Below are 65,877 nucleotides of genomic sequence, written 5' to 3' on the forward strand. Positions count from 1 at the left end.
AGTGTCTGTTCTAGTGGCTGTCTGCTGGTATTCATTTGCATCTTTTTAGATTGTGAGCCCTTTTGGGACAGGGAGCCATTTAGTTATTTGATTTTTCTCTGTAAACCGCTTTGTGAACTTATAGTTGAGAAGCGGTATATAAATACTGTTAATAATAATAATAATAATAATAATAATAATAATAATAATAGTGTGGGTCAAGTGGAATTATAGTTGGCGAACAGCATCTCATCATTGCTGCTTTGAAGCAGGCTGAATGTCAGTCACATAGGTTCTCTTAAAGTGGTCTAAAACGGCTAAAGCCAGGGTAGATCAAGTTCTTCTTCTCTTAACAATATGGCTGCATTCCCCATTCTCCTGCATCCATACTAACCGAACGCGTTGGTATCTGGATCTCAAGTTTCCTTTCCATGCCGTTAAGCTCTTCAAAGCTTTAGAAAAAAGTCAAGAAACCAAATGAACATGCCAGAAGTTGTGAGGCCAGGCTCTTCAAAGCTGGGTTGGTTGATGGCAGCAGAACACAAGGTCTCAAGTAAGCCCATCTATACGTCTCCTAGCCCCCACTCCCCAATGCCTGTGCCACCAGCTGCTGCAGAAGCTACTGTCTGGAAGGCAGTAGTTGACATACTGTACTAGTAGGCTTGGGGATCACTCTTCTCTGCAAGAATCTGAGTGAGAAGGTGCATCATCCCCCCTTAGGCTTGTTCTGATTATGCCATATACGACATGTGTGTGTGCTTGTGCAGTTGTGTCTTACTGCTTAATAATAACTCCCTTTGAGTTATCCACTCTGCACATTTAAGTTCTTTAACATGGATTCACTCATTGTTCTTTGAATTGGTTTCAGCATCATTGATTACCATCTGTAAAGTGAATCAGTTTTCTATAATTTCTTCTGAACACTTAATGTTACAGATACAGTTGGGTGCAAAACTGAGCTCATCTACTTGAGTTATCTGCTTCGCCTACAGTTTTTAATCCTTATTTTGTATGTATATGACTTTTGTAACCTGGAATGTGTTGATCTGCAATGATCTGGTTTTATGAATAGACAGTATTGTTTGTCAGATGGATAGTCATAAATAATAATAATAATGTTGGCAACCTTCAGTCTCGAAAGACTATGGTATTGCACTCTGGATGGTGGTTCTGGCACAGCATCTAGTGTGGCTGAAAAGGCCAATTCCAGAGTGACAATCCCTTCCACACTGAGAGCAAGTGTAGTGTGTCCCTGGCTGTGGGCCTTCCTTCTTTGCCTCAGTCTGTTGGCCAAGTGTCTCTTCAAACTGGGAAAGGCCATGCTGCACAGCCTGCCTCCAAGCGGGCCGCCCAGAGGCCAGGGTTTCCCACCTGTTGAGCTCCACTCCTAAGGCCTTCAGATCCCTCTTGCAGATGTCCTTGTATCACAGCTGCGGTCTACCTGTAGGGTGCTTTCCTTGCACGAGTTCTCCATAGAGGAGATCCTTTGGGATCCGGCCATCATCCATTCTCACGACATGACCGAGCCAACGCAGGCATCTCTGTTTCAGCAGTGCATACATGCTAGGGATTCCAGCTCGTTCCAGGACTGTGTTGTTTGGAACTTTGTCCTGCCAGGTGATGCCAAGAATGCGTCGGAGGCAGCGCATGTGGAAAGTGTTCAGTTTCCTCTCCTGTTGTGAGCGAAGAATCCATGACTTGCTGCAGTACAGAAGTGTACGCAGGACACAAGCTCTGTAGACCTGGATCTTGGTATGTTCCGTCAGCTTCTTGTTGGACCAGACTCTCTTTGTGAGTCTGGAAAACATGGTAGCTGCTTTACCGATGTGTTTGTTTAGCTCGGTATCGAGAGAAAGAGTGTTGGAGATTGTTGAGCCAAGGTACACAAAGTCCTGGACAACCTCCAGTTCATGCGCAGAGATTGTAATGCAGGGAGGTGAGTCCACATCCTGAACCATGACCTGTGTTTTATAGTCATAAATACATGCAATATAAGTGAACAGGTGTTTTTGATGGCTATGCCAACATACCAGAATTTTTCTTAAGAATCCTATATTTACCATGTGAAAAGTGGTAACTTGCAAGCCAAGCATGCTGAGGGATGGTAGAAAGAAAATGACAGTGAAGTCTAGATGTGACTTCCCAGGGCAATGGGTACCATACTTGGCCTAGACGGTGACAGCAGCCAGTACAAGTACAGAGGGAGAGGAGCTGAAATGGGAGGGAGAGGATTCTGGGAAAAATTTGCAGGAATCAGCTAGAATCCGCCCAAGATATAGATTCTCCCTGAATAGGTCTTTAGCCAGTTATAATAGTGACAGCATACATCTTGCAAAGGGTATTGCCACTAAAACAGGACAATGAGGAACTATAGCATTCTGTTTAGTGCATTGTAATATAAGAGACTCTCCCTTAAAGCACTGGGAACAGAATACTGTTGAAAACAGAAACCCACTGATATGAGATACACCCCATGGTCCCATACAGTCAAGCCTTGCAGTATACTACTTAAAACATGCTTTCTAGTGAAGGCACGGGAAGCAGCTTTAAAAGATATCAAGTATGCTCTGAAGGCAGGCAATGAACAGACTGAAGAATCAGGCCCATTCCATCATCAAGACCAGACTTTTTGAAGCCGAAACCCAGCTATGAAGTTCTAACATCAACCCCACCTGCTCCCCCTATTATTTTGGCCTATTTCCATCTCCCAACCATGTTGCCAATTATTTTAGGGAACTGATCAATCCAAGTAAGAGGCGGGCTTTTATGCTCACCAGATTCAATATTTTTCCCTCCACAGTCCTCAAGGGAAGATTCCACAATGTTCCATTCAATAGCAGGACTTGTAAATTCTGTTCCCTGGAACCCGACATGGTGGTTCATATTCTGTGCCATTGTCCTGCTCTTCGAACACTTCGTGTTACCTTTTTAGATCCAATTCTGTCTGCCCTCTCTGGTTCACCTGATGATTTTCTGCGTTCCCTTTTGGAAGACAATTCTGTGGCTACCACTGATTTGGTTGCTGACTATTTATTAGCCGTTATAAGGAAAATACCTTCATGTGTTCCACCAATTTGAATTCTACATTGTGAACAGAACCGTGTTGTATAGACTGTATTTATTTATTTTATTCTTTCTGTGTCCTGTTTAATATTTGTTTCAATGCCAATAAAGGTTCTCGAAATCGACTGAAGGATTGCGTGGATATCCATGCAGGTCTCCTAAAACTGTCAGCAAAGTGTTTTTCAAATCGCCCTATTTTGCTAGGCCAGCCAAAGATTTTGGAAGGAGTCAGAGGGAACCAGAAGAAAGATTCCTCTAAAGGTGCAGAAATTAAATGAAACTTTTGCTCTTAACTACATCAGGACCATGCTACTGTCATGGCCCAGCCAAAACTTTAGACTGTGCCTTTTGTTTCATACATTTTGAGCAAGGACCTTCTCCAAGACATACAAGGAAGTTGTGAAACAAAATCCAAGCCCTCCGAACAAAGCCAGTTCAAAGCCACCTTGTATCCCTATCATGCTGGCAAGACTGCCACCTTGTGGCTGCACACAGGACCTGCTCTTTCATGCCCCACAGCTATGGTAGGAGCCTTTTGCAGCATCCATCCCTCTAGGGACCAATTGGCTGTACTATTCCCATTTGCAGGCTAAGAAAAAAATCTCAATTCATTCAGGAAACCAGGCACCTCTAGAAACAACTGGAGAACTAGAAGGCTCTCTATTGTATGCATAAGAACCCATCTATTAACTAGGAAGATGCGTTATGTCAGAAAGAAGCAAGTTACCTCTAGAGTGGAGGGATAGGAACACGCCAGCCAGTGTGCACATTCTAGGGGACTTTCTTACAAACTAGCCCTCAAGAGGAACTGCTGCTTATTTTATGGTGAATTTAGATCCAGTGCATAAAACTCCCCCAAACTTGCAGTTCCAAACCTTAGTGGCCTGTTTTGCTACCCAATGGAGCAAATCCTTTTTCACTTCCTCTCATGTGCCAGGATCATTCCACATTGAACCTGCCAGAACTTAACACATTTATATAATACTTGTCAACCAAAATGGTTCACAAAAAAAATAGTTTATGTAGCAAATCATGGTTCCATAACATGAAGCCAGAGGCCAGTCTAAAGGACTCAGCAAATAGATGCAGGGAAAAAGAGGCTACATTGGAGTGAACAGGGGAAGCAATTGTCTTCCTGCTAAATCTAAGAGGAATACTACTTGAAAGGTGATTGCATTTTTAACTTTTCCTGAACAAGAAGCATTGCAATAGTCTACAAGCTGGCCATAGTCCCCGAAGACTTAAATCATTATGGTCTCATGACTCATATGGCACTGACTGGGTGAACTACAGTAGCACTAATCATGGGCACTGTTTAGAATGTCCCTGCTGCATTCAGGAAGTTCCAGTGTATAGCAGGGACATTCATAATGGCGCAAGTGACAAGCACGGATCATTTTCAATGCCAGCAGCAGGTAAGTCACCCCACCAAGCCCCCAATACGGAAACCCATTGATTCCATAGGATCAATGGTTCTGTACTTACAAATTCACAACCCATGGTGGTTTGCAGGAACATAACCCTTGCGGGTAGTGGGGATTGACTGTACAAGCATACCACAAAACCAAACAAGCAGTCCAGGCCTTATTACCCAAGGCAGCAAAGACACAGTTACCTGACTACGTAACCCCTTTCACCCATCAAGATGGAAGAGAGGTTACATGTGCAAACTCTTTTGGCGGAAAAGAGCATGCAACATGCAAGTTACCCTTCACACCTACTGCATATGTGGTGGGGAAGGAAAGAGGGGGCAAAACCCTTTGTGTAGAGTAGCAGCTAAGAGACTGAGCTATGAACAGGACATCCCTGGTTTGTATATTACCTCTGCCATTAACTTGGTAGGCAGAGGCACTAACTAATTAGGCAGCTCCATCTCAGCTGGGAATAATATTTACATATCTTAAGGGTTGTGAAAAGGAGACCAAGGTGATACATGTGAAGTGCTTTAAGCACCTGAAAGTGTTATACAAAGATTATTACAAGGAAAGTAACATTACTCCAACATTCCTGATTCAATTTGCAAAGAAAACAAGTTAGAGCAGCCCACAAAATACAAATATGTTTATTCTAAAATGCAAAAGACCTTGTAAAAGAGAGGTAGTACAAGAGTGAAACAACAGAGGAGACAAGCCTGAGACACAACATGACAGTTCAAACTGGGACAGACGAAAAATCGGGCAATAGAAACACATGATTTCTGCTGAAACTGTTGAAGCGGTAATCGTTAGCTGTTCTGAAAAAAACATAGCCCCTACATAATAATTTACAATTAGAACATAAAAATCTATGCCTTTTTTCATAAAGTGAAACCTGCTAACATCTAGATGGTGACTGAAGGAGGCATATAAATCTGTCTATGGACAGGTCAAATCAACTCAGTGCCAGAAACGGAAATGCTCCACAGACACTCAAGTTGCAAGGAAGGAGGCCCAACATTGTTACCCATTTCTTCAAGGAAACAACTTTAGAAGTGTAAAAATATTTTACATGTAGAAGTGTAAAATCCAGAGGAAATACTCCCTGTCACAGTCTCACATGGAAAAGGAAAACTTAATACAGAGGTCAGCTTATGTTTGGGAACCCTATAGAGGAAAAAAAATCTGAACAGAAGGCCTCAGCTACCAGTTCTCAGCTACCGGTGAAATAGCAACACACTCCTGAAACGTGTGTGTTTAAGTCTTCTGCGATTCCTCAAACTTCAGCTTTGCCCACGGTGTCAGCAGCACCAGCTATTTGTGTAAGTTGAGAGTTCCAAACAGAAAACAGGAACGACTTTTCCACGAACAGAAGAGTGGTAACAGTGCATTTCAGGGAAGAATTAAATCTGCAGGACCTGGGAGGAAGAGAAAAAGTCTAACTAAACATAGCAATGTAGAGGCTCTATACACATCAGGAGAATGGGCAGAGCCATCTCACTCCCACCCCCAGAGGTAGTCACACATGGCTGCCTCCACTTCATGCCAAAGCTTGGAACCAACTGGGTAGGACTGCCAGACCAGCTGCACTAAAAGGTCCATCTGGAGAGATGGTTGCCACCTCCCACATGCAACGTCAGTTCACAGGGTTTTAAGAGCATCCAGGCAAGGCAAACATTTTCCGGTGCAAACTCTCTTGCCTTAGCACTGCACTGCAGGGGTCCAGGTGGCCATAATTTCATTCCACCTGCTCCACCAAGTGCTACTCAAGTGCTGCTCTGCAGCAGGGTGAGAAAATGAGAGATTGCTAGGACTACTGAACTTCAACTGAAGGGGAAGAACCATAGTTGCAGAATGCTTCCCTGCCGTGGAGTTTTTACACTTGGAAGCTTCAATGTTTTTGCTGTGGGGATGTGAACTGAAGGTTCATTATGGTTCATGAGGCTGTGAAGAGCTTCCTTCTAGCAACCTAAGGACCAGATGGTGCATCACTGGGGCAGATTATTCTCTGCTTCCTACCTGTCCCGTCTTCCCCACCAACATCTTCACAGCTAAGATTTCTGTTTCTTCTTGGCTGGCATGATAGGGGAGAGCTCCTCTTCATCATCCAACTCATCATCCTCGCTAAAATCCACTTCCGACTCATTCACACTCAATTCATCATCTGAGAGATCCTTTCTGTGAACTGGAACATGAATTGGCCAGTTATTCGTGGCACAATCCTTCAAGTCTCTAGATTTAATAATACTCCCCCCCCATATAATGCTGAAAAATACCTTTCTTCTAGTCTCTTCAAAAAAGGAGCAGACCAACAACCTGCATCCCTTTGCTAAAGAGACAGGAGAAAGGTTGATAAGGAAGTAAAAGGTGTCTTTTCAGTCCAGCCTCCTCTGCTAAGTTTGTCTACTTCCTAGTGAATAGATAGGAATGCTCATCACATGCACACATCTAGATTACTGGCAGGCATCAAGCAGAGGTCTCTCTACTTCTCTCTCTGCAGGATGCATTGATGGGGTGATGTAAACCCACTTCAGGCATTTGTTCTCCCGTGGAGAGAAAACATTTAAGGTGCTTTACAGGAACATGTAGTGCAGCTTCAATCCTGCCAAAGATGGGCACACATTAGACCCAGTACCACCCAGAATTTGCCTACAAACACAAATGTTGCACACAGTGAGTTTCTCCCTGTGACTGGAATCTCTGAAATCCTGGTGATGGCGCTGATGCATCACTGGTGAGAGGCTCTGGAAAAGCCCCTCATGCTTTTGCTCTCCATGAACACCTGAACAGTGCTACAGGGCAATATACTGTGGCTGTGTTCATGGTTGTAGAGCAGGGATGTCCAAAGTTTTTGGCAGGAGGGCCACATCATCTCTCTGACACTGGGGGGGGGGGGATTAACCTTGCACAAAGCAAGGCTGGCCTTTTCTTTGCTGCCACTACTGCATCACAGACGTGAAACAGAAAGTAGTGGAGGGAGCCTCATCCCACAGCTAACGCCAGAAGTCAAACAGTCGCCCTCAGGCTGAGAGCAGTTACATCGGGCCAGTGCGAGCTCCAGCAAACGTCCGGAGGGCCAGAGGCTCACTGGAGGCTGGGGTCTCCCTGGGGGCTGCATTGGGAGTCCTCGAGGGCTACAAGTGGCCCCAGGGCCAGGGTTTGGGCACCCCTGTTGTAGAGTAACATAAGATACTGATGATTCTATAGGTATCATTCCTTAATTTGCCTACCCAATAGCATCACCCACTTTATCCCATCCCTTAATCTCTGGGGCACCACCTCTGCTCTCAATAGCTCCCCAAAGCCCCAGTCAAGGTTATTTACGGATCTGATGTTGTCCGGCCAGGTGGACAGGGCCGGATCCTGAGCGCAGGCGGAAGGTCACTGGTGGTTGAAACCAAAAACCATCTAAACTCAACTGTGGTGAAATGAGGAGAAATAAAAGTTAGAAACACAACAAGCATGATGGAGGAAGGATTGTCCCCATATCCCATTTGAGTAAGTGGAACTTTTGATGTTATCTTCCTTTCCTGAAGCTCAGATGGGTTTGCAGATGACCTGACCTTTTACCCTCATTTGTTCAAGAAATGCACCTCCCACACCTCTAAATGGACAATCCTTATTTCATATCTGCTAAACCAACTCTACTAAAGCCAAGTTTGACACAATCAGATCGGTAATCCCAGGCATGGCAGACTGCTCAACTGAAGCATTTTCCCACCTGTCTTCCTGTCACCTCTCCCAAGTGAATGCCTTGTTGCCATCCCACCCTTGTCTCCTCCCAGGTGCCCTAGCCTAGAAGATCACTTTACCCAGGGCTGGCAAGACAGCTTCAGATTGGCTACTGGCACAGCAATCTCCTGGTTCTGATAGTCGCGTCCCACAACTTCCACAATGTTGCTTTCATCCTTGGCACCCGCTAAGAGGCAAACCTTGATGAACAGCATAAAGGAGACAGAAGCATAAAAAAAGAGCTATTCAGTAACAAGCGGTAATATTTTCCCCAGTGATCAATGCTGAACCCATAGAAGCAGTGCTGGGAACAGAAGAAACAGTACACAGGAACAGGCTGCCCCCCACTCAAGGACTTCTGGGAATGTGTGTCTCCTAAACTAGCAAAGCAAATACCCATCAGCCCATAAGGAGGGTTTTGTCATTTCTAATAAACTCACTTTCATACAGCACCTTGTTTTTTAGGCGCTTAATGAGTTCGGGAACTCACAAGACTTTCTCTGAAGCTAAGACTTCTCTGAAGTCTTTATTCCTGGGGGAAATAGCTCACTGATTGGTCCTTATGACCTCTACATGTGGGTCAGTGGCTGCTAGCTCAACTAATTCTGGCTTATGTGTGGAAAAAGCAGAGCTGAGATCATAACCTCCTTCCCCAAATACTTAGTTAAATTTCATGCTAAAACTGCAATTTCTGCCTCATGGTTGTCCAGCCATGCAATAACAGAGAAAGCTGTATTGTGGGCAAAACACCTGACACCTTCATGCACCTATATAGCACAAGAGCACGAAGAAAATAACTGTGCATCCTATACTGGGGAACAAGTCTTTGGAGGAAGCTCTTGAAAGCTAATGGGTACACATGATAGCCTCCCCCCACCCTGCACATTAGCCCTGACTTACTGTCTTCAGAGCCAGGATATGATCAGAGTCATCTTCTTCAGACACTTTAAAAGTGTAAGATCGGGCACTGCTGTTCAGCTCACATCCTGAGGAAAGCACAACAAAAATTGCAAAGCCATAGAAACACCATAGGAACACCAGGAGAAAATTTTCTTGTGCTGATGTTGTAACATTTTCCTTGCTCCTGCAGGAACAATTACTTCCTGTTCACTTAAAACCAACACAACCAATTTACAAGAGCCACAGTCTAAAAAACCAGGCAAAGCCAGTGAGTGCTCAACAGCAAAAGGGTGACCTTTGTTCACAGAGAAAATTTTGGGTGGAAGCTCAGCCCCCGCCTCCGTTATCCTGACTGTAAGGCTCTCTTAAGAAACATCCTGGATTCATACCTACTATTTATAGTATTTAAGTCTATTCAGTATTTAAGTCTGTTAATTGGCAACCTTCAGCCTCAGAAGACTATGGTATCGTGCTCTGAATGGTGGTTCTGGAACAGCATCTAGTGTGGCTGAAAAGGTCGATTCGGAAGTGACAATCTCTTCCACACTAGGAGCAAGTGCAGTCTGTCCCTGGTCTGTCTGTTGGGCAAGTGTCTCTTCAAACCGGGAGAGGCCATGCTGCACAGCCTGCCTCCAAACGGAACGCTTAGAAGCCAAGGTTTCCCATCTATTGAGGTCCAATCCAAAGGCCTTCAGATCCCTCTTACGGATATCCTTGTATTGCAGCTGTGGTCTACCTGTAGGGCGCTTTCCCTGCACTTTCTATTGAAGTCTTAAATACTGTTTACAGTATTTAACTCTATTTAAGTCTTCTATTGCAAAAATTGTCGTCTTTTCTTGTCTGTGTTTTTTTTAAATAATCTTGTTCATATTCTTTTTAACCAATCTTCAACTTTAGAATTGGTTTCAAATTCCAGCAAAAAGCTTTTTCAACTTTTCAATACCTTTTCTTCAATACTGAACTATTTTATTTGCTACTAGTGGCTGTTGCTTCTTCTGCATCTTTTTAATTGTGAGCTCTTTTGGGTCAGAGAACCATTTATAAGTTACAGCACCTGATTTTCTCTGCAGACCACTTTGGGATCTTTTTTTGGTTGAAAAAAAGGTATAAAAACAACAACAAACTTTTCATGTTTCATTTATATTCCCTTAACCCATTTTTGCCCAGCCCACAGGTATACACATTTGGTCCCTGTTGCATATAAGCAACATTGGGCAGAAATGGCTTTTAAGCATCCCTGACTAAAGAACCAGAAGGTCACATGTAGTAACTGCAAAAAGCAATTTACAGTTTCATTCAAAAGTTTTATTTTGTTGATTACCAGATATATATATATATATATATATAAATTTTATGCTTCCAACATGAATCAAGGACAGAGAACTATTATTTATCACCTGATCTTATGCCTGTTTAATTTTGCCACAGTGGCTTGCTCCTTACTGCTCTGAAAACTGGTGTTTTTAAATAAAGGGGGCATATTCTTAATAGCTGGAACCAGTAGTCGTTAGCACATCTCCTGGCAGTCTGTTGGACTTTGCTGCGAGCAGTTCAGAGGACCTGCAGGTTGCGCTCACTGGGACAGGCCTTGTATGCTGCTTGAGCTCTCCTCTTTTCCTCAATGACTGGTGTCAACTCCTCAGAGTGGGCTTCATACATACATCATACATCATACATACATCATACATCATACATACATACATACATCATACATACATATGCTCCCGGTGTGGAAGGGATTGGCCTTTTCAGCCACACTAGACGCTGTGCCAGAACCACCCTTCAGAGCGCGATACCAGAGTCTTTCGAGACTGAAGGTTGCCAATACTATTCTTAATAGACATTCTTACACACACACACACATATTAAGAATATATAATTTTCTTTATACACACACACACACATATATATATAAAAGATAATATAAATAATGAAGTGTGGGCATGCATTAGCAGCCCTGAGATCTTGGAGCAGGGTGCTTCCAACTTGCTCAGAGGGCAGCCCGGATCAGACCAGAGTCACCGGCAGAGCGCGCTTCCTTCTCCTCCCCTGCAACAAGCCAAGCCACGTGGAAGCATTTCTGGCCTGAGCGCTGCGGGCAGCACGTGGGGCGGCTCGGCAGTGGACGCGCCGCCACCGGCTTCCTGTGTTCTCAACGTGCCAACTGCGTCCCAGTCGAGCCCTCCTGGCCACCCACCGATCCCGGGAGCAGATACTTCTGCTGCGCGCGTCCTCCCCAACTGCATGCGCCCTCCAGGGCGGGCAGAGACTGCCCCACTGGCCGCACGTGGCAGCCCACCCCTCCTTTCTCTGAGGAAGCAGGACCATCCCCGCAGCCTGGGACCCACCGAACACGAAGTTGCCGGTGCAAAGAGGAGCTTCCGATCCATCCAAGGAGCTCGCCAGTTCCAAGTAGTCAGCCATGCCTGCAACGAGGGAGAGAGGAGGAGGAGGAGGAGACAGGAAGCGGCGCAGGCTTTGGGGCTGGGACCGCCCCAGCCGATCCTTTCCCAATAGGAGAACCAGTCTCTGCGCACGGTAGGCGGAGACGAGCCCTGCCAATTGCAACATACGGGGGGGGGGGGGGAAGGTGGTGGTTGCTTTGCAGGAGTTGCCTGGTGCCTCTTCTCAAAAGAATCGCACTTGGCCTTAAAGTGGGCTTCTTCCCCCCCCCCCGCCGCCTTTAAGCCATTTCTGCCCAACGTTACATATGCGCAACAGGGACCAAATGTGTACACAGGTGGGCTGGGCAGAAATGGGTTGTAAACTAGGCAGAGACACAGGAAAACCTGGTCTTTCTATCAGTTGTAGCCTGCACATATTCTAGCACCATGTTACCATCTTTGAGTTGCATTCAGCAAGGCATTTGGATTTAACCCATTTTTGTACCGCCCACAGGTGTACATATTTACGTATATGCAATGTTGGGTAGAAACTGGCTTTAAAAAAATCCCTGCTTCAGCTATTCAGAGCTGGGACTAAGATGATCTTTTGATCTGGAGTGGACTTTTAGTCCCATGAGTTGCCATAGAATGGTTCTCTCTCCCCCCCCCCTCCATTCTCTCTTTCTAGTTAAATGTCCGACTACATGACCTAAGCAAACCCTTTGAGGCTAACGCAGCCTATCCAGCAGTTTCATCATCATCATGGACTCATCATTGGCATCCTTCAGTCTCGGAAGACTGTGGTATCATGCTCTGAAAAGTGGTTCTGGAACAGCGTCTAGTGTGGCTGAAAAGGCCAATTTGGGAGTGACAATCCCTTCCACACTGGGAGCAAATGTAGTCTGTCCCTGGTGTGTCTCCCTGGCTATGGGTCTTCCTTCTTTGCCTCAGACTGTTGGCCAAGTGTCTCTTCAAACTGGGAGAGGCCATGCTGCACAGCCTGCCTCCAAGCGGCAGGGGCTCAGGGGCCAGGGTTTCCCACCTGTTGAGGTCCATTTCAAAGGCCTTCAGCTCCCTCTTGCAGATATCCTTGTATTGCAGCTGTGGTCTACCTGTAGGATGCTTTCCCTGCACAAGTTCTCCCTAGTGGAGATCCTTTGGGATCCGGCCATCGCCCATTCTCACATGACCAAGCCAACACAGGCATTTGTTTCAACAGTGCATACATGCTAGGGATTCCAGCTCATTCCAGGACTGTTTGTTTGGAACTTGTCTAGCATACATTTATGTCCTGGGCTACCCAGCAATCCTACTTCACTTGCAACCATCTGCTTAGGTCATCAAGATTCTGCTCCACAGAATTAATAATCTGAGGTGATGATTCTTCACTCAGCTGTCATAGTTCTACAGGAACTTACAGGCGCCTCTCTATGTTCTGCCATTTATGTGATTTTGAGAAGTACCAACCTTGTCTTCTTGTAGAGGCCAAAGCTTGCTGTCAGGACTCTGCCAGAGATTTAAAGAAATCCCAAATCAAGTTCAGTAACTGTACCTCTTCCACTGCTCATTGGATTATCAACCGGCCTCACACAAAAAGGATTTTTTGGAGAGGCCTGGTCGATTTCCCAGCTGTGGGTGAAGGCAGGGGGTGGTTTGCTGAATGTCATATTTATGGTATTTTATTTCTTTGCAGTAAAAACAAAAGGGTTATTACCCCAGTGGGATACTGATGAGTTTTCCTGGTAACTGGTTTATACTGTCAAATGTTAAAAGATGGAAGAGGAACTCACAAGTGCCAAAGATGGAGCAATCCCAAAGCTACTAGACAGGAGCAGACATCATATCCTCTTTTCCGTGTGGCCTTTCCTTCCTGTTGTCAGAGAAAGAGGCCTGCTAGTTCTGAAGAGTGAGCATTTGGTTTTTGTACCTCTAGCTGGTCTGTGGAACACAGCTGTAGAGAAAAAAGGAGTGTTTTTCTCCCTTTTACACAATATTAGAACTCTTGGACACTCAATGGATTGGCAGGAGATTCTGGACAGTTGAAAAAAGGTTTATACAACTTTCACACAACCAATAATTAATTTATGACACTTGCAGCCACCATCATGCTGTGATGGCCACAAGCAATTCTAGAATGCCATCAATGTGCACGGCATTTTATAACCTAAGGCAGGTCCCTGCCCCAAAAGGCTCACAATCTAGAGGGATTCAACAAGTTCATCGAAGACAGAACTGACAATGACTGACAATGGTCAGGATGGCTATGTGCAACATCTAGGATCAGAAGTGAGATGGCATCAAATTCAAGTTCCTGCAGGGCAGCAGCAGAATAAAAGTGTGAATTATAATTATATTATATTACTTTATAGTTGAAAGGCCTTAAATCATAACAAATAAGCATGAATGGCAAAATCTATTTAAAGGTAGAATAAAAGGTCCTTCTAAAGGGTTCCCATATCCCTCTCTCTTCAGCCTGATCTTTTCAGTTCAAGAATCTTATCCTGCTCAGCTCCTTAACATCTGGAATAGTTGTGCTATGTCCAATGAATCCATCTTTCCCTCTCCTTCCAGGATTCATCATTCTGCTTTGAAAGTGATGGGGGGGGGGGTTTAGTGGTGGAAGATACCACACAGAACATAGTTGTATTACATTTCCATATCATTTCACTCAAGCATATGACTTGCTTCCCACTACTGCTCTCTCTGCAGGCCTCTGGCAGGAGGCTAACCTTTCCTCATACACTTTTTTTTGCCCAGAAACAAAACCAGGTTTTCACAGAGGAGCCCATTTTGTTTTGATTTTTGACTACATGCCATCATAAACTACAATTCCTTTGCTGCTCCATAAGAGACTTTAAACTTAATGAATTATTCCCCAAGGCAAGCAACAAATGAGTAACTTTTTCAGCAGATCACTCTTCTTCCAGAACCAGATGCCCAAGATTATTTTTGGCTTTGGAAAGTCCAAAGTTAGAAGGATTACTTTGGCTACTGCTGTGAGAGCATGAACATACATAGCATGGCACAGTCAAGGCCTGTAAACATGCAACACTTAAAGACAGCAAACAAAACAGTGCTGTGCAAACAATTAGGCAAGTTATGCATACATTAGGAAAAGGGGAAGCTACACTTCTGCTTGGTTAATACCTTTCCTGGTGGATTTGGTTACTTCTGGTCTACACTGAAAGTATGTGCTCAGTAACTCTGGCACACAGGATAGCAAGTTAGTTCTTTTATGAAAAAGGATAATTTACTGTAGAGCTGTTACACTGGTGCTCATTACAGTGCAAGATGCTGAAAAGATCAGAAAAGATGCTGGCCTAAAAGGCCATTAGGAGCTCAGTGGTCAACCATATTCTTGATCACTTGGACCTGCATACCACATATCTCAGTCAGTGCATAAGAACAGCCCCACTGGATCAAGCCATAGGCCCATCTAGTCCAGCTTCCTGTATCTCACAGCAGCCCACCAAATGCCCCAGGGAGCACACCAGATAACAAGAGACCTCATCCTGGTGCCCTCCCTTGCATCTGGCATTCTGACATAGCCCATTTCTAAAATCAGGAGGTTGCGCATACATATCATGGCTTGTACCCCGTAATGGATTTTTCCTCCAGAAACTTGTCCAATCCCCTTTTAAAGGCGTCCAGGCCAGATGTCATCACAACATCCTGTGGCAAGGAGTTCCACAGACCGACCACACGCTGAGTAAAGAAATAGTTTCTTTTGTCTGTTCTAACTCTCCCATCACTCAATTTTAGTGGATGTCCCCTAGTTCTGGTGTTATGTGAGTGTAAAGAGCATCTCCCTATCCACTCTGTCCATCCCCTGCATAATTTTGTATGTCTCAATCATGTCCCCCCTCAGGCGCCTCTTTTCTAGGCTGAAGAGGCCCAAATACCATAGCCTTTCCTCATAAGGAAGGTGCCCCAGCCCTGTAATCATCTTAGTCGCTCTCTTTTGCACCTTTTCCATTTCCACTATGTCTTTTTTGAGATGCGGTGACCAGAACTGGACACAATACTCCAGGTGTGGCCTTACCATAGATTTGTACAATGGCATTATAATATCAGCCATTTTGTTCTCAATACCTTTCCTAATGATCCCAAGCATAGAATTGAATGCTTCTTCACTGCCGCCGCACATTGGGTCGACACGCTCATCGACCTGTCCACCACCACTCCAAGCTCTCCTGATCTGTCACAGACAGCTCAGAACCCATCAGCCTATATCTAAAGTTTTGATTTTTTGCCCCAATGTGCATGACTTTACACTTACTGACATTGAAGCGCATCTGCCATTTTGTTGCCCAAAGTGCATGGAAGCTTGACCACTATATGTAGAATCTAATGTGGGATTAGTGATGGTATTCAGGTTTTCATGTACAACTTGAGAACATTCAATGTGTAGTTGAGACAGCAGAGGGTAGTCAATCATTCAACTCTTCCTGATACTTTAAATTCTATAGCAAATTTAAAACCCAGTGGTCTGGGATTTTTTAAAAAACACATTTTTTAGTAGTTGTGGGTCAAAACTTCAGAAATACCCAACATCAACTGACAAAAAAAAAAAATCAAAAGGGATGCAAGTAGGCTTTGGGACTTTTGTCTCTCTCTTACTATCATTCTCTCCTACTGTCATTCAAAACTGTTGATCTCACAGTCAGCCACAGTTACAAACCTGTAGTAAGGGCCCATCTTTTACCACCTTCATGGGATTTTACTTGTTTTGAATCTGCTCTTTCAAATTAATGATCCAAAACTCCAAAGCTGTTCCACACTTTTTCTGTGCCGACACACATATTTACAAAACAGCATGTTTATGATTCAACAGCAATGAATACACCTCAGAGGCAGTCTTGCTATATCTGAGACCAAGCATATAATGGCACTTTGGGAGCCATAGCTAACTACTCACTGCTGCAACATAATTAGTAGAGTGCTGCAATATTCAAGCATCAAGAAAAAATATTTTTTCCACCCACTATCATTTTTCAACAGCATTACACGGAGACATATCTTTACATTCACTTTGCAGTTTATTCTATTTCTCACATGGTCTTCAAATACAATTTTACATAGTCCGTTCTGCTACAGATACAGTAGGTCTAAAGACAGTCATGAAAGTGGCATTCCAACTGTACATGGTGAAAACCGATAGCCATGAAATGTGAGCCGTGCATTGCTTTACAACTACAGAGCAAGGAACTGACTCAGTTTTCAAGACTATCAAAAAATTAACTTAAAACAGTGATAAATCCTTAAATGTATTAACTGTATAAAAACCAGGTACCCCTCATCCAAAATGTATAATGCCATAAATCCAGATGTTTTCTCTAGTATCTAATTAAAACTAAACCAAGTGGCTAGTTGCTTTGCATATTCTCAGAGCCACAGAAACCTCGGGAAAGCCAGCTTGGAATAAATGAAGATCTACTGTAGTTCACTGCCTCACTCCCCAAGTGAAATGTGCTTGCTGCAGCTTAAATACTTCTCAATTAAAAGTGTTCACATAGTGAAAATCAAAAATCTGCAAGTGTAACTATAACAAAGGCCAAACATCAGCTTCTCAGTAGAGGCTGCAAACTACATTTCAGCACTCCAGTGCTTTTTGAAAAAGTGTACAAAACTTCTTCAAACTCTACACATATGGAAGAGTTTTTAAAAAGATTAACTCAATTTCTATCTTCCAAAACATGACTATTTTCAAAGGAAGCAAAAATAGTTGAATGAGTAGATTATTATTAGATAGTAGCAGATGAGAAAAATGAGGTGCGTGTTGGATGATTGCCTCCCAGGACCAAGGCATTAAAACAAAGAGAAATACCTCCCCCCAAGTGGAGCAGCTACCTTCTTACTACAATTCCTAGTCATGCAGATTCCATCTGTTGAATTTTGGTAAAAACTGGAAATGCTTGGAACAGGCAGTATTATTAAAATTAGGTAACCACTTAAATAATTTGTAAAATGTGCTTTATTTACCCACCAATGTGCATGACTTGAAGACCCTGATTTAGACTGACTGACCCTGGGGTGCTGTAAACTGCAGTCTTTCCCTTCCCATTCCACCCATCCAGCCTGAGTGGGCAATTGGCTGGCTGTCAGTAGCATTAATGATCTCACTGGGTTGTCCTCGGACCAGTTTTCTCCAGTAGGATGCCATATCTACTGCCTTTTAAGAACTTGTCCTCTAAAGGAATGACCCTTCTAGAGCAGCACTCTTTTCCCAAGTGACATTTCTAGCAAAGGACATGAGGCACAGCAGAAAAGGCTAGTAGTGAAGTTGGCATCAGCTTCTCTTGTGGTTTGACATTATTGAAAAGTGCTGTCTCAGAATACTGCTTTGCTTTGAAAAGCAAAAGAATTACAAAACGATTAAACACAAAGTGTCAGCATACAGAGTTTATATATATTTACACACTGAAATTTACACTTCTGTCACTGAGTGACTTTGCCACAGACAAATGCACAGTTTATTCCTACAAAGCACAAAGCTTAACCGATACTCTTTAGAGGTGGTGGCCATTCATTCTCTATCAGCAAGCATGACAACTGACAAAACCTAGATGTGTCAGTATTGATCTTTCATTAGTTGACAGCCACAGGCATCCTCCAGTGTAAAAGGAGAGATCCTATTTTTCACTTCTCTCGTCTCGCTTCATGACACAGGAAGGATGCATTCTAGGTTTAGGATTTTCTGCAGAAGACAGCCATTTTTCCAAGTACAGAAGTGGACACAAGGAAGTGTCAACCGCACCTCTGAGAATTCATGTAAGTTTGTTCCCAAGGCTACAAATGCAGTATTCCTTGGCACTTTGCTTAAGACCAGGAAATGAGGATGACCAGAATCCATTTTCCAAACAGTGGTTCTGAGCAGCACCTCAAAGAGGGTAATGGATGAATTTCCACAAAGCTCCTTCTGTCAGGCCAGCTGACTGCTGCCTTTATATGGAGACACAATAAGATAAACCTCAGGCTCACTCTTCCCCAGCAGTTAGAGGTTAACAGTATCAAAGATTCACTGAAAATCTCCTTACAAACTTCTTCCAAGGATAACAACATCCTTTGGAAATCCCTCCATCTTAGCTATTTCAAAGCATCCCAGCTTGCTGTAAAATTCCAGGATTCTTTTATCATCTGGTCTCACTTCACAGAAAGCCCCACGAGAACCTGAAGAACAAAAAAAAAAAAAAGAAAAAAAGAGAGATACTTGGAAAGGGGATGAAACAAAGGAGTTACTGGAATACATTGCTAGATATCTCTCATTGATTCAACCCCATTTGTCAATTTCTGACTTGATCCATGACCCAACAGTATGGGTGACCTCCCCCTGGAAGGATACTTGCCATCTGTATACATTGCTGTAATTCTATCCCCAAGTCCATTATATGCTGCAAAAGGTCCAGCATTTTAAGTATTTTAAGGAAAACTAATGATCCCACTAGCAGAATGAATCAATTCTTATTCATTTATCTAAAAAGCAGGTTGCCATGCCATATTGCAAGCTGCTTTATAATTTTTCCAAATTTCAAAAGAAGTTTTTCATGAAATCAGGGGAGATGTCCAAAAAGCTCAAGCCTGAAATAGGCCTGCTGCATGGTTTTTAAAAATCCTCCTCTATTGCGCTGCACCCACCAGGCCATTCAGGAAGCTCCATACAAGCACTACAATTCAACCTATGATTACCACTAAGATGTTGTCTGGGACTTGCAGGAATGGGTTATCGTGTAGATTGCTAAGCTAGAAGCAGCGCCCAAAACGATTGCTATATTAATGTGACCTCCTGCAATGGAACACAATAACCAATAGGGTCTCTTCAAATATTGGTTATTTTCTGTTCTTAATGTAAAATCCTTGCATGTGTTGTTGAAGACATGTCCCGAATAGCTACCAGCTTTTTAAAATTCACAACACACAAGACGATGTGCAAATAAATCACCTATGCTTGCAAGAGCAACACTGATTCACCTCTATATTATTATTGCTTAAAGAGACATCTGTACTAGTGAGTTAGGTTTATTTACACATCATGTTCCATAAGGCAAACTTCTAAAATTTAATTACTTGCCATCTAAACTGAAAGTGTTCTCATAGCACCTTACAACAGGAACAATTGATCGTAGGATAGATATTTTTAATATTTCTATCAAGAATAGGACCAGACACATAGACACAAGCAGAAGATTCAAATACCAAGCAAACTGCAGAACCTCAAAGCCCTCCTGAACAAGTCACACTTGACTGATTTTCCAGAGGCGGGCAGAAGGACCTTGCAAGTTCCACAGTACCAAATACCACTAATAATCCTTTTCTGGTAATGAAGGCAAACAAAGCCCCACCACCCCAAACAGATCCTAAGCCTGGAAGGACAAACATATGGAAGGAAGCCCTCCTGGAATAAGAGCATATAAGCCCCTATTTATGACTTTAAAAGGCATAGTACTTTGTCTTGCACCACTAGCTCTGGACTCAAGTTTCTAAATGATTTTCAAGTACATCTTCAAGTACAGTGTATTACAGTGGTGCCTCGCATAACGAAATTAATCCGTTCCGCGAGTCCTTTTGTTATGCGAGTTTTTCATTTTGCGAAGCGCGTTTTCCCATAGGAATGCATTGAAATTTAATTAATGCGTTCCTATGGGCAAGAAAAGTCAGAACAAAGTCAAATTTGGTTTACAAAGTGTTTATTAAGTGCTCTTTAAAGGCATACATACTGTACAGAGGATTTCAAAAACGGGAGGGGGTGCTGAGTGGGGAGCTTGAAGGCTGTAATCCTGTGCACACTTTCCTGGGAGTAAGCACAATGGGACTTACTTCTGAGGACACACGCACAGGATTGTGCTCTAAGCTGGGGAGGACACAGCAGCTGCACTCAATTGCTTGCTTTTGCCGTGATCATGGGGGGAAACGTGAAGGAAATGGGGCAGTGAGAGGGTGAATGAGCGATGGGGGGATGCTGAGTGGGGAGTTTGAAGGCTGTAATCCTGTGCACACTTTCCTGGAGCAAGCTGACATGAAGATCCTCCCCTTACTAGGGTGGACCAGATCATAAAGGGACATGAAGATCCGCCCCTTACTAGGGTGAACGGGATCATAAAGGGACATGAAGATCCCCCCCCCTTAAGACAAACCAGGACAATAAAAAAAAATTCATTATGCGAAGCATAAGTCATAAAAATTCGTTATGCAAGTTACCAAACTTCGCACACCGCTTTCGTACTGCGGGTTTTTCGCTGTGCGGGGCATTCGTTATGTGAGGTACCACTGTATAATAATCTAAACCCATATAAATATGCTTGCAGTACACAAACAATATCCATGTTATAAAGATGTGGAAAAATCTGCAGAAACAGAGGCACATGTTTTACACATCCCCACCAACCAGTCTGTGACAACCCCACTTATGGATTACCAAAATCTTCCTCCAACATTAGAAGAGAAATTGGGATTTGCAGAACCTAGGACCTTCCTAACCGCTTTAGTTATAGATGACCAGCAGAAGCTCACCATTTGCCTTGAGGGAGGAGAGGAGGCAGGCCATCATGCTTTTAGCCACACTTGGATCAGTCACCTTTTTATGGATGTCCATCTTTATCAGTGATGGGAAGTTGGCAAGGAATGTTTCTGGCAGCACTTCTTGCTCTTCATGGAAACTAAGCATGATTTTCTAGAACACACACAACAGCCTATCAGCATCATAATGGGTTCAATGATCAATGATGGGTACATTGTGTGCAACTCTTACAGAAGATGGGTGTTGACACAGATTTGGGGTATCCTAATCACTTTAATCCTCAAACACATGAAATTAAAAGTAGTTAAAAGCAGTGGATTTTGATGGCTTCACTCCACCACGGAGCAATCCTTCTCTTCCTTTGACTCTGAAATGTATAAAGATTTTTAAACTGGATAGCTGATGCTGGAAAAACAGATAGGTTGCCCCCTCCCTAAAAGCTGTTCTCTGAGTCTCACAGGTAATGCAAATTAAGAGTGCTCAGCTTTATTTGATTTGATTCAAGCAATCAGCTTTGATTTTCATGGAAAATCAAAAGTCAAAAATTCTATAATACAGAAGTCCAAATTCTCCAAATTGAGCAAAGTGTGCAAAACCGAAGTTATGCAACTATTTGATTTCAAACAGTGCTTCTCAAACTTTAGTACCAGGGCCCACTTTTTAAAGTGACACTATTGGGACACACCTAGCTTTACAAGATTTTTAAAAAAGCTCAGGTGATTTCAATACAGAGGAAGGGGACTTCCAAGCACTACACTCTGGAGGTTACCCATTGTCATCAACTTTTTGAAGCCTCTGGTTTATGTGCACATGCATTATAACCCAGAGGGGTCTCTGAAACTAATAAATGAACCATATTCTATATAGAAAAAGATAGCAATGGATAGGTGTAATGTACTCTTATCAGCAGTGCTTTTGGGACGTTATGCAAGGCGTCCCTATTCAGAGAGACTGTGCCCCTGCCCTCATAATGTGGTGGAGACAACTGCCCACATTGTTTTGCAATGTCCATATTATGATGATTTGAGATCTAAATTTATCTCCCCGGTCTTCGGCGCTGAAACGGGGATGCAGGTGGAGGAGCAGCTTGCTTTTCTGTTATCTGATGTATACTCTGATATATCATTCAGGGTTGCTTCTGTCATGCTGCACAGTTGGTTAGAAAGAAAATTGAGAGTGTAAATCTCTGATTTTATGGTTTTATATATGTGTAAAGGGATGTTGGCCTTAATTTTGTGTATTTTGTTTTGACCTCTGTGATTAGCTAATCGGATGATTGTAAATAAAGTATATAATTCTTAGCTAATTGTGCATAGGAATTCCCAGAAGCATATCACAATGTTAATTCTAGAAACTCCTTGGCTGGCATACTGTAGTATATGTCTGAGGCACTGATATTAGATGGGTTTGGGGCAAAGTCCATCCCTCCCAGAAATTTAAAGAGGTTACTGAACAGAAAGCCTGGACATATACAACTTTTGACAACCAGAGCATACTCCTGGCCGACTAACCTCTGCCTCCGACAGCTCCTTATCACTGCTTGGCTTACTATATTTCTCCTGCATGAAAGGAATCCAGGCAATTTTGCATTTCTTAATGAAAGGAGTTACATCAACGGTGCCCAGTGCATAGCCACAAATGCCATCTTCATCTTCTAACACAAAGCAGTAATCCGGGCTGAGGGAGAGCAAGCCACCTACCAGCCTGCAGGGAAAGGAATGGTCAACTGAACTGATGGCCCACAAAAAGCAGAAATCATGCAAATAACATTAGATAAATGATATGACACCTACAGGGGGACTTGACAACTTTGCTTTGGACCTCAAAGCCAACCCAAAAATTTGGAAGCTAGACAAATTCTTCAACTCTGTTTTAACACTGGCCAAAAAGACATCAGTGAGTGGTACAAACTGTATTTTACATACACACAAGCATTTTTTAAAAAGCACATTTTAAACTATTGGGGTGGTAAGAAAACTTCGCAAATTTCTATGAGACAGCATAAAGATTGAAACATTTTGATCCAAAAAGTTATATTAAGATTTTTTAAAAGTTAAAATTCATGGCACTAAAGCTGCAATCTTACACACACTTACATGACAGCAAGTTCCAATGAACTCAATGGGCTTCTGTGTATCCATGTGCTATAAAATAGGTACTCACTTCTTCCCCTCCTTACCTTCCCAATTAAGGGGGAGGGGGAAGATGACATGCTGGAGGAAGGAAAGGGGAGGGAGTGTGCTCCACATGACCTTCCTGTGTTTAAAAAAAGCTCTTTCCACAGCTGATTGACCTCCCTCCTCTGGCAAGGGATCTTCCTACACCTCACCCCAGTTTGGTGGCCTTCAAGGCTGCTGCTGTTTTTTCCCCAGGACAGCCACCAACAGCTGAGCCATCAGTAGAAGTGTTTGGAAGAAGTTTTATTTATTTTACTCAGAAGTAAGCCCACTGTGTTCAGTAAGATGTTAGGCTATAATCCTATTTTATTCTCCAGAAACAAATACCTCTAGCCATCAGCCATGAACTGCCCCTTAGTTGCAGCCTTGCATCCATTCTCTAGGCACTAGAAACAAATACTGAGTTGTCATGGAGCTGAATTTGTCGAGCCCTGATCTAAACACATCTATAAAACAGTTAAACCAGGAAGGTCTCATAATAAGAGCAAGTGGCCATTGGAGATGAATTAATGAACCACCTAGTTGCAAATGAGAGTATCTAAAGCTATACATCCTGCAATCTAAGAAACAGACCAATAATAATAATAATAATAATAATAATAATGGTATTTATATACCACCTTTCTTGGTCATTAGAGGACTCTTGACTTTATTAACGGCGGTTTACATGGGCAGGCTTTCTGTAAACCAAGATGTTCCGTCTTTCAAGAACGCACTACACTTCGGATGATCTTTGTCTGGCCACATTGCCTTCTATGCTAACAAAGAGCTACAGCCAGCTTCTTCTTGTTTCCCACTCAAGAGAGCTCAATCTAAGCTCATCGGTTTCATGGTCTCACTTCGCACAGAAACGTCCAGTGGTCCTGAACCTGTGACCTTCAGATGTTGTCTTCGGGTTCAACTGCGGCTCTACCCTCTCCAGACCAGACCTTTCACTAGACCTTCTAGACCAGACCTTCTGATGACTACCATCATCTAAAAACTTTTAAATGCCCCTGGGTCAGGCACCATGCAGAGCACACAAGTAGCAAAGTACTCAGTAGAATTTCCATAAAAATCAAGTGGGTAATAAAAAGTAAAAGGAATTACAATATTTGATGGTGAAGTAGTAAGGTTTATATAGGGAAGGTGAAGAAAAAGATGAGACTATTGTGATTTAGGAAAGCTTGCACAGAAGTAAGTTTTAAGGAAGTTTGAAGAACTAACTTGGTAAACAATTAGGAAGGACGTTTCAGGCAACAGTGAAAAAAGAACAGTGGAAACCAGTTTAGTATTTGAGGAATGTATTAAATATTAAGGCGTAGACTATGAAATGATGAAGTTGGAATGAATTTCTATAGCCCACTGTGATTAGTTTTTTTTTTAACGGAGTCAAGCCTAAATTTGTATTATAAAGCTTATTAAACTGTCAAAGATGACAGTTTTGGTACCTTAGATTCCACTTCCTAAGAGGTGTGATTTTTTTTTAAAAGTTAAAGATAATCACAATGCACTCCTGTGATGAACTTGTATGCTTTTGTAACTTCATATATAATAAAGACATTAAAATTATCATGGTATGGGCTATGAAGATTCTCCCCAATATTTCTATTAAAAATTTCTATTTTGAGGTTTGTGAGAAATAAGCAGCCACCAAGTGTCCAAAGTTTTGGTTATCCCAAAATATCCTGAGGGGTTATGAATGATCCCCATGTATGTATGTCCATGGGTTTTCATAGCCAGCAACAATCCAAAAATTCAACATATCCAGGTGGGAAGACCATGGCTGTGTTAAAAGATTATAATCCATGTGATTAAAAAAGTCCAATGTTTTATTCAGTAACTTTTTCAGAACTTCATCAGTTCTGGATAGGACACATTGGAGAGAAAGCCAGAAACAGCAGTTAAAAAGAAGCACCCTCCAGGTGCTTGACAAGGAGTTAATTGCTTAGCTGTAGAGTTCCATTTTGCTGACTGCATTCTTAAAGCAAACTCAGCCTAATCACAGTACTCCATCTCTGCTGGGAACCTCTTCCTTATAAAGCTCTTGAATATCTGCTCTTTTTAAGATGGAAAGCCAAGTATTGCTAATATGTAGAGCCTCTTCTGTTGATGTTTTGAAGATGCTAAAATATTTCTATAGCTTCTCTGCAAAGCCTTGGGAAATAAAATCTATTATTAGAAAGAGCAACATAAATGAATGAGTACTAATATTTATAAACAGGATGATTTCATTAGAAAAAAACACAGATAATTAATGGAAAATGGGATATAGATTGAACTATGCACTTTCAGAGTCAGAAAGGAAATTACCATGTCAAGAAGTACCATGGAAGTTATCAGTCACTCTGAAAATATTTTTTTTTGTCAACCACTTGGTTAGGGTATCTGGTTCCTCACAGATTAGTAAGAATTTGTCCAACATAAGAGCTGCAATGCACATCTACCACAGCAGATTGTTTTTTCATATATTCCCAAAGTGCCCAGAAATAGGTGCTCTGGCAAGTAATTTTGTAGATAATTAAAAATATCTTGGGGTTTGAACTGGAATTAGACCAACAGACAATCCTATTATATGTGAAGAATACTGTGTAAGAAGTGGATCTAGAAATGACATTCTGCACTGCTCCTCCAGTTTTGCTGGCTATTTGAAGTGCTTGAACTGCAGGCAATCTGAAAATTCTAAGATCTGTCTACGAAACATTTTTGGAGAGCATCTCATCTATTAGGATTCAAAAAGGAGCATGATTTAATTCCAGTTCTAACCCTACAAAACCAGATTGTTAACTTGGTCAATATCCAGTGGTAAAAGCCACAACTGTTCTGCGGAGGTTTAACCATTTCACCAGTTGCTTAGAATGCTTGTTTCTATTACAAGAAGCATACTTCTGTTAATGATTCAATATATATAAGCCTATGTTGAGCATGCACATACTTGTCTCCAATTAAGTCTGGCTGACTATGGAAAGGCTGATCTGTTCCATCATCATACATTTCTCGGCAGATCTTGTAGACTGATGCCTAAGGACATAAAAAAGTATTTTACAACTGCTTCCCCCAATATATATAATTGCAGTGTTACTTTAGAGCCATGCTGCACTAATAATACTAATTCATTTAAGATATTCCATGGCCTATAACTGCTACAATTGCATCAGACAATTGGATGCATGTGGAAATGAGCATCCCTGCCCTCTCCTCTGCCCGATAGCCCTCTGCACCCTCCACTGAAAACCACTCTGGAAGGGCAGGGAGCCACTCCAAACTGGAATTCTGTGGGGTGTGGAGGGCTCCAGGTTTTCTCAGAAGATGGACAATGATTGCTTTCTCCCGCTGTATGAACAGGAACTCCTTATGTTCATGGAAATGAGGGTTAGGATACAGCCCAATACAAAACACAGATAATGTTATGTGATGAACAGTGTGCTAGATCTGGACTAAGCAGACATGGGTTCAAAATCTCTGCTCAGCGATGAAGCTCACTGAGTGACAATGGAAGTGAGTTAAGATATCACAAAAACCATCCCAAGCAACTAATACAAAAACCAAACTAGTAAGTACGCAGTACATAATATAGGGCTGGATCCAAAGTTTTCATTCCATGAAGAGGTGCTGCTATTTACCAAAAGAATCTTTTGGAAAGCACTGTTATCCTTTCTTTCACAGAGCAAAAATTCTAGATACAACCCACTGTATTTTTCACAGAACTGGTTATGAATATTGTCTATTGAATTGCATTTTTTTGCCTGAAGCAACAGGAAAATCACATCCCTTGCTTTGGAAACTGAAAGTCTATGATTTGAAAAGCAGTCACGTAACATCCTACATGATATCCCTCCCTACCTGCCATGTCCCTCCTGTGATATTAACCCAGGTCTTCTCCATTATAGCGGTCAAGCAAACAGAATATTAGAGCTTGAATGCAAGACAGTCAATGGTAGTCTTAAAAAAGCTGAATAGACTGAAAACACAGTCTTCCACTTAGTTAACCAACTATAAAGTAGGGATACTGACCTCTCACATAAGATTGGGAGGGATGAAGGAGGTAAGGGGCACGCTATAAATAAAAAAGACCTATACAGGTGGAGCCAGTTTATCCATGGGGGTTCAATTCCCAGAGCCCCCGCAAATACTGAAAAATGTGGATACTGAAATGTGAAGTTTTTGAAGCCCTCCAAATATGACCAGACACTTCCTCCAGCACCATACTGAGCCTCTCTGAGGCTCAGAATGCTGCCCAGGACCGTTTTCTGGCAACTTTTTGTTTTCGCAAAAAAAAAAAACACCCAGAAAAAGGCTCCAGGAGGCTTTCTGAGCTCCAGAGAGGTCACGTGCAGTGGTGCATGGCCTTTCCAAAGCTCAGAAAAACCTCCCAGACGCTACTGGAACAAGGTTCGGGTCATGTCTGGGAGGTCTTGAGGGGTTATCCAGGGGTAGGTTCAGTACCTACAGTGAAGCAAATCTACAGACAAAGAGGTCTCACCTGTACAAGTTCTTATAAATGCATTTTTTAGTTACACCTGTTTAACTTGAGGCCCTAATCAAGGCAGCAAACCGCGGTGGGAGAACAATTTATTTCCTATTTACATTCTCTTCTAGAAATGGAGTCAACTAGGAAAATCTGGTATAATATTAAAAGTATTGGATCAATTCTCTCAGTGTCACTGCAGCAGTTTTCCCAATGAACCACACCAAATGTTGAGAAAGTAAACCAGAGATAAAGAGTTTGGAAGTAGTAAAGGCTCAGCTGGCTCTATCAAAGTGATTCTCCAAACCGCAGAAATTAATTTCATTACCTCATCTTTAGCAAAGTAAGGTCTAATGGTGTAGATTTTGGAAGTAGGAGTCAGAGGAGGTGGCTGAAAAAATAGGTCATTTGCTCCTTCAATAGGCAGCAAACGCTGTGAAAACAAAAAATTCTTGTAAGTTTTAGAGAAGCAAGATGCATTACATTCTTGGGCGTGCATTCCAGACTCCCAAGTTAACTTTTGTTACTGCAGGTACCCCAGAGGAAGATAGGGTTTTGCAAGCTTTACAAATGTAAGGTCCATTTTATCTGAATAGAAGTTTTTTTTTCAAATGCACAACTGTTACAGCACTTAATGGAGTTTACATTAAGCTCCTTTCTGCTTTAATATAATTTCACCAAAACTCATCTATGCTCTCAGTGTAACATAGCCGTATCAGGAGGAAAGGTTTGGTCTGAAGAGGGTTAACTGGCCAGAGGAGACACTAACCCAAAAGCAACGTGCTGACTCAATTGGCTGTGCGCAGAGAGCACCTGTGAGGGGGAAGAAAGTATAGCCCCTGAAAAATCCATGAGCAAATTTAAGTACAGAACAAACAGACCTTAGGATTAATGTGCCAATTGAATTTACCAGAAATGCAACAAGTTTTGCTTTGACAAAATCCTGGAGTACACAGCAACATAACAGTCCTTGCTCATGGAGTTCTCGTTGGCAGACAAGCAGGCGCGCATTGTGCAATTGCGGGCGCAGATAAAAACGCTGTGCGACCTGCAAAGAAACAATGTGAAAATGTACAACTAAAGCCGCTGCGCTTCGCAGGCGCGTGGGAATGGCAGCATCTCCTTGGGATATTACTGTAGAAATGGGAGGAAAATTATTTAAAACAAAGCTGTCAGGCTATTTGGGTTTTGGACCAGAAAGCCTTCGGCAGACCAAGCCTTCCAGCCCTCCGACGCGCAATAAAAGATTTCTCAAACAAAGACAATGTCATTCAGTTGTGAATTCATATTGATACCTGGAACTCTCCTGCTAGACCACCTCTAAAGGCCCAGGGTTCTTGGTCTCCACTTAAGAACTGTGCTGAAGATTGACTACGACACCCTGTGGAGATCAGATCCAAGCGGAGAATGTTACGAGAAGGGGGATTGTCCTGAGATACTAAAATGTCCAACAATCTCACACACACTGTGGGAAAAGCTTTCTAACTGAACTATAATCCAAGAACTTGTGGGGCTGTGATAATATTGCACAGCCGGTAAAAATTCCTAATGCCTTTGTTGTTAAAAAACCAAAATGACATTAGATGATAACCTTGGACAGCATACAATTCAATATCATTAAAAGCCACTAATATGCTTCATTCCATACAGGTGCATAAGATGCACAAAGGGGTGAACTTGCCAGTCCTGTTCATTCTTCATAAATAACATGTAGAAGTTATACAGAACAAGGGAACTAGCTGTCTTACTGTTTCACCCAGCAAAGGACGTATATTAGCTATTATCACAGCCCCTTGAAAATACTTGGATGTGCCTGAAGTCACATTTTCGTATTGTTTTAATCTTGCCAGAAAACTAGGTTTGGCATGGAATAAAATAGCCCAAACAGCTACACTGAACAGATACCTCTTTTACACAAAATTAGAGATCACCTGTCCATTTCTGAGGTCCCGTTTATACAGCTGCAACCAAACATAATGAAGGCTTTGTTACTAATAAAAGCAACCATTGCCTTAGTTATGGTTACAGCACTTTTCCTCACCCTCAACCATGTCAGCAATGCCACAATTTCTGACAACCAGCATTGCCATAGGCTTTAAAGCCCTGTGCACAAGAATTGGGCTGTCGTTTTTAGTAAAATTGGTTTATAGTTTGGCTAGGAGAGCCAAGACAATTTGCATAACTAACATCTTTGAGAGGGGATAAACAGGTGAATTATTGATGTGGGGATTAAGTGAGTTGCCTAGTCTTCTGATAAGATAAGCTGCGCAAGTCTGTTTCTTCTTGTGGAGAGCGATCTACTTCCTGTTCAAGTAACAATCTCAGATCAGTACAATCAAATGTGTCATGCTAGCCAGGTAGTCTCAAAGCGAACCAAGCCTGATACTGATGCTTAGCACCAAATTTGTAAAAAGTGAACCTTTAGCAAAGAAGACCCATCACATGCCAATTTGAGCTGCAACTATTCCCATACCAGAGTCTCTCGTATAGGGAGGACTTCATACAATATCCTTTTCACAGGTGACTTGGAGTACTTCTCCTTTGAGACTACACTGTAACTAGCACTCCAACTATTATGCACTTTAGAGAGCTGCATGAATGAAGAGCTGTATGAATGAAAATCAGAGTTAATGCCTGAGTCGCTGCGCAAATGTGACTTCAGCCCATGCCTACTGCCCTAATCTGAACTGCCTCACAGACAGAACCTTCCCATCTTAAATTTATTAATCACGACACGCTGAAAGCATCTGGCGCGGTCCATCCAATAGCAGTAGACACTTGTGCTGAAGATTCTCCCATCTGCACACATTGGGGAAGAAGACAGTAGAAGCCATTAGTAATCCATAGTATTATTATCCACACTAGTTATATAGACTGAATGCTAGCTGGACTGAAGGGGAGGACGAGAAGATCAGCCTTCAGTGGATCAAACATCAGCATTCGGTGGCTAAACCATTCTTATTTTTTATATGTATTGGTATCAAATGATACACAGGTTTTGTGGCAATATAAACAATGTTAGCCACTAAAGATAATTAGTCTCAGCTGTATTAGTGAGACCAGAGTATCACCCAGCAGAGTTAACTGATCTATGGAGAGACTTTGTTTTTTTTTTTTTTTGGGGGGGGGGGAGATAAATTCTGTGGAATATTTACTGTTAATGTTGGGAGGGGGAGCAATAAGTCCCAAGTACTCCTACTAGTAGAAGCCAACCCTATGGCATAGTATCAGGTCTAAAACTGGCCACCAGCACCATCAGACATAAACTGTTAAACAGTTACTGTTTAATAAACTCAGCATCAATGCTAAGCATCTGTGTCTAACCATAATACATCAAGTATATTAGTGAGGATTCCTTTGTTTTATTTGGGTAGGTTTCTGTTTTTCTGGCTTAGGCCTTCACACTTAGGTTAAAAATGTTTTGAGTTCAGTGAATTGTTCGGGAACATTTTGCAGCATTATTGAAGCTAAAAAGATTTGGACTTGTGCAAGTCCTGGCCCACTGTTAGTAGAATACAAGTATAAAATAAATGTTTCATTGGACACAGTAATCACTCTAGAATTTTTCCATATGAAACCATCATGGGCTATTTTGAAAGCCTCCTGACTGGCACCACTTTCTAAATGGAGGGTTTGGGGTCCACATGGGTAAAAACAGAGTTCACCTTGCAATTTTTAAGAAGTATAAATTTGATTCATTTACTCAATGTTAACACTTTGGGCTAATACTGAATTGAAAATAGGGAAGAAATCATCTCTGTGGAAGAATTGTATGGATAGAACAATTTCTATTTTGGACCAATTACTCAGGCAAATCAGGAGTTTCTCTCATTTACTAGGTTAATTGTAAACATGATCTACTTATATCGGCTGAATGGCAATATCTTCCACTAAATCATTTGCTAGTGGTTAAATCTGGACTTGCTGTTGTATTAGCTTCTTAAGTACAGGCGTCTCCCCATACCTGAGGGTCCTATATCTGCAGTCATGAGTCATCATGCTCATGACTCACTTCTTTGTTTACAAATACTTTGTAAAAGGAAGCTTTTTTTCCACCTTTTGCTTTGAATACTAACAGCAGGAACCTAGACTGGTAGCTGCTAGTTGACTGGTAGCTGCTAGAACGCTAGAGGAGGCAATAGTGAGAACATCAACAGGAAGTAGAGTCTAAAATTCCTGTTATCTGCTCCTTCTGCTGTTTGTTTCCTGTCAGCATTCTCATTGTCACCTCCTTTAGCAGCTAACAGTTTAGGTTCTTGCTGTTTGCTTCCTTTTTCAAAGGAAAAAAGCTTCCATTTTCAAAGCATTACAAAGTGAGTCAAGTCATGAGTGTGATGGGGGGATCTGAGCTACCATCCACTATTTTGGGCATTCGCAACAGCAACAGGAATGTTTATCTAACAGTTACTGGGTGATGCCTGTACCTCCAATTTTAGAAATACTTACAGAATCTACTGAGAAAAAGCCTACAAATAAGATACTTAAAGCCTGGTGGAATAGAGCTAAAATGTTCTACTTTACATCTTGAACAGACAATAGTGTTAATCACTATGATTAGAACATCTTAAACTTAAAACATCTTGATCTTAAAACTCTGGCCAATTCAGCAAAAAGTCTTTTTTAGTCTACTGGATGCCACAACACCTTTATAGTAAGGGGCTTGCTAAGGAATCTAATAGATGGTATTTTGGTGAATATGAAGCATCATTTAGGCATGTGTTATGGTCTTACACAGCGATACAACCCTTTTGGGTGGAGACTATTAGTCATATTAATCATGTATTATAGCAGTCCTTGTTATTTGAGGATATTATGTTGTTTTGATTTACCTAGTCTGTGGAATTTATCTGTAGGACAATAAAAGTGGATTTTTTTTGTTCCCTTACAGTAGCTAAGTACTGCCTTGTGGCTACATCCAGTTATGGAAAAGGCTTCAGGAGTCAACCTCGAGGCAAATCCAGAGCCGGAGTTCCTGAGGCAGTTCATGGCTGAACACAGGCACGTTCTGGCAACTCCTGCGATGTCGCTGGAACCAACCGTATTGGCTTCTGCCTTTCCATTGGACCATTTCAGCGACATGGAGAGGGGGGATTTGCTGCATGGGTAACAGTCTATCCTCCATACCTACTTTACCCAGGCTTCATGCACTGGAGAGGACACTCTGTTCCAGAACCACCATTCAGAGCGCGATACCATAGTCTTCCGAGACTGAAGGATGCCAACAAGAAGTAGCTAAGAGACATATTGAAATGTTGGAAAGGCAAGTGCCCTCCTACTATTCTTCAATGAATTTAGGACCTTTTAGTATTTGAATTTATTGCTTATGGAATAAAACTGCATATGGATATGTTTTGGGATATTTGGAAGCCCTTTTTAGAAGCTTATGCTTTAAGTTTATGCATAGACTTTATTAATTATTCTATGGATAGCCATGTTTATTTGTATATTAACTGATTGTGCATATATACTTTTTCTTTTTTACATTCTTTTTCCCTTTTCACATTTGTTGCTTTTGCATGGTTATTGTATCATTGTTTTATCATTCACCAATAAGGGAGGGAACCTCCTTCTCGAGAGTTTCTGGAATGTTACAATTGTTTATTCCTAGATCAAATCAAAACAGTCAATCAAGTTCCGAATCTCTCTTTAAAACTAATTACTTGATATCCTAATCTCTTGCTAAGAGAAATGAGCAGTCTGGAGTTGCTCATTTGGCAAATCTTGTCATAAGTGCTAGTTTCTACAGAAAATTTTACATCTTATATGCTTTTGGAAATTCAAAGAAAGGAAGTCTGGGTTGGCTAGAAATTCCTCCAGTTTCTTATCTGGGACTTTTCATAGTCACACAACAAATCTGGTTCGTATCTTTTATATGACGAATCTGGTCTTTGACTCTATCATTGATGAAATTCATCCATACGGTTGCCTTGGAAGTTGGGCAGAGTGCTTACACTTTTGTTAAGCTCTGCATCCTGTCTGTAGTGACCACAAGAACTACAGCACTACAGTAAGTCTCAAATTACTTAATTGCATTTTCATTCTGTTGCTTTCTATGCTCAGTTCTGTGAATATATTTCTGTTAATACTAAAAAAAATCCTGCCATTTGCTGGGTGGTTCAAAATATGCCATGTGGCTTCCAGGGCTTAGACTACTCCTGGTCTTGCTCTAGTAAACTGCTATATAATACGTGAGAGGTTTGAGAGAAACTGAATAGTTTGGCAGTTCTAGGAATAAACGGAATATAGATTCTGTAACAGTAAATCACCATGCTTATAACTTCAACTTGCGTCTCCTTTTCCAACTTAAAGATAAGGGGCTGACAGTATAAGACTATCCCTTTCTTGCAGGTAACTCATGATCCCGGACAGATTCTATGAGAAGAGACAACTCTCCAAGACCAGTCCAGGTCAACACAATGCTAACACATCACACAATATTCTAAGTCCTAAAATTCAAGTGACTGTCTTACTCTTGATGTTCTCACTACAAATTAAAAACTTCTTCCTCTATTCAAGCCCTCAAATTTATGCTAGAAACTCAAAGTGTTTTGGGGAGTAATGCAATCTTGAATAGCTTTTCAACTAACCCAAGACACTTCATTCTAACATATGAATGTACAAGCTATCAGGACTTAAAGTAATCCAATACTGTAGGCTGATCCAGTGCTGTGTAATGCGTTTTATCCATTAGGAAGTTTGTGACATCTACAGAAATTGTGACAGGGAACCCTCAGCCTTGCTGCCTGCTGTGTACATCAAGCAAGTCCACAGCATATTCCTTACAGTTGGATTGAAACCTGAAAGTGAAATGAGGTCACTAGAGGAACCCAGGCCATGCTGGTGCTATTCCCAAAAAAAAGCATCTTTAAAAAAGCTGCAGACAAAAAGTGTTCTCAATTTCTCTGTAGAGATCATCAGTCTGGTATGAAAGTGCAGACTCCAGAGCTCTGGTATTTCTACCCTTGCCATAAATCAGGCAATTTGCAAATGTCAAAGCAAAACACTTTTGCACCAGAATAGCCTTATGCTAAAGCTCGCATGCGCAGTGAAAGGGCTGGGAGGCTCGGCTCCCTCTTGGCCAGGCCCACTGAAAGGTCACATCTGCAATTGTTCTGTTGAAAACAGCAATAATGTTATTGAGACAGAGCAAGCAGCAGATACATGAGGTATGGTCACATTTCATAGTGTCATTTCCAATTTTGTAACAGGTCAGAAGATGCTGCATGATATAGTCCAGTGTGCATTCAGTCTAAGTCAACACTGATGCTTTAGAAATAAATTAAAATTTAATAGCCCAAGGAAAAAAAATAAACATCAATATATATTCACTATATAGCCACTTTAATAGCAAGGTTTATAGCAAATTATGATCAGTGGCTCATAATAGAGATAAGAAAAAGATTAAGGGTCAAACAGACCAATAATGTTAAATTTAAGATACTTTTTTCCCCGTGGGCTAATTAAAGACAATCATGTATGCTAGCTGCCACTATAATTGGTTCCTAGAGAACATACCTAGCCACTGCACAAAGGATTTCACCATTGACATGATGCTCTTGATGTCCCAGACATACGAGTACATATCATAGAGGATTGTCCGGTTGGCACAGTTAGAAAGACGAGTGAACATGCCCATCACCAAGCTACACATCTCTTCAAACTTGGCAGCTCGAGCACGCCATTCTTCAATCTAATTTAAAAAAAAAAAGACCAAAATCAACACCATATTCTAAGATGCAAATTTTTCCCTAAAGTAGCTACCATGCGGAAATATGCTTGGCTATCATAATATCAATCACTTCTGCAACAGTAAAGATGACCAAGGAATGGCTCACTTGCCAAAACATTAAGGTATATTTAATAGCACAAGGTATCATTCCACTAGTCTAGTGGTTCTCACATTTAGCACCGGGACCCACTTTTTAGAATGAGAATTTGACAGGACCCACTGGAAGAGATTTTATGACTGAAAGTGACATCATCAAGTAGGAAAATTTTTAACAATCCTAGGCTGCAATCCTACTCACACTTACCCAGGAGTAAGTCCCATTTGCTATCATTGTTAAAATAAACGTAGTAGCTTGTTAAAAGTACAGGTCTGTAACATTTCCCCAAATGCAGTCACATACCATGGTAGCATCAAGTCTAATATATTCAAAATAAAATATTGAAATGGGGACCCATCTAAAATTGGCTCACGGCCCACAGTTTAAGGAACACTACACTAATTTATTGCCATGTCTCATCTGTTTAAGCCATTTCTGCCCAACACTGCATATATGCAAAAGGGACCAAATGTGCAAAAACTGGATACTTATCAGCTTCCTAGGAAACTGCCAAACACATTTCCTTGACATGTTTTCTGGAAATATGAAAACCTAGCAGAGGAAAATAAAGCTGCTTCTCACCTTTTCAGAGTCTTTCCCTTTACAATTTACACTAACAACACTACTATTTGCTCGAAGCCACTGGAATTCTCGTAACATCTGCGCGCCTTTGGGCCCATGCTCATATGGCAAGTAGAACAGGTCTGCAAGTAACTGTAGGTCTTCTAGAGTTACTGGCTCTACTGCATACAAAGGCTTCTCATGGGGACCAGGCACAAACTGCTCCTTGTTAGTTTGCTCATCAGTCTGCATAGGTGCAATGTCACTACCACAATCATCTTGCATGGACATCTCTGGAGATTTCGATTCAATTATGCTCTCTTTGTCAGTATCCATTGGTTTCAACTCCTCTGACATTTTTGCTTCAGCAATATCAGTCAAGATTTGATTGATGTTTTTATCACCATCCTCCTGCTTTTCCACCACCATGTCCATTGGTTCCTCATCCAACTGCTTCTTCTCCTCCTCCTCTTTGCCCAGAGCTGGTGGTGCATTGCTCAGTTCAGGGCCTTGGCTCATTATAGGCTCTTGGTATACTGTAGTTACCACAGTGGTAGAATTTAAAGAGGAGGGTGCAACCAAAGGTACATCCACCACACTTGCCTTAGCTCCACTGTGAGCCACTTGCCTACCTGTGAACACAGAGTAGATACACAGCTTCAACACTTTCTACAGCAATTTCACAGAAATTTTTCCAGAAAGCATACTAGTATGTGTGAAAATCATACAATTGTCTATACTGCAACAGGTAACATATATACTAACAAACAATAGTGCAATGTAACATGAGACTTTTGTTCTAGGACACTGGATGCTGCTTTATAACTAGTCAGACCATTAGTCCATTTAGGTCAGTACTGATCTCCATTACAGTAGTGGAAAACCACCACAGGATAGCAGCAACTCTCCAGGATTTATTTGAGACAAAAGTGTTTCCTAGACCTACCTGAAGATGTCAGGAATTGAATGTGAGAACTTCTGCATGCAAAGTATGTGCTTTACCACTAAACCACAGCCCCAGCTACTTGATTTGGTTTGAAGAACGTTCTTCATCGCCCCAATGCTTCATTCCCAACAGAAACAAAATTCTTACTCACTACTATACTGAAGAGGTACTGCAAATTCTTGAAGCCACTCTGTTAACGACAACTTCAAAGCCATTTGTGGGCTATAGAGAACATCTGTTTCAATATCTTCATCACTACCTTCATTCTCCAATTTAATCTGGATTGAAACTGTACTATCTTCAGTATCAGCTACAAAAAATGTTAAAATAATTTGTTAATTTGAAAAAGAAGACACTAAAGCTATATCACAGAACAGTTATTAAAATGAATACATATGAGAATTTATGTGAGATTATACGAATTGGGCATTTAAAAAAAATATGTTTACCAAAGTTCAGTAGTTTGGCCTAGCTATTGAGATGAAATGTTTTTTCAGATGACCTTGATGAACTTATAGTCAACTGAGGGAATGAAGCCTCAGGATTAATAATTCCTAGAGAAAAGAAGCCATTGTTGGCTTTTCACTACTGTCTGTAAACACAAAACAGCTAATTTCTTACATTTACATCTATGCAAATGCTTGCATTGCATGTATGAACAGAGATAAAGTAACATTCCCTGAAGAACTAAACTTGGTAAATTAAAGTAAAAATCTGACTTCTGCATGCAAGACTATTCCTATAAGTACTTTTCAAAAAACACACATACATTGTCTGATCAACTTACTCATTACAACGTCTTTTCTCACTCCATTCATATTGGATTTATACCAGGTTGCAAGGGTGTGAATAGCAACAAAGTTAGCTTCAAATTCACAATTTGGATTGGTCAGGACTCCCTTCAAGCGTGGGATAAGTTCTGTTGATCGACCTTTGTAGGGCCCAAGAAACAGTCTTTTCTGATCATAGTCATTGGCATGAATGTTGTCCCAGATAACTGGAGCTCTGCGAATTATCTTTGAGACTTCTTCAATGGATTCAACTGGAATGTCTTTAGATACCACTTTGGGACCTAATATACAGTTGAATAAAGGAAGAGATCAGTATGAGAAAGTTTATACAGTATACTAAGAGCATTCAATAAAATTTCTGATTTGAGCCAAGATTTCAACTTAAATCCAACTAGAAAACAAGCACAATACTTACCTGTCCATAACACATCAATTCCAGGTAATAATTTTTCTCCTACAGTTCTTAAATAAGGAGACTGAGCTACATTTGGATAGCAGAAAGTGCCACAATATTCTGGAACAGAAAAAGATATAACACATTGAAACACGAAATCTGTTACTGCTTATTTATGGACTGACAGAACTTATCTTTTCTGTATTCATTTAAATGATTTTTGTAAGACGCTCTGGGTCTGTTTTGAGAAAGGTAGAGTAGTTTGTTTTACAGTAAACTCAATTAGAGTTTTTAGGTGTTTGGATACTTCTGTAGCTCCTATTCGCCCACTGAAATACTTCCAATAGGGTAAACAAAAATAAATAAATGAAAAACTCAGTAAAACTTTAGCTCTATTCAGATTTAATGCTATTTCATGGTTTAGGTGCTCTGACAATAAGCCTAAAGGAGTAATGAGTTCACACACTAACCCCCCTACTTGCACAAAGAGAGCTTTTACTGTCTGTTCTGAAACCTTTATTGGCATGTCAACACGGTTTGCAATTAAAATTTACAATTGACACAGCAATTTGCATAACAAACTGGACAATTAAAAGCAGGATATCAAGTTATTTAAATTCTGACAATGTTACTTTAAGAATCTCAGATAAATAACCAGCCACAGCTGCAGTCAGAGAAACACAAACATCACTCATGAACTTGGAAAGAGTAGTATCAGAAAGGGTAAGATCAGAGGAAGTCCAAGAAGTAAGGTAATGGTTACGAATATCAAGGTGTACTGGACAAAAAAAGAGAATGTGAGACAAAAAATCAGGAGACTCGTGACAGGACAGAGCCTTTTCTCCCATGGAATATTTTAAAAGCGGCCAGAATGGACTGCCAAAGGGAAAATGTTAAAACGAGCTAACATAAAGGCTCGTCTATGTAACGGGTTGGTTAATGTATAGAAATAATTAGGGGCATGATCGAAAGATGGGGCCAAACCAAAAGAAAGAGGAGAACAAGTAGGATTAAGGTTATTACTTAGATAATTGAATTCGGATGATAAAAGCTTGCCTTTTAACAATGAATATGCTTTAGAAAGACTCATATCTGCCAGGGATTCTAATGGAAGATCAAGAGAAGCAAGTTTGTTGTCTATCAAACAAAACCAAGAAAAAAAATAAGTCTCTTAACAAATCGTATAAAAGGGACCCAGAATGAGAATTTAAACACAGTTTAAGCCAAAATTTAAAAGTAACCAGGCTGTGGTTGTTGGAAGATGTATACCTAATTCTAAAATAATTGTGGAAACACAAATTGAATTTGGGATCCCTAGAATTCTACGAAAAAAAGATGCTGCAATCTGATCGATATCCTTGTTGATTACTTTAATCCATATTGGGGCACCGTAAAACAAATGGGAGAGAATTTTAGACTGAAAAACCTGAATAGCAGCAGGGACATACTGGTTACCTTCATTATAAAAAAATTTTGAAATTGCTTTGAGTTGGGGAGAGAGAGACGAAGTGATAGCTTTCTTATGAAAAGACCAGGAGAGTTTATAATGAAATATAAGACCCAAATATTTATAAGACTGGACTTGTTTGTATATATTAGGGCCTATCGTCCATGTTATAGGAGACCAAGTGCGAGAAAATACCATAATTTGGGTCTTGTTTGAATTAATTGTTAGATCATTTAGTTTACAATACTCCTGAAATGTAGCTAAGATGCAGCGAAGTCCAGATTTAGTTAGAGATAATAATACTGCAACATCTGCATATAAAAGAGTAGAAACAGGGACCCCATTTAAAACCGGAGTAGAATGAATAGAAGAAGAAAGAAAAGAAGGTAAATCAGATAAAAATAAATTAAATAATAAAGGAGCAAGGATACATCCCTGACGGACACCATTGTGAATAGGGAATCTGTCAGTGAGAGTATTGGAATTTGGTATCCTAACCTGACAAAAATTCTGGCAGTGTAATTGACGGAGCAGAAATAACAAACGCAGGTCAATTCCCCATTTAAGTAATTTGGACCATAGAAGGGCTCTATTTACAGAATCAAAGGCCCCTTGGAGATCAACAAATGCAGCATATAGATTAGCTTTATTGTAAATAAAATACTTCTCTGCTAAATAAGTCAATGTAAAAATATGATCAAGGGAAGAAGCTCCTGCCCGAAAACCAATCTGTTCCTTTCCGGGGAGATTTTTAGAAATTGCCCAGGAAGAGAGTTTTGTTAAAAGGTACTTTGAGTACAATTTCCCAATATTTGATAATAAACTGATTGGGCGATAATTTGAAGGTAATGAAGGGTCACCTTTTTTATAAATTGGAATAAGAATAGATGTCAACCAGGCATCAGGAAAACGACCAGTGGCATTAACCAAGGTAAAAAAAGATGCAAGTGGTTCCGCCCACCATTTGGGATTACTGGTCAAGGTCTCATTATGAATGTTGTCGGGCCCAGGAGCTTTACCAGGTTTTAAAGAAAGAATTAACTCATATTTCATTAGGGGAAACTGGAGGCCACTCCAAAAGATCCTGTGGAATATTACTGGACGGTTGTACTGGGGACAAAGATGAAAAATTTTTTGAAAAAAAGTCAACCCAAGTGACTGCAGAAATAGGTGTAAGCAAATTTGGGATTAAACAAGATGATCTGGAAACTAAAGACCAAAAGGCCTTTTGATTATGGGAAATAATTGCAGAGTATAATTGATCCCACATACGCAGGGCATACTGATGTCTTTTCTCGTCAAGTAAATCAAGGCATGGTCTGCGTAAATAAAAATAGTCTCTTAAAAGTGATGGAATTGGATGAGAACGAATGGAAAAAAGGGAGCTCATTTGTTTTTTTTAATTTCCAACAGTCAGCATCAAGCCAAGACTTGTGGTTAAAAGAAGCCCTTGGTGGCTGAGAGGAACTAGAGGAGCTAAGAAAATTAACTAGAGAATCAATTAAAGAATTGTAGTCTCTTATAGCTGAAGATGAAGAAGGAAAAAGAAGGTTGCTGATAAGAACAGCAGTCTCCGAGTGACAAGTCCACTGGGAGAAAGCTTGCTGTGAAATAGAGGACCATTTATAAGATTGACTGGGTTTAGAAGAAAGTGAGGAAAAGTGGGAAACATCATGGGGAAAAGAAAATGTTAATAAATGTGGAAGATGATCTCCTTCAGAACGATGGCCCACTAAAAAGTCAGATAGAAATGGCAAGAGATCAGGGGAAACAAGGGCATAGTCAATAACACTCGGGCCTCTCACTGAAAAATGGGTAAACTCTCCTGGGATATCGTTACCTCTAGAGCCATTTAATACAACTACATCAGCAGAAGCACATAAATCAATAAAGGAAGCAGCATAACTATTAAAGGTTGAATCTTTGGAAACCCTTGGAAAATAAAACCAAGGAGGAATTTGGTCATCTGTAACCCAATTCATATGTTGGACTAGCGCAGTATTACTGAGGCCTATTCTAGTGTTGAGGTCCCCTGTTATTACCAACAAAGCAGAAGGAAAAGCTTTTAAATTTTCTTCTATAAGTTTTTCAAAAGATTCCCATAAATTGGAGGGAGTAATAGCTGCAGGGGGGATATACACATTAAACAACAAAATTTTAAAACTATTAATCTGCAAAAGAAAAATCTGAAAATATAAGGATTGAATCAGGATATGGGTAAAGGAAAAAGGCAATGATAGCTTTACAAAACAACAAAGTCCAACACGTGGACGTCCCAAAATATTGTTTTTAAAAGCAGGTAAATGGTAGGGAATGTAGCCAGAAATGGTCGGGGGAGACAAAGACCATGTCTCCTGTAATAAAATTAAATCAAAAGTTTTCAGATAATGGATAAAATCTTTATCTGAAGCTTTTCTGGACCACCCCGAAATGTTCCATGAGATCAAGGAAATAGTCATAGCATTTTGCAAAAGGGGGGAACAATAATCAGTTAGTCAACAGGGGAAAGGAAGAGCAGTATGACTATTAGAGGAAGCTTGAGGGGTATGAGATACCTCTGGCTGAGTTGTAATTGAAATAAGGGAATGGTTCTGGGTGTCTAAAGGGGGTCCAGATGTAAATTTATTAGTCACATTGTTTTGCATACTAGAACCAATAAAATCAAAATTTAAAGGCGGGGGATATTGAGAGGTAGCATCGATTAAACGAAAAGAGTCAGATAAAGAACTTTTCTTAATAATACAAGTAGGGAAAAGGGATGTTTGTGGAAGGGGCATAAGATTAGTGTTAGAGGGGACAACTGGGGGAGATAAAACATCGTTTGGAATCAAAGTATCAGTAGGGATTTCCAAATTCAACATAATAGGCATAGGAGAAGGCTGACTAAAACAAGGTTCAATCGACTCTGCAGAAAAATTTGACAACAATTTTTTCTTTTGTGAAGATACACTTTCTGGATTAGCAGCCTCCAGAGGATGAGGGAGGGGAGATAATTTGGAAGCAGACAAGGAACAATCCAAAAGGGAAATAGGAGAGGGACCATTCTTTGCCAGGCAGGGAGGCCGCACTGACACAGGAACGTCCATGTTTCCTCCTTGGAGAAAAGTTTTAGATGGAACAAGTTTAGTTATGATAGTATCACGAAAATAGCGATGGGCAAATATGCCTACTTTCTGGAGAGATCTGGTGGTGGCAAATAAAAGTCTCGGAATATATGAAGAACGAAATTCCAGGAGGAGACGAGAAGGGCGACGAACAGAGGATAGATGGACTAAATTCTGTAAATCCACCTTAAAAACAGGAATGTTAAGTAAGGTGGCTAGATGTCTTCTGGCCAAATGAATTTTAGACCAGTCTGGGTGTCTCCTGGGAGCCAGATGATCGAAGAATAGCACAGCTGCAGAGGCTTGATAAACAAGCTGGCTTGGATGTTCCATCGAGATTGCAGAGTCGAGCTTGGTATGAGATGTTGAGGTTAAAGTAGGATGTCTCATCTCCGTTGCAGATTGAGAAAAAATATTAACAAAAAAGTTTGATAGCTTAGAAATTATTTGGTGTTGCTCCTTTAAGAGGCTCAATATATGGGAAATCTGAGAAAATATAGATGATACCGTCTGGGCCGTCAGTTGAGAGTATTCCTTAAGCTTCATAAGTAATTCACAAGGCTTTCCATCAACCATTTGTACACTCCCCTCAATCTGAGATGACTGCTGAGTTTCCAGCAGAGGATGTTCTTTCGAAGGGGCAGACGTAGGCTGGAAACACTCTTGCAGAGACGACTGGCTCAGAGAAAGCTCTTTAGAAGTAGAATTGGAGGAGGACAGAAACTTCTCTAATTTAGTTTGTTTCAGAGAAGGTAATAATGACTCAAGGTCAGGACTTGGCGGAGAAAGAGCTCTTTTACGCCTCATTTGGGAAGATAGATTAGCCGTAGTTATAAACACAATTGAGCTCTGCACAAGGAAATGGCGGCCAAAAAACTGCAACTGACGATAAGCAATCTCAAGGTCGAGGCATTTTAAACTTAGGCACTTGAAGTCTGAAAAAGCAGAAAAATGCTGGGGAAAAGTTCCTTAGTTCATGAGCAATCAAAAAGGAGATAGAAAACTCTCTAATTTGACAGGAAAAATTAAAACAAAGTACAGTTACCGGAGCTCCAAATTCCAAAGTCCTGTGGCTTGGACTCTCCCACGTGACCAAAGAGAGCTTTTACTTTTACTTTAAAACAAGCCACAAGTATATGAAATTTACAAATTCAGGTGCAATTTGTTGACTATAGTTAGAAGAAACCAGAATACCAAATCAAATTTTGAGCCTGGTCTGTTCCAACAATAGCTAGGTCAAAGTTCACATGGAACACAGAACTGGGTTTGTTTTGAAGAGAAATCAAAAGCTTTCACACTTCTTCTGCTGTACATGCTGGGGAATAGAGATTAAAAAGCCTACAGTTCCCATAAGCTTATTCACGTACCACTAAACCACTGTGTGTGGTGATTGAAATAGATTCATTACAAAAAAGTGAACAGCTATAGAATGTCCTCCATACACAATACACCACAATATAGCAGCTTTGAGGATGTGCCGCTGCCCTCTGCCCTACAAAATGCATGAAATCTCCTTAGATTCTAAGGATGGTTCCTTTTGTTTCTCTCCAAAGCTGAGATGACTAGGGAGGTTTCAGCAGTTAAAAGACTGAGGGGAATCAGTTATTGAATGATTAGTACTGCTTTCAAAAGTTCTGAAGCTGCTCCTCAGTTACTGTTTGTCAGCGAGGATGTTCTCCTTGTGCCCCTTCTATCATCTGTGGAACACTGCCTGGTAACAGTGTGTATCAAGTCAGGCATTTTCTTTATGTTTTCTTCTATAGAAAGAGTTTTACTCTCCCATAAGCAGATATTTTATTCTCTCTTCACTTTGGAAGCTGCAGGTTAGCTTCAGTTAAGCACACAAACAGAATACAGAGCTGCAGCACAGGTTTGCTCTTAAAATGGAATGTCTGGCAAGGGACAAGCTTTGAACTAACACTTTCCTTAAGAAAAACTGCATCAAATAATCATGATAAGTTTGCTAATACAAGCAACAGCATGCACAATAGCAAAATGATGAAACTTATTTTTAGCTATCTAAAATATACAATGGCAGCTAAGCTCTGAATTAAGTATGTACTTTAATCTCATGCCTACATAAAATCTGATAAGACTGAAGACACAATATGTCCTCATATTGTGTATTCACAATGAGGACATTTGACTAGCTCAACACTATAACTGGAAAATCACCACAAAACTCACTTTAAAGAATGTCAAACACTTAGTGTCTTTTATGTCTTATACCTACCAGATCTGGGCAAAAAAGAACACATACGAACTTATACCAAGACCACTTCCAAACCTGTTGCACATAGAAAACACAGCAAGGAAAGAATGGCCCTTACAAACTATTCTAATTCCCAGACTGATTGCTGTAGAAGGTTGCCACTGCCTAGAATCTTCTTACATAGTCTTTGTTACTGTTTTTTAAATACGTTATCACAAACAGTAATATTTTTAGGCTTTGGAAACTCCTTGGGAGTTGCACTGTGCTCCATCCTCCTGGCCCCCTCTCAGTTGGGGAAGTCATGATTTTTCTGCTATGTCTTTGGCATTAACTGAATCTGGAACTTTCATCTACCTGAACTTACTGCAAACTGAGTATTGGGTTTCTCAAAGTGGGTATTATTTTATTGGTAGTTTTAATACACCATTTTTATGTGACATTGTGTGCCATTTTGAGGCTTATGACAAAATGAAGCACATGTGTTAAAAAAACCCAAATCCCAGACATGCCAAATCACTTCACAGTAGATCATGGCAACAACAGACACAGACCATTTGTTGAACCAAGGTACACTTCCTTAGGTAGACTACTACGACGGTACAATGAGTAGCACATTAGCAATAAATAAAATTTATTACAAAAAAATTAATCGTCTTACCTGTGGGGCAGAACAGGAATGTTTCTGGCTCTCCTAGATACTGATAGATTTCATTAGTGATTGAGACCTGAGCATGGGCAAAGGAGCTGAATACTTCTTTGTCTGCTGCACACATGTTGTGATCAATATCATCAAACAACAGCGCAAAAGATCTGCAACCAAACTGAGAAACCTAGCAAAGAAAGGAAGAAAATGCACTTACTAGACTATTACATCTCTAAAACTAGTTCAAGTCTACTCAACAACTCCCTCAACTAAACATTGAAATGTCAACTAAGCTATACCTCTAAAGGTGAGGGGAGCACAGCTCCCCTTGCCCTTGGAGGGCAGGGGTTGGGCACAGGGGTCCCCTCCCACAACTGTGGATACGAGGCCTCCCAGCATATGACTGAAAATTAGCTGCTGTATTTTTGTTCAGTCTAAAATGCAAATATAAAAATTTTCTCAGTAAAGGGAAGACTAGCACAATAGGGATGGGAAGAAGAGGAAGATGAGGACGGGAAGGACAAAGTTTTGTCAACAATCCCCAGTTTATGCCACAGAGCGTCTTCAGCAAGCAGAAATATATTTCACTTGCCCAAGGGTTCATGTGCATGATCAAGACCATTTTTTACCAATTCCTGACCACCATGTCACACTGCACTATAGTTGCCTTTTCCGGGGGTTTGAAAAACTGTGGGGGGGGGGGGGAGAAAGTCCCATTACTCAAGTAGAGCTTCACTCATTATTCTCTGAACATAAGCAAATGCAAATGCAAGCATAAGCAAGTGCATGACGTTGATACTACCACTAACATAAGGCTCACACTGGTAATTTGCTTTGCATGTCCAAACAAATATAATTTGAAAAAAAAAACCCTGAAAACTGCCCTTTACAGAGGGACTGAAGTTCCATTATGTCATACCAATATAACTATTCATGTTACACATGCTTCAGTGAAGTTATCACTCAAAAAACGCTCCAACTCCTTGATAGTAAATCTAAAATAAAGTGGGCCCTCTTTATCCATGGGGTCAGAACAGTTCACTGTAAAACAGTGTAAATACCTGAAAACAACTTCCTAAATCACTACAATGTGGACATATAACACATTAAAAGTCACTGAACAGTGCTGTCTTCACCACAAACAGTAGTTAGAACAAACCAGGATCTGCCAGGCAAACTATGATTTGTTTTAATTAAAGCAGGAAGGGAAGCAGTACCCCCTCACACACCAAAAGAGTACCTAAGTTAAAGGCTTATGGACCATAAAGCATAAATTATGGTTTAGAGTTGTTTGAACAGTACCATAGTTATGACATTGATGCCTCAACTGTCTGATGTTCACTCACTAGGGAAGCTGTCTGTAAACAATGTCCAGAACAGTGGGAATCTGCAGTTGCTTTATTGACTGGCTTTGTGTTACTGCCAGGAGCAGTACAACCAGTCACCTAAGCAGGACCCAGGATAAAGTTGCCTCCATTTACAGTTACGTAGCAAAGTGCACAAGTGTGGGGAGAAAATTATTTTACAGTAAATCTATGATGACAGTAAATAGTAAATCTAATAGTAAATCTATGATGACTGCTCAATCGGGCAATCTAATTTTGCAGAACCTGCTAGACATCTCTTTTCTGCAGAATTTGTATTTTTTCTGATCAATATTTAAAGAGACCTGCAATTCTTACAAAAGAGTGCTGAATGCTTCAGAATGCTGAAATTTGTAAGAAGCAGTGGTTTCATGGAAAAGAAAGATACCTGATCCAATTTGCGCTTCAGTGTAGACACTTCTTTGGGGTTTGAGAAAGTGATATCAAGTCCAGGAGAGATGGCATAGATAAACTCTATTTCATATTCTTGAGCTGCTGCAATCAGAGTCATGAGCTGCTCTAGAAAACAAAGTCAATTATTTTAATAAAAATCAACAATGAGAAAGTTAAGCCATTCCATCAGCTGATAAATGTTAAAACTACTTCTCATGGTCTGCTGGTAACAAGTATTTTCCAATCTAACAGGCTTACGAATAATGAATATTTCCTGCCAAAACAATAAATTCGACTCTCCATATTATTCACATATATACAGGTCATCTTACAATTAATTAAATCAAGGCAGACTGATCTTCCAAACAAACGCAATGAAACCCACACTAGTAAAATAAACAGTACTAGATTTAATGAAATTTGTGTACAGGTCATGCCTCACTATCCACTGGGGCTCCATTTCCGGAACAACGGAGGAGCAAGAAACTCAGTAGTGAGTCTTTAAAGCTAACTTTAATCCCAAGAAGTTTGCAACCAGTGCAGTTTAACAGCACAAAGGTAGGAATTGGGATTTTGATGCTTTTCCCCCTTGTTACAAGGAACTTAAAGATAGACTTAAAAGGTGGTACTTAAAAGTGGGGAGTCAAATCAGTGAGTTACACAGGCACAACCTGTATACTCAGTCAGAAGACTGTAAAATGATTCCTTAAATGGGTACTTCCAAGTACAAATTACCACCACTTAGCTGAAGATGATACCTATCCAATCATGTTTATATACTAACACTCATCTGGTTGTCTGGTGGAAGAGTATGAATGCATAAAGGACTCCCTAACCCTCATTTACTGAAAAAATTACTGAAAATGCAATAAGGCTAGTTACCAGCTTCCTCCACAGAATACATTTCTCGCCAAAACATCCTGTGTTTGTAATCATCTTTTGGTGCATACAAGTATGTATTTAGCCCCCACTTCTGAAGTCTGCAAAACAAAAACAAAAAGGCCATTAGGAGATGATTTACGCATCTCACTCATTTCACTCACTTTTTGCCACAACTGCACAGCCAAAGGTATGCATTTGCATTCTGCAGCACTATAGGACTGACCATCTAGAACAGGGGTCTCCAAACTTTTTGGCCACAGGGCCGCATCAAATATTTGACATGGTGTTGAGGGCTGGAAAAATAATTTAAATATAAAATTTATTTAAATAAATTAGAGATGAAACTTAGATGAGTGAATAAATGAATGAATGGGCTCATTCATTCAACCTCTCTGGCCCTTAGAACACCCTCCAGATGCAACCAGAGCACAGCTCCAGTCATGTTCCGCCAAGTGGGCCAGAGGCTTTCAGGAGACAAGAGGCTGGCCGTGGGCCGGACAGAGGCTCGCCTCAGGCCGCATCTGGCCCCCGGGCCAGGGTTTGGAGACCCCTGATCTAGAAACACCAACAGCAGCCAACCTAGCCAAACAAATACAACAAAGAAGATAACAGAGCAATCATTGCATAAACAGATATAAACTACATTTGGTTTTTAAACTATTTAGGCTTCAGTACTAAAAAAGTGTTGTGTATACATGCTCTACTTCCATTCTCCTCTCCCCCATCAAGTTACACTTGGGTGAATTTCTAGACCTGCGATTTGGAAGTTGGGTTTGGAAGCAGACATTTCAAGGTTCTCTTTCTAAGCATGCTCCCTTCTTGATGAGAACATTTATACATATAAGCAAACATGGAAGTCAGAGTAGTAGTCCATGAGAGAAGACACTCCCAGAAAAATGACTACTTTATTTTAAAGTATTTTACCTTGCTTTTCCCTGTTACAAAAAAAGACCCAACTAATCTACATAAGACAGCAAAAATCCTGAAACATGGTTCCTGTCCAGATGCCTCCAATAAAACATGAGACAAGGAATTTTGAATTGAGCAAGCCACAGTTTTATAAAATAGAGGTACCCATAAGGGTCTTAACCACAGAGGCATGGCTGTTCAGCACAAACCCAAGCTCCATGACACATGTCGTCATTGTCAAGCTTTTGGGAATGCTGCACACCACCAGGGAAGGTGTCTGCACGATGGCACACACATCTTACAGTGAACACTGTCCCTAACTCTGGAGAAATGGAATGAGAATAGCCAAAACGAAAAAAGAGACAAGAAAAGGGACTTTGTAGAAAGAACAACAAATCTTATCTAACAATATATTCAGATGCAGATATATAAATCTTAACAACTCTGCCCTTTAAGATAGTAAATTAAAAACTCTTTTAAAAAACTGACAGTTTATTTCATTTATTTACAGTGTTTTAACCCCGCCTTTCTACCCAAAGGGACCCAAGGTGGCTTACAAAAAAACAAGTATAGAAAAACAGGTACAGTTGCTCACCAACCTGAAAAATATAAAAAAAGATAGATGCATATAACTCAACAAGGCTGCAATCCTATGTGGATTTACCTGGGATCAAGCCCACTGAAGATAGTGGAACTCACTTCTGAGTAAGGACACATAGGACTGCACCTCATTCTAAAAATTTGCAATTTATGGAGAAACAGTAAAATATAGTTATGTATTTCTGGACTACAATTACATCATTTATGAACCTTAAGGTTGGTTCCAACTATTAGTAATTTTTGGATCTAGCTGCAGAAATTTCTATTTTTATTAATCGCATGATACTATCCATAATTACCATAATGGTCACTGAAAGCAAGATGTTTTTCTAATTGTATACCTCAACATTTAATGGAATGTTTAGTAACCAAACAACTGTGTAGTATAACTGCGCAGTAGAACAAGGCTTGAAAAATTCCAGGCATTAACACATGAAACAATGAAAGCTTTTAAATTTTTGGGCTGGCTCTTAATATGCACAGCAAATTTGTCAAATGTATATGGAATCACATACCTTCTAAAAAGTTCCTTCCTCTGTTCCATAACCCAAGGTCTTCCATAAAATCCTTAAAAAATATTGCAAATAAACAGAGTATCAAATCTGATGCTTTCATGCAACAAAATGACTCACACTTAGATTCGCACTATCATATTCAAGTTAAATAGCCAACAAAATTTCACTTTCGAATAACGTTTAAATGCGTAGCAATAAATTACTGTATCTGCTCTTACCACTACTGACACAACTTTAAGGCACAGTGAGATATAAATGCTGAAGATGAAAACCAGTAGGACAAATTGACCACCACCTCATGCTATATTTGGTGAGCTTCCAACACAGAGATACAAAATTAGGCTTGAATGGTCACGTTAATTCTTCCTTTTATAAGATGTCAGAAAGTATCCATATAAACCAATATGCAACAAAAAATGCCAAGGCACCGTAGAGACTAACTGAAGTCTCCCTTGTATTCCTATAAGCAGCACCAAGAAACACAAATTTTTACACATATTGTGCTCTCTCCTCTGTCTTCAATACCACAGCATGGTTAGAAGGGGACATAGTGCCTTTAGAAGACCAAGTTGGTATCCAGAGCTGCAAGAAGAGTGAGAGAGCAGGGTCCCTGAAGGTGAGAAGATTTAGAGTTGGCTTAATATATGTAATGAGTTATATAGTACTTGAAACCTGAGGATTTGGGGACTATAATAAGGAATAATTCACAGTGGTTGTGTGTTTGAATTTGAGATGCATGGGCCCAGGAATCACAATGGTGTCAGATGCAGTTGGGGGAATGGAACCACAGGTGCAAAAGAGGAAAACCAAAATTATCAGAGGGCAGGAGCATATTCCTTATGAGGAATACAATCAGGCTACAATGTTCAGGGTTTTGGGGGCAGTTCTAACAACTGTTTCCACTTTGCACTCACGTTTTTGAAGCCAAAGACTTCATTAATCAAATCAGCCTACAATACACTCCTACCTAATGTTACTTTCATCAGTATTTGCCAGTATGGCACACTGGTTGCAAATCGCTGCTCTAGAGCCTTTGAAAGGCAATATGCTCCAGATAATGAGAAGGGCAGACAAAACAGTTCAGAGCAAGTCTGAACATGTTCAGACAGAAATCAGCTCAAAGAACAGAGAGTGGGCTGAAGGTGAAGCACCCTGGGGTGAAGTTGTTCTCCTTACAAAATCTGATGCAAAATTATTATTTATGTAGGATTAGTGGTTGCACTGTCTATTAGAGTCTGCTTGTTTTCCAAGATACTCTTTTTGGTGGTTTATTTTATTTATAAATATACACTGCTCTCATCCAAATTAAACTAAGCCCTGAACAAAAGAACGCTCTCACTCTTATTAAGCATCTCAGTTTGAATCAATCAGATGAAGTTGTCTGCAGTTTTGACTGCAAATTGCATTCAGCTCTACTTTGTAATGATGGACTGCACAAAAAAGTGAGAACATACTATGGGTTCTCTACAAGCACCTTTTGTGCAACCAAACCCATGCATGGTATTATTTGCAGATTCAGCTCATACCTTTAACCTTGTACTTTGAATACTATTTTACCTCCAATAAGGATTTCTGCTTCAGTACTCACACCTGACCTTCCATCCTTCATAGTATTTTGTCTCTATTCCCTCCACTTACAGCCTACCTGCATGGAATAATTTTCTAGAAAGAATTTCTGGACTTCCCAGATTTGTTTCTTATCTTCCATTATTAGGGGCAACCCAAGTTGATCCACCACCCAAAACCCAGTCCCAAATTCATTCTTCTTTCACAACTCTGCTGCTATCGGTTTTGTAAAAGACTCGATGGGGAAAATCCTGAGAACTGAACTTCTCTGCTCCTAGCATTCTCTCCATCAGCTACTTTATGTAGCAAGCGGTGGAAAAGCTGGAGGAGATGGTAAACCCTTCCCGTTCTCCAACTGTGCAAGTAGAGTATGAAGCAACTGGGTGGTGGACACAGGGTATCTCCCCAACAGTTCGCAGCCTTACCCAGCCCACTGCTGAAGCAAGGGGTTCAGTTGGTTTCAGGGTTGGGTTGGTCCTTCTCTCCGTCTTCTTCCTCAAACTCCCATCTTTTGGGTCAAGTCCTGGCTTAAGCCTCCATCTTCATGCCCAACAACAAGAGACTATACATCTATCTAAAACTACCCAGAATCACATCTTATTACCTTTGCTTTTCCTGTTCCTACTTATTTCCACTTTCATGTTTAGACTGTAAATTCTTCAGGGCAGAGACCTATCTATAAGTCCCTCAGCATAAGGTAGAGACATTATGCTGAAAAGGGACCTTGAAATTTGATGGTGTTGGACAAACAACATCTACTAACATGTTTATAATCCAAACATCCCAAGTATGCAATACTTGCGTTTTATCCTATCAAATACCATGACATAGATGGGTACATTCTCTTCAGCCTAGAAAAGAGACGCTTGAGGGGGGACATGATTGAGACATACAAAATTATGCAGGGAATGGACAGAGTGGATAGGGAGATGCTCTTTACACTCTCACATAATACCAGAACCAGGGGACATCCACTAAAATTGAGTGTTGGGTAGGTTAGGACAGACAAAAGAAAATATTTCTTTACTCAGCGTGTGGTCGGTCTGTGGAACTCCTTGCCACAGGATGTGGTGCTGGCGTCTAGCCTAGACGCCTTTAAAAGGGGATTGGACAAGTTTCTGGAGGAAAAATCCATTATGGGGTACAAGCCATGATGTGTATGCGCAACCTCCTGATTTTAGAAATGGGTTAAGTCAGAATGCCAGATGTAGGGGAGGGCACCAGGATGAGGTCTCTTGTTATCTGGTGTGCTCCCTGGGGCATTTGGTGGGCCGCTGTGAGATACAGGAAGCTGGACTAGATGGGCTTATGGCCTGATCCAGTGAGGCTGTTCTTATGTTCTTATGTTCTTACTTTAAACAATGGGAGAGCCACATTCCCATCAGTTCAGAAGGGGCTAGCATGACAAGGCCAAAACACCATCCACAACATTCTCCCACAACCTCTCCTTTCTCAATCTGGTGATAACAGTAACAACATAAACTCTGAGACAAGGAAGATCCTGCACTAGAGTCCTCACTATACCAAAGAACATGACCACATGTGCATATCAGGATCCAAAGAAACTACCCTATCCAGGAGTCTTGATGTCTGAGATGCTGGTGAGACAGCATAGCAGAGACCATCATAGATAGCTTTAAGACTAAGGAAACCTGAGCAGGAAAGAGAAAGGCCAATACCAAGCACAAGTTCAAATGTGCATGCTGGACATGGTTCATAATGGCCTTAGGAATTCCATTTCTAAATGCCACCTTCTGAAGTCTGGCACACTAATACACAGCAACACAATCAGAAAACCTGTCCTGCTTTAGATTACTTGTCATTTTCTAACCTATGTGACTCTCTGATACTGAAATATTATTCATACAGCACTATTAATAAATATGGTGCTTTGTGCAGAATAAGACATAACTCCGTCTCAAAAGGCCTGCAACCTATTTCTAACTTGTTCTTTCAAATTAGTAACATGATTATACAGCAACTGTCTTACAATTCTGATCATTCATTACCCAGGCACATTTCCTCTTTGCTTTCTTGTGCATGTTACACAAATATAATATAGGCTTTTAACCTTAAGTACCAAATTCAAACAGAATTAAATCGGATGTGGAGATACTATCATGCTAAAACACACTCCATAGAAAAGAAATATCTTCTGTCTTCTCAAAGTGGGTAAGAATGATTTCTCTGCAGCAGCTGCACAGACACTCCAACAATTGGCAGTGTGGGAAGCTGCTATGCTCATCTCTAGTTGCCAACACCATCAACATGGCATTTTTTAAAAACAAAAACCTACCACTTCAGTCATGGAAGCTTTTTACTAGGGGTTTTTTTTTTTTTGTGACAGATCTGTATGTTCTAGCCTGGCTGGGCTTTAGCTCAAGTGCCAACAGGATTGGCATGAGTTATACAGCAGCCACAACTAGGTTCTTTTATTATTAAAGATTATGTACAAAAAGCATTTTGCAAACATTGGAGAAGGTGACTGACTAAAAAACCCCTTTTACTCCTGAATGCAACTGCTAATCACCTGGTTCCCAAAAAATTTCACACACAGCAAAATGCCATCAGAAGCAGTCACAACCGCAAAAACACCCTATACGGATCAGGTTGAAAATAAATCTCCTGTCCCAAATTCCAGCATCATCATGCCTCTTTGTACACCACAGGCACTTGCACACATCTGATTTGTCTTAAGATTAATACTGTACAGTATACCAATAAAGCAAGTCAGAATACTAAATCTGACCTAATACTAGTTATTGTGTGGATGTAGAGATAACTATACTGTACAGTACAGGCTATACTGTAACATTTAGGATTCAATTCAGGGCAGATCTTCATGAATGGATATTTGCTCCTCTACCCCCACCTTTCAACAAAATTGTGTTGAAAGCACAAACCAAGGCAGTAGATTCACTTTTATTAGACTGTATATCATCTAAACCAGGGATAAGCATATCCCCTGGGACATGATCTCTAAACATTTAAAAAAATGTTTTCAGATTACATTATCACCACTACCAATACGAATCCAGGTGTTCTATCTATCCATATGTAAATTGAAACCAAGCTACTGATATGTTTTAAAAATCATACTTGGTACCTATGATGGTGGTGACGATTTCAACAGTCTGACAAAAGGGGTATGGAGACATGGGTAATTCACTGGGGGTCTGTTATTGTAAAAAGGTTAAGAACCTTTGGTTTAAATCAGGCGTAGGCAAACATTTTGGCAGGAGGGCTACATAATCTCTCTGACATTGTGTCAGGGAAAAAATTTACACTTCAAATCTGAATAAATTTTCATAAATGAATTCATTAGAAGCAGAACTTTTATGAATGAATTTTACTGAGCTTATTTATAACACACAAGAAACATATAATACAGCATGCAGAACCGCATGAGAACTATGCACTGTTTGCCACACACCTCTTGCATGATGAAAACATACAGACCAAGCCAGAAACACATGGAGACATGTTGTTCAGTGGTAATGGAGGGTGGTTTAAAACAACACCCAGGAAAAAGCAGAAAATACATATATACTATAAAAAGCCTTGCTCTAACTTGGTCCATAGCTCACTACCGGCAGTCATGACCAGCAGTTGCAGGCCAGCACAGGCTCCATCAGCCTCGAACAGGCCAGTGGTTCACTGGGGACTGGGGGCTCCCTGAGGGCTAGACTGAGTGTCTCAGAGAAACACAAGTGGTCTGCAGGCCGCGATTTACCCATCCCTTGTCTAAACCAAAAGGCTTGCTAAAGCCTTCTGCGGTCTGCATCTCTAGACAAGGGCAGTTCCAATTATCACAAAGAACAAACGTTCAGTACTAGGAGGGTAACTGGTATGTATCACGTATCCAACGAAAAAGCCCTGAAGTATTTTTAGAGAGTTAAGCTGGAGGTGAGAATAAGCCTAGTGCCTCCACTGAACATCCTCTTAGTTTGCCAGGCCCAGTTAACTGACCTGTAATCCAATAAGCAACAGGCTCCTAAGCCTGAGTGTGTAGTGCTACACTGGGGGGGGGGGGGGAGATCATGGCATAGTAAAACAGGATGTGAGTGTCTTTGCTGTTTTGGCCGTAATCCTAAACACATAAGAACATCAGAACAGCCTCACTGGATCAGACCATAGGCCCATCTAGTCCAGCTTCCTGTATCTCACAGCAGCCCACCAAATGCCCCAGGGAGCACACCAAATAACAAGAGACCTGTATCCCGGTGCCCTCCCTTGCACCTGGCATTCTGACATAGCCCATTTCTAAGAACAGGAGGTTGCACATACACATCATGGCTTATAGCCCATAATGGATTTTTCCTCCAGAAACTTGTCCAATCCCCTTTTAAAGGCAACCATGCATCCTGTGGCAAGAAGTTCCACAGACAGCATGAAATAAAGAAATATTTCACTCTTTCCTAGGAGTAAGCACCATTGACAGAAATGAGACTTCCTTCTGAGTAGACATGCATAGGGCAGGGCTCTAAGGCTCCAACCCTCCCCACTTTCCTAGGAGTAAGCCCCATTGACTGAAGTGGGCCTTACTTCTGAGTAGACAGGCCTGTCTGAGTAGACAGGATTGGGCTCTTTGTCTCTCAGACGCACAGCCATCTCCTGAGATTTGTGCTGGGGAGGGAACCAGGCGAAAGGAGCTCCCCTGTGAGGCCCTTTCTGGCCAACGGGGACCAGGTGAGTACACCTGTGGGCAGGTCAGGGCGCCTGCGTTGGCAGCTCCAACGGCGGAGGCTCGAAGGCGCCTTCGCCCCCTTCGGCGGGGGAGCTGAAGCCAGCCAACCAGCCAGGCCTCACGGCCAGGGCGGAGCCTGGCGCTGCACAAAGAGGGTGGAGGGCGGCAAGGGGGCCGGGCGACGAGAGCAGGCCCGCGCCTTCGCCGCTCTTACCTTCTACAACGCCGCAGAGGAACCGCCGCGCTCCGCTGCTGCCCGCAGCTCCAGCGCCGCTGTCCGGGTCCGCCTCCGGGCCCGCCGCGTCGGGTCTCGCCGGGGGCGCGTCGCTGGGCGCGGCCGAGGGTCCCGGGCTGGGTCCGGGCGCGCCCTGGGACTCCCCCTGCGGCTCGTCCACCTGCACGATGCCGGCCAGGCCCGCTCCAGGACTGCCGCCTCCCGCCGCCATCGCCCTTCCCTGCCTGCTCGCTCTCACCGGGGCGGGCTGCGCTTGCGCGGGGAAAACCAGCCCCAGCCGGTCCGAGCCGGAACCAACCGCCCTGCCCGCTCGGCCGCCAACCGGGACCACGGCTGCCGATCACGTGCGGCCCCACCTCCTCTCCCCCTCCCCCGCGCGCGCGAGCCAAGAGCACCAGGCAGGCGGGGGGGGGGCCGCGAGCGACCAAACAACGCAGCTGCCTCAGTGAACGAATCGCCTGACAACAGCCAGAGGGGGAAGGGAAGGCGGAATAGCCTCCCTACTGCGCAGGCGTCAAAACCTAGCTAGTCACCGACTGCGCATGCTCCGCAGGGTCGTTGGGGTGGGGTGTGCCAGTGCGCACGCGCAGAAAACGAAGCGGCGACACTGCGCGTGCGCGAACGAAGATCTCAGAAGCTCCTGCTGAGGAGCATGCGCAGTTCACGTGCGGGGACCACTTGCGATCTTTGCGGACGCGAGAGGGGAAATCAACCATCTCGTGGGCGTTAGACCGCATGCGCAGAACAGAGCGCGGAGGCTTGTCTGTAACCCTGCGCATGGGGTGGAGCTGGTGCATGCGCAGTAGAGCAGTCTTTGCTTCCCAGTTGATTTGCATCTGTGGATGGGGACGGGGGAGGAGCTTGTGATCAGCTGTCCTGTGCTTTGACCCACTTTCCCCGGTTGCTGAGGAACGTGGTGGGCGGGCTGGGCACTGGCTTAACCCTTTCCTGACCAGCCCACAATTTTATACTACACATTTAATCCCTGTTGCGTATATGCAACGTTGGGCATGGTTTAGAGAAGACACTATTTCAAGCCAAGAAGAAACCCAGCAACAGGAGGTGTACAGGGGGATTCAGTGGGTGGGGAGATAGGTGAGGGCAGAGCCTCCCCATGGGAGTCGTTTGAAAAGTGCTGCCGCCGTGTGAGGCACCCAAGTGGGTTGTGGGTGCTTGGATGCCTCACACAGCGGCAGCACTTTTCAAACGACTCCCATGGGGAGGCTTTGCCCTCACCTGCTTTCTCACCCACCACACTTCCCTGGTAGAGTGCTAGCTGATGTGACACAGTAGCTAGAGTGGAGAGACCGGAGTTCAAATCCTACTCTGGTCATTTATTTGTTAGTTTGAGAAATTTATACCCTGCTTTTCCCTTGCCAAAGCAAATGCCCAAAGCGGCTTACAAAACTCCATAATAAAGTACAAAGTATGACAACAGATTAAAAAAAGCCTTAATCTTAACGTTAAACTTGGAAACATAAAACAAAGCAAGACCTAATGCATATCGTTGAGCCATTGGGAACAAAAAATAAAAAATCTAGGGAGGCAGTCAAGCCACAGCAGTATTTCAGAGGCATAGAGGCCAAATATCCACTCAGCAACCAAATTGCCTGATGAAACAGGTATGATTTGAACCCTTGCCCAAAAGCCATGACGCACAGGCTTGACCCAGTGACTACCTAATCTACATGGCAGGGTTGTTGTGATTACTATTTGATCGAGGTGAGAGGGCTTCTGCACTAGTGTGAGCCCTTGGTGGAAGGGAATTATAAAAATGTAATTATGAACAGGGGACTTCCACTAAAATTGAGTGTTGGGAGAGTTAAGACAGACAAAAGAAAATATTTCTTTACTCAGCATGTATTTGGTCTATGGAACACTTTGCCATAGGATGTGGTGATGGTATCTTGCCTAGATGCCTTTGGACAAATTTCTGAAGGAAAAGTCCATCAAGGGTTACAAGCCATGATGGATATGTGTAACCTCCTGATTTTAGAGGTGGACTACCTTAGAATGCCAGATGCAGGGGAGGGCACCAGGATGCAGGTTGTATCTTGCTGTCTTGTGAGCTCCCTGAAGCATTTGGTGGGCCACTGTGAGAAACAGGAAGCTGGACTAAATGGGCCTATGATCTGATCCAGCAGGGCTCATCTTATGTTCTTTTGAGATTATTGGTTGGTTCAGAGTTCTGTTTATTTCTGAGTCACTGTCACTTTTATGGGTAGAGGAACTATAATCACCAATGTAAGATTATTTATGTTGAAACTTTGAGGGGGGGGGGGGTCAGTGCTGGATTTTGTGAATGTAGACCCTCTGGTTGGAGCCCAGCCAAGCTGGTCCAAGTACTCTTGGCATCTGAGGTGGTCTGCCAAATGCTCGCCTCCTTACATGATGATTGCCACCCTCTGGTTAAAAACTGTGTATCAAATTACTGTTAATGACAATAGAGCAATGCCAGTAAAGAAAGATGGCAGTTCCAATCTCCTCTCTTTATCTGATCCCAGATTCAAATACATAACTTCTCAGCCTCCATCAATTTTAGGGCCCTATCCTATCCAACTTTATAGCACTGATGCAGCCACAATGCAGCCCAAAGGTAAGGGAACAAATGTTCCCTTGAGTAGGCCTCTGTGAGTGTCTCCCCACTGCAGGATGCAACACACTCTGTTAGCATGGCTGCATCAGCACTGAAAGGTCAGATAGGATTGGGTCATTAATTTGCAGTTGATTGTTATGATATCTTTCTGAACAGTCATTTCTAAAATTGAGTTGGCCATCAGTACCTCTGCTAGCAAAGTGTTTCGCAGGTGTGGAGTTTGAATGGGATGATCATTTAGCTCTGTTTTTATTTTATATCTGCTTTGTTCCAATATCATTGTTTGTCCTTTACTTTTCTACATTATTAGAAACAACTAGATCCAGTTTGTCTTTTCCAAGCTTCATATAACTTTCGATTTCTAATATATAGTTCCCTTCTTGCGTTCTGCCTTCTAAGCTGAAGAGACCCAACTGATTTAGCATTTTTGTGTATGTGAAGGATATATTACACCCCATTGCCACTACTTGCCTTTCCAGGTTCTTTTGCTGTGTGTCTTTCCCTATTTGCGTGCTGGAGTTTCCACAAGTTCTGTTCCACAGCAAGGGGAAAAAAAGTTACTGTGAAAGAGAGGCTTCTGTCCTTAGAAGCAAAACAAATCTCTTTACCCTGACATTGAAATCAAATCTTACTGATGCCATCTGGTAGCATCAAAAGTCTTGATCTTTTTCCTCACCTGCACTAGAAGAAGGCCTAGTCAGCACTTGGCCAAGTGTCATTTGGGCAACATACCAGTTTTAGCAGCAGGGACAATGCATCATGCAGTGTATTCATGGATACTGTTAATTAAAAACTGCTCAAGATTCAATAAGTGAAAAGGGCAGTTTAAGAATCCATTAAATAAACAAAAGTACAGATCTTTTAATGTTATGCTTCTTTATCAGCTGAGATTTCTCATCATAGTCATCTAGAAGATGACTCCACATAGTCTAGGACAGTGATTTTCAGCCTTTTTCATCTCACTGCACACTGACAAGGTACTCAAATTGTCAAGGCACACCATCAGTTTTTTGACAATTGACAGGGCATACTGTGCTGTTGGTGGCAGGCTCACATCCCCCATTGACCCTACTAATAAATGACCCTACTAAATAAATCCCCCAAGCTAACACAGCACACCTGCAGATCATTCACAGAACACCCGTGTGCCATGGAACAATGGTTAAAAATGGCTGGTCTAGAGACTGAGATGCACCTGACCACCTAGCAACATTTCTATTTTCTAGGCATCCCCACCATGTAGGAGAGGTCAATTGTACTTCTCTGTCACTAGAGGGCACTCTGCTTATAGATTTCTGTTCTAAGCCTTTTGTTTTAAAGTGCAAAGGGGAGTTTTGGAAAAGCAAATCTATCTAGATTAGAACTGCACCTTCAGAAATGGTATTCCTGCCCCCTCCAAAGCTAAAATATTGGGGCAGTTAAGTTGTACTTTTAGTTCTTTGAGTAGTGGCTCTTGAATAGTTGGTTTGGTTTGCATTTCTTTATTGGAAGTAAAACCTAAAAGAAAATTATTTCTCAATTTATACGTTATCAGCCAATAGATAAGAGTGATGGGAACATAGTAGAGCCAAATACCTAGAATAGGGAGATCCGTTACAGCCATTTTCAACCACTGTGCCATGGTACACTGATGTGCTGCAAATGGTTCACAGGTGTGCCACAGGAATTTGGGGGAAGGCCATTTATTAGTAGGGCCAATGGGGATGTGAGCCCCCCACTGGCAGCATGATGTGCATTGTGAATTGTCAAAACCTGATGGTGTGCCTTGACAATTTTTGTGCCTTGTCAGTGTGCCATGAGATGAAAAAGTTTGAAAATCATTCGCGAAAGAGAGTAATTGAAGCAAATGGCTTTTATGTAGGCAGGTAAGGGCTTTTAATGCACTGGAAGTGAAGAGAGAGAAACCTGAACTCTGTGACAGTGGTATCACTATGGTTTGCGTCACACACTGCCAGAGGCCAGCATGTCACCCCCATTATGGACCTCCTCTCATGCAGTGGGGGTGGGGTGGGGTGGGGGGTTTGGTCATATAGTTACATATTTTTGCTAGAGATAATTTATTTCTGCAACCATTTGTAGTTGAGATAGTGTTATAGCTGCTTTGCTCATCTGTAAAATAACTAACAATAATCCAACATTTCTATCAAGATCAAGTCAATGTAATTAGTTTTTGACTTTTCATTGCTGTGATGAATGCTGTCTTCCCCCGCCCCCCCCATTTTTGCCTATTTTCCCTTATTTTGGGGGGTACTTCTAACCCCAGAAGCTCCTGTGCATGTTGAGAAGCCTAAAAATGGCTGAGCTACGCTCCTATAGCAGACTTTCTTTTTAACACTATTATCCTAAAGCCAGGGGGCTCATGTGGATTCAGAGGCCTTCTTCCTGTTTAGAATAGTTAGGCCTCCTACTGAGATTTGCATGTGCCTACTGACTGGGCAACCAAACCTGAGTGTCTAGGTGAGTTCCACTCCTTCAGTCATATAACTTGATGATCACCAAACTTAGGTTACTTAAGTTCCAAGTACATATGGATGCTTGTGTGTGTTTTTGCCTGGTCTCCTGTGATATCTGGGGTTAGTTTGTGGAAGACATGCCCAGTTATTCTCCAGTATGTGTAGGGACTGGGCTTCCTGGGACTATGTAAATAGCCAGCAAAAGGAAGTGTAATCTTAGCTAGACACATTCAGTGAATTAATTGCGTTTTGTTTGTCCTTTATACTCCAAACTGGCCTACAAACTTTACTGGTTTTGTTGTGTTGGGGGTTTGTGTTCTTTTCTCTTGAGTAGCATCCCAACTCCTTCAACTGGGCATTAGTGCTTAGTGTATCCATTTGGTCAAGCTTTTCCTTTGTGTCCATCCAGCTGAGTTCAGGCATTTCCCATTAGCTTGCTTTTTACTAGCCTCCCTTCCCCCCTTTGTTTAACTCCTTTTTAAAAAGCATTTTTAATACACTGGTTATATGTTGACTCTATACCTTCCCAGTCCATACTCACAGGTAATTCAGTGGGTTGTCACATCTGATCACTTGCAGGCCCTACTGTGGGTTTTGATTTTGAACTGTTTTAATTTTAATTTTTTTATTTAATAAGGTGAATAATGCCTCATAATTACATTTATTGGCTGACATCACTAAGATTGCAATGCTATGCACATTTTCTTGGGAATAAATTCCATTGAACAAAATAAGACTTACTTATGAGTAGACATGCATATGGCACTGTCAGTTAGAACTGACTTGGAGAATGATAATGCAGAACAAAACTAGGAAAACCTGATAGGTACTGTACATAAATCAGGATATCCATTCAAGGCCTGTTCTGTATCCCAGCTGCTGATACTGTACTAAATGGTTGCCTCCTCTTCTTCTCTAGTCTCAGACAGTCAACACCCCTAGAAACTATTAAGATGGGTTCAGGTTATGTGGAATTCATAAAGGTACACAGAAAGTAGTGAACTTCCTCAGCTAGGCTTTAGATCCCATTTGCAGGGAGAGTTTGAAGGCCCATCCTGATATGCAGAGATAGTTTTTATGTTTTGGTGGGAAATGCATACGTGAAAGTATACCAACTGCTAGTTTTAACGGTAACACAGAAATAGAAAAAAGGCACAGACACAACCCATTTGAATGCAGTGTGCAACAGTGCAGGAGGGGTGCAGGAAAGCAAATAGTAGCAGAGGCCATGATGTTTGTGCATAGCCGTTGTGGTTGCATTTTATTGTCATATTAGATCTTTGTTATTATACAAAATATACAGAGTTGAAAATGCAAAGCAAACAGCAGAGCCTGATGTGCTCCACTAGTGCAGTGGGACTGGGCCGCCCGCCTAGTGATTGTAGTGAGAGTACAGGTAGGAACTGGCATATGGTGAAGGAAGAAAGCAGTAGACAGCATTAGAAACCTCCACCTCCTCAAATGGAAGATGGCAATTTCTCAGTGGGTAAGAACTATTGAATTAAGGGCATCAACAAACAGGATAGAGACAGATTCATACCAAAGAACAATCTGTCAGGTGGTAAAAAATAGGTTGAGATATGAGCTTTTGAGGAGTGGGTTAATGTTTTAAATGGAACCAGTGTGATCAAAAAGAATAAAGGGAATGTAACATCAAATGGAAAGATTACACTCTGCTACTTCTGTTCTTCCTTACTTATGATCCCTAATGTAGATTGAAATTCCTACTTTACCCATAAACGTGCATTAAAAGGGTGATGGCAGGAAAATTCACTGTTGTATCATTCAAGCCACCCTGCTTGCAAATGTGACAGTTTGATTCTAGGTGTCAGGAGGACAAATCTGTATCAAAAGTGATGTTGAGTATGCAACCTGACTTCTCAAATGCAATATCCACTAGGATGAGGAATTGCCTCCTCAGAAAGGGATGGGAGCCTTTGTCTTAACCTGGGACATTGTGGTCTGGGCTAGTGGGGGAAGCCCACTGTGTATGGTGGGGTAAACTAGGTGGCATTTCATTTTTGTTCCCAGGTTCCTGACATGGTTTGAAAGGATCAAAGGTTGCACCTGGCCAAAGTAGGAAAGGTTTTAGGCTGCAATTCTATGCATGTTTATCCATTGATCCCATTGAAAATAATAGAAGTTATTTCTGAGTTAGACACATAAAGCAGTGTTTCTCAAACTGAATCAGGACCCATTAGGTGGGTCATGAATCAGTTCCAGGTGGGCTGCATAGCACCTAGCTCAGCTGCCACTGAAAATGCAGAGCTGAAAATGCAGGGTACAGAGCTGCTGGACAAGGCAGGCTCCTGGTGCTTTACCCTGAATAAGTGAGAAGATGGGAAGTTGGAAAGGGGGGGAGGGTTGTGTGGTTGGAGAAGGATCAAAGTCTTTGTTCTGCTTTGACTTCTGAGCTGGAATGTTTGACTTTGGAGCTATGCGAAATAACAGCACAAGCGCGCTGTATAATGGGACATTTGGCTGATCGCAGCTTAGGTTTGAAGCCTAAATTGATGTCACTTCTGGCCAAGACATTACTTCCAGGTTAATGATATCACTTCTGGTGGGTTCCAACAGATTGTCATTCTAAAAAGTGGGTCCCAGTGCTAAAACATTTGAGAACCACTAAGGATTGCACTGTTAAAGGACTGGACCATAACCGTATGTTTTGAAATCCATGCTTCATCTTTTACTGAAAAATTTCAGGTTGCAGAACTGGACTGAGCAAAATTTCTGCCTAAACTGCTCAAAAACACAGACAGTACTGGGCTTAGAGAATTGGCCTAATGCAGTATAAAGCACATCCTTCATTTAAATGTACCAGCATTACTTCACAAGCTGGTAGGTGGAAATGTGAAGGCAACTAACTCCAGTATCTTCCTATTACTTCCCAATTCTGCTTATAGTGCCTTCTACCTACTGCCTCATTTCCTGAGCCTATAATCAGGAATTCCAGAGAACTGGCCTACCTGTTTTGGAGGAACAACTCTGGATTCTCAGTAAAGGGACACCAACCATTTATGATTGACAGTTTTTACATAAAGCAGGGGTGGCCAACCCTTCAACTTTAGTGCTCTGTGAGACGACAAGCTGCACCTGTTGACATTTCCTCCTTTACACCAGGGCCGCACAAACCCAGGCCCAGGGCCAGATCCAGCATTTGCACGGATCTGTCCGCCCAGTGAGTGGATAGTTTGGTTCGCTCAGGAGCCGCACAACATCCTCCTCTTTCAGAGGACAGGTATGCTCTGGGCAGTTGCATCTGCGCGGACATCCTGTTGCGTGGCCTTCTAGTACGCCGAGTAGACGATGTGACTACCCAGAGCGTCCCTGTCCTCCAAAAGAGGAGGACGTCGCATGATGCCAAGTGGAATGCTTGGATACGGTCAGGATGGGGACCGCATTCCAGGCATGAAGTGGGTGCAAGTTTGAGCACCGCTGCTCTACACAATTGTTAAAGGTCCAGGAGCCCTAAAGCTGAAAGGTTGGCCACACCTGGCATAAAGACGCTTTAGTAATCTCACAGCTGCTTCCAAACTTTGGGATGGTGATAGTGTAAGGCAAGTGTTAACTGTGCATAGCAGGTAAGTATGTAGCTAGGTATTCCAGCAGCTCGTGGCTGTGAGCCAGCTCCAGTGGGCCTCCACCCGTCTGTCACATAGGCAGCCAAGTATCCACAGAACTAGCCTGTGACCCATGTTCACTTGATGGTAGGGCCACCACATAGAGCAAGGGTGTCAAACATAAAGCCCAAGGACTGGATGCAGCCCGCGGAAGCTTTTAATCTGTCCTTCAGGTTCTCAGCTGCTGAGCAATGCTAAGGCATTACTGCTGAAAGGGCAGCATGAAATTTGGGCTCTCCCATATCTTGAGATATGATCTCAATTTGTGTATTTTCTCTTCTGTCATTTGCCACTAATGAGTTCCATCCTAAGCAAGAAAAAGTACTTATTATGACCTGTTTAATGACATCACTTCCTGCCTAATGACATCACTTCCAACTCGCAGCAGGCATCATGAATGCTATTTGGCCCACTGTATGAAACAAGTTTGACACGCCTGCCATAGAGTCTACTTGAAATAGTCTCCTAGGGAGTCGGTTTCATGTTGTGGGTTGTCAAGTGCAGAAAGCATCCTGCATG

The 65,877-nt window shown here is 41.7% G+C and overlaps 2 protein-coding genes across 3 annotated transcripts; both read right to left on the reverse strand.

Moving 5' to 3' along the window:
• Positions 1-5,088: 5,088 nt before the first annotated feature.
• NPM3 (nucleophosmin/nucleoplasmin 3) lies at positions 5,089-11,522 on the reverse strand. Its single transcript, XM_066621783.1, has 6 exons — positions 11,438-11,522; positions 9,090-9,175; positions 8,270-8,389; positions 7,782-7,875; positions 6,477-6,642; positions 5,089-5,875 (listed from the first exon to the last, which is right to left on the reverse strand). The coding sequence occupies exons 1-5, from the start codon at positions 11,511-11,513 to the stop codon at positions 6,509-6,511; spliced, it is 510 nt and encodes a 169-aa protein (XP_066477880.1). The 5' UTR covers positions 11,514-11,522; the 3' UTR covers positions 5,089-5,875; positions 6,477-6,508.
• Positions 11,523-16,493: 4,971 nt separating this feature from the next.
• OGA (O-GlcNAcase) lies at positions 16,494-57,140 on the reverse strand. Of its 2 annotated transcripts, XM_066618944.1 has the most exons (17): positions 56,666-57,140; positions 50,199-50,250; positions 48,175-48,272; positions 47,288-47,418; positions 45,551-45,722; positions 38,151-38,249; positions 37,732-38,016; positions 37,096-37,254; positions 36,020-36,630; positions 35,127-35,301; positions 28,907-28,992; positions 27,940-28,044; positions 26,079-26,164; positions 22,499-22,691; positions 20,981-21,140; positions 18,511-18,643; positions 16,494-18,415 (listed from the first exon to the last, which is right to left on the reverse strand). In XM_066618944.1, exons 1-17 carry the CDS (start codon positions 56,895-56,897, stop codon positions 18,355-18,357), a joined length of 2,838 nt encoding a protein of 945 aa, XP_066475041.1. In that variant the 5' UTR covers positions 56,898-57,140; the 3' UTR covers positions 16,494-18,354. The 2 variants fall into 2 exon arrangements, with proteins under 2 accessions (XP_066475041.1, XP_066475042.1); XM_066618945.1 differs by having other exon boundaries at positions 16,494-18,643.
• Between the last annotated feature and the right edge of the window lie 8,737 nt (positions 57,141-65,877).

This window comes from Tiliqua scincoides, chromosome 3, assembly GCF_035046505.1.
Source record: "Tiliqua scincoides isolate rTilSci1 chromosome 3, rTilSci1.hap2, whole genome shotgun sequence".
NCBI classification, from domain to species: Eukaryota; Metazoa; Chordata; class Lepidosauria; order Squamata; family Scincidae; genus Tiliqua; species Tiliqua scincoides.

What these genes read in the sequence shown, in the direction of transcription:
- OGA (XM_066618944.1), bottom strand. Translation starts at nt 56,897, where the DNA reads ATGGCGGCGGGAGGCGGCAGTCCTGGAGCGGGCCTGGCCGGCATCGTG. An exon ending in AGGAAGGAACTTTTTAGAAG is followed by an intron (nt 48,273 to 50,198) that starts GTATGTGATTCC and finishes TTTGTTTTGCAG; the next exon opens with ACTTCAGAAGTGGGGGCTAA. An exon ending in CTTACTTTGCTAAAGATGAG is followed by an intron (nt 26,165 to 27,939) that starts GTAATGAAATTA and finishes TTATGTCCTTAG; the next exon opens with GCATCAGTCTACAAGATCTG.
- NPM3 (XM_066621783.1), bottom strand. Translation starts at nt 11,513, where the DNA reads ATGGCTGACTACTTGGAACTGGCGAGCTCCTTGGATGGATCGGAAGCT. An exon ending in CACCGGCAACTTCGTGTTCG is followed by an intron (nt 9,176 to 11,437) that starts GTGGGTCCCAGG and finishes TGCTTTCCTCAG; the next exon opens with GATGTGAGCTGAACAGCAGT. An exon ending in GGCCGGACAACATCAGATCC is followed by an intron (nt 6,643 to 7,781) that starts GTAAATAACCTT and finishes TTCATGTTCCAG; the next exon opens with TTCACAGAAAGGATCTCTCA.